This window comes from Impatiens glandulifera, chromosome 1, assembly GCF_907164915.1.
Source record: "Impatiens glandulifera chromosome 1, dImpGla2.1, whole genome shotgun sequence".
NCBI lineage: Eukaryota > Viridiplantae > Streptophyta > Magnoliopsida > Ericales > Balsaminaceae > Impatiens > Impatiens glandulifera.
In genome coordinates, this window is record NC_061862.1 from 97,346,344 (window position 1) to 97,412,993 (window position 66,650).

The window sequence follows — 66,650 nt, forward strand, 5'->3', positions numbered from 1 at the left end:
TTTTTTATAATTTTGCTTTATTCAATATTAATTAAATAAAATGTTTTAATTTTAAAAAAATTATAAATTGTTTCTTTTTTTAATTTACAATTATTTTTAATAAATAAATTATATATATTTTAATTTTACAAATGTTTTATTCAATCATATATTTAAATTTTAAATAATATTTTTTTATAAAAGGATTGTTTTTATATTTTTAATGTTAAATAGTTTAAAATATTTCTTTTTATAAATTATTTTTAAATATTATTTCTATAAAAAATATTAGTTATTTAAAAAAAAATTTCATATGAAAATATTTTATAATATTAAATGAAATAATATTTAAATTTTAAATTAATTTTAATAAAAATATTAAATTTTTAAATTACACTATTTTACTTTATAAATTTTAAAAACATTTTATTTTTACTTTTTTTTTTTTTAAGTTATTATTCTACTATTCACTTCCACATGATAAACCTTTTTTTTTATTCAATTAATTTACTTGCGTATAATTCCAAAACCACCACTACAAATATAAAATAAAAATTATCAAATATAAAATATTTTTTTTTATAAATATTTTTTTTATACTATTTTTATATAAAAATATATATTTAAAAAAATCAATTTTTTTAATTGAAAAAATGTTAAATTATTTTAAAATAATATTTTATTTAAGTTTATATTTTTTACAATCATATACTTAAATTTTAATATATATATATATATATATATATATATATATATATATAACTTTTGTTTTAAATTTTAAATAAAATTAATAATTTGAAATAATATATTTATAAATTATTTGTTATTTCATTTATATTTTGTTTTTATTCAATATCTTATATTTCAATTTTAAAAAGTTTATTTATAAAAGAAAAACTTTTGTTTTCATTTTTAAAATTGTTAAATAGTTTAAATTTAGTTTTATAAATTGTTTCTTATTTAATTTATAAATGTTTTTAATAAATTAGTTGTTTTATAGAATATTTTTATTCAATATTATATATTTCAATTTTAAAATTGTCTTATCTATTTTTTCTGAAATGGTTTAAATATTTTTTTTATAAATTATTTCTTATTTATTTGATTTAAAATTGCTTTTAATAAATTAGTTATTTATAAAAACAAATAATTCTCACATATTTCAATTTTACAAGTTTTTATATATTTATTTTTATTTTAAAATGGTTAAATTGTTTAAAATATATGGTTTATAAATTTAATTTATAAAACAAATATTATTCAATAACATACATTTCAATTTTATATATAAATAATTTGTTTCATTTACAAATTATTTTTATTGAATATATTATATTTTAATTTTAATTATTTCATAAATAAGTTTTGTTTTTATTTATAAAACATTGTATATTTGTATAGTTTAAAATTTGATTTTCATAAATTAATATTTATAAATGTTTGTAATAAATTAGTTATTTTATAAAATAATTATTTAATATCTTATATTTTAATTGTATTTAAATTGTTTGATATAAAATATTTAGTACAATATTTTTTTTATGATAAATTACTTTTGCAATGTTTTGTTAAAAGTAGTTATTTTATTAAAAAAATATTCAATATCATATATTTCTATTTTACAAAGTTTTTATATAAATATTTTTAATTTCTTAAAAATGTTAAATAGTTTAGAATAATTCTTTAAAAAATATTAATTTAACATGTCTAATAATTTTTTTTATTTAATATCATATATTAAACTTTTTAAAATTATATAAATACTTTTGTTTTCATTTTTAAAAGGTTTAATAGTATAAAATATTTTTTAAAAAATTGTTAGTTCTTTTATTTTAAAATATTATTCAATATCATCAATTTCATTTTTTTTTTTACAAAAAAACATTTGTTTTCATTTTTAAAAAGCTAAATAGTTTAAAATATATTTTATACAGTTATTTATTTGATTATTAATATTTGTTCTAACAAATTAGTTTTTTTATAAAAATATTTTAATTCAATATCATATATTTTAATTTCATAAAAAAAATATTTTCAAAATGTTAAATATTTTTAAATAATTGTTTATATAAAAAACATTTATTTAACTTACAACTGTTTTAAAGAAAAAAATTCTTTTATAAAAACAAATTATTCAATATTGTATTTTTAAATTTTATAAACTATATATAAAAACACTTTGTTTATATTTTTAAAAATATTAAAGAGTTTAAAACAATATTTTTATAAACTGTTTCTTGATATACAATTTTTGTAACATATTAGTTTTTTTTTATAAAAACATTTGTTTAATATCATATATTTAAAAAAGATTTCATAAAAAGATTTTTTTTTTATATTTTGAAATGTTAAATTATTTAAAAAAATATATATATACTTTGTTTCTTATTTGATTTATAAGATTTTGTATTAAATTATTTTTTTATAAAAACAAATTATTCAATATCATATATTTCTATTTTAAATATATATATCAAATATATATATATATCAAAAATATATATATATATATATATATATATATATTTGTGTTACATTTAAAAAAAAAAGTTAAATAGTTTAAAATAAATTTTACTATTATTATTATTATTATTATTATTATTATTATTATTATTATAAACGGTTTCTTTAATTTCAATTTTTTTTAAGAAATTGGTATTCTACCATGGCTTGGCTGAGGCTATTATATTACGAATATTGATTTCTTCAGAATAGCATATATCAAAGTGGATCTCCAATCAGAATAAGACTTGATTATAAAAATATCTTATTCTTTATATTGTTGGAGGCTTAGGATTAGAATTTGAATCCATTGTTTGTGCAGTCTCCATAAAACGAGAACAGGTAAGCGTCAACAAATTTATGAGACTTTTTTTACGCACGAGCAATGTCTTCTTTGTTCACGCCCATTAGGAGAACTTATCGTTAACATCGCATATGGAAGAAATCAAAAGGAAATTAGAATAATTGCATAAATGAAGGTCGCGGCACTTCAAGTTTATATTCATCACATTTTTTAAAACAAAAAAAATTGTAGCTAGAATGGATTAAAAAATTGGTCTTTTAATGGTAGTAGATATTCATCAATCATAATGGCTCCAAAAGCAAATTGTAATAGCGGAAATTGTCCTAAATGTACTACTTACAATAGATTAGGACATACTAGCGCCAATTGGCGACCACATATTATCTTTCAGATTTACAATAAAAATGGGCATCAAACGGTGGATTGTTATGAGTGTTATGATGTGAAACAATATTCTCCAATAATTATGATGACTTCTCCTCCTTCTAAGTCAAATATAGCATGGTACTCCGACTCTAGTGCATTAAATCATATTACATCATATTTAGGTAAACTTTAAACTCACACTCTTTACACATATGACAATGATATTAAAGTGAGTAATGAAATGAGTATCTCTATAAATAATATTGGAAACTTATCTATTCTAAGCATGCAAAGGCCACTACATCTTCAAAATATTTTTCAAGTATTACATATTACAAACAAAAATTACTAAGTTTAACTCGTTTTGTAATCGACAACAATGTATTTTTTTAATTTCACCATACCTTATATGTTGTTAATGATCGGGTTTCAAAGGTTGAGTTCTAAGAGGATCACTTAGAGGAGGTATATATTGCTATAAAAATTTACCTAATAATGTAAGGTATAAAGAGGTTCTTATCGCATCACACTCTAATGTTGGTACATGACATCATCGTTTGAGTCATCCCACTTCAGCAACAACATATTAGATTATTTCTCGTTTTAAACTACCGATATTAGGTAAACACAATCTCTAAATTTGTGAATCATGAAACATTGGAAAAGCTCATAAACTTTCATTTTCAGTTTCTTATTTACAAACTCATGTTTCTCTTGATTTGGTACATTATGATGTTTGTGGATGATTATAGTCGATTTACATAGTTATATTCGTTTACACAAAAATCAGACGTCTTGAATTTTTTTTACCAAATTCAAGAATTTAGATGAAAATCAATTTAAAAAGAAAAATAAAATTCTACAAACAGACTAGGAGGAGAATATCGCAATCTTAAATAATTACAAATCTTCATGGTATGCAACACAAACTCTCTTGCCCAAACAATAGTGAGAAAAATGGTGTTGTTGAAAGAAAATTGTGTCATCTAATTGAAATAAGTCTAACCTTACTTGCTCATGCAAAGTTACCACACACATATTTGGTTGATATTTTTTTACTACCACATATTTGATCAATAGATTACTAACACCAATCTTGGAGCTTAAATTGTCATTTTAAGTTTTACTCAATAAACTACCCGACAATACAGCACTAAAACCTTTCGGTTATGCATGTTATCCTCTTACACGACTATATAATCAACACAAACTAGATTTTAGATCGGTTCAATATTTATTTCTTGATTATAGCTTTTCTCACAAATGATACAAATGTTTACATATTCCAATAGGTCGGATCTTCATATCTTAACATGCCACCTTCAATGAAACGATTTTCCTGGTGTCACGCCTCATATAAACATCAACACAAAATGCGACTAGTACAATAACAATGATTCCAAACTCCATTGAGATACAAATTGATCCCCTTGCACTCAAATTCTAAAACAATCATCATTCATTTCACATACAGAAGTTAATCCCACAACCACTTCTCATGTTGAGCCCATTGAACATATAACTACTCAACACGAGCATATGGGAGATGTTGTCAAAACCTCATCACTACAAGAAGCGTTGTAACACCAAAAATCAACTCTTCCCGAGAAGGGGTTTCCGTTACTCGATAGTCGCGCCCCATAACTCACATTTCTCTCAAGTCTCGAGTGAGACGAAGAACAAAAATGGTATGACTAACTACATTGCATTTAAAAACATTGATTTAGCTAGCTTTGACTTTTTAGAGTTTCTATTTAATTTACTACTCGAGAAATTAGAAAAGAAAAATATTTTGCGTGATCAAATGCATTTTTGAGATTCTGTTTTTCGTTCGGTGCTTAGTTATACTTGAAAATGGGTTTTTGTGCTATGTCTCACGTGTCTATCATATTGCAATCTCTACTTTAAACTTTTAGACATTTAAAATGATAGGATCGGCTTTATCGATAGAGACGGGGGTCTGACTATTGATGAAAGCTTATGAAAAACGGGTTGAAAGAAATTTTGTTAGGGATTTGATTCGCTTTCTATTCTACGCAAACACTTGTAAATACTTGAAACAAATTCAAGGCGGAATTGTTACTTGGATTTGAAGTTCAAGATGAAAAATGAAAAGATGACAGAAATGAAATAACAAAGTCGTTTGTTTATGGATGTTCGGAGAAACTCTCCTACGTCACCCCTTCTTCCAACCACCGGAAGGATTCACTATAATATGATTAAAATCAAATACAGTTTGCACACACTTAGCTCACTATTGAACAGAACACACTCTGTTCAATTTACAAGATGAAGAATATCACTCAATTAAAGGTGTTTTTGATTCTAGCTCTCTCTTGATTCGCACACAGTACATTCAGGAAAGCAACTTCACAGTAAAGGTTTGATTTCTCTCTTTGGAATAACAAGCAGAATTGTAGATTAACTATTTGTAAAATCTGGCAGTTCGTAAGGCAGATTGTGAAAAAATAGTGTTTCGTCTGATGTCCTTGAGATTTGATAAATACTAGGCAGAGGCTAACGGTCGAATATTTTAGAATGATACGTGGCACTCTTCCATTGGAAAGCCTCCATTGTACACAACAGGTTCTGAGCACAAGGATCGTGGCGGTACACCACTGGTAGTTCGCCGAATATTCCATCAGAGATGTACCTGCAAAATAAGTAATATGAGGAAAATTCTCTTACGTGACATTCGTTGGTTGGTTGTATATAGCTATTGTACTGATCTTCACTAGAAAGTGGAGCAGGAGTAGGGTACAGTTATAGCACGTGGGTAGGCAGGTGCTAGCTTCAAGCATACTGCTTAAGCTTAGCATCAGACGTATTTCAGTTAGACGGATTGTGAAAACCAGTCAAATGAAATTAAACATCCCCGTCTAATTACATAGTCCATTAGACCACCTGGTCTAATGGAATTAGACTTACGTCTAATTACAATCACTTCAGACTAATCTGAAAGAGTTAAACTCATGTCTAACTTTCACCAATTAGACTACACGTCTAGTTGTTACAAACCATTAGACTGCACGTCTAACTCCACTGAGTTAGACTGCACGTCTAATTCCGGTTCTACCTCAGACTTGTCTGAAAGAGTTAGACTAACGTCTAACTTTCACTAATTAGACTACACGTCTGATCATTCACTAACCATTAGACTGCACGTCTAACTCCACTGAGTTAGACTGCACGTCTAATTCCGATTCTACCTCAGACTTGTCTGAAGGAGTTAGACTTACGTCTAACTTTCACTAATTAGACTACACGTCTAATCATTCACTAACCATTAGACTGCATGTCTAACTCCACTGAGTTAGACTACACGTCTAATTCCAGTTCTACCTCAGACTTGTCTGAAGGAGTTAGACTTACGTCTAACTTTCACAATCCATTAGACTACACTTCTAACTCCGCTGAGTTAGACTGCACGTCTAATTCCGCATATATTAGACTACACGTCTAACTCCGCTGAGTTAGACTGCACGTCTAACTCCGCTGAGTTAGACTGCACGTCTAACTCCGCTGAGTTAGACTGCACGTCTAATTCCGAATACATTAGACTACAAGTCTAATTTTCACATTCCAATAGACTGCACGTCTAATTCCGAGATCTATTAGATTGCACGTCTAATTCCAAATATATTAGACTACACGTCTAACTCGATGAGTTAGACTGCACATCTAATTCTGTGATTTATTAGACTGCACGTCTAACTCCGTTGAGTTAGACTGCACGTCTAATTCTGTGTATTCATTAGAATGCACGTCTAACTCCGCTGAGTTAGACTACACGTCTAATTCTATGCATTTAATGCCAAAATTGGTCTAATGAGCCTTATTAGAGCCAAGTCTCATGAAATATGATTTCGATACACCTGCATCAAAACGCATAACTCATTTCATCATCAAAATTTCAATGGTTAAAGTATTTCAACACTTAGTCAAAATAATTTAACCCAACAATTTCCCCCTTTTTGATGAAGAAATTGAAAACCTGCATATATGTATACCAAAATATGCATTCATCATATAAATAAACAAACCCTTGTTCACTTACATCAAACTTCCAAAAACCAATATTCAGAATATTATCAAAGAAACATTGTTTGAAAGACTTAAACAGAAAAGAAAGTATTGTTCTTCCCTTTTAACTCGAGGATCGGTTGGGATCATTTCTTGACCGGATAGCATATTGAGAAAAGGAGGAAAGTTGCGACCACCATGACCGCTTCCACTTGATCTACCACCACGATCACCACTAGAGGCACGACCTCTTTGATCAACACCAGATAGCCTACTACGACCACCACCACTGCTTCAACCTCCACCTCTCTTGGTTGGCCTAGGATTATCATCGTTGCTTGGAGATCGTCTGGATCTAGTGCCGGTTGACACACCGTCACTTCTTCTACTTGACTCGCCTTGGGTGATTCGAGGTTGATCTCTTTCAGCATTAGCTTTTGCATTCTCCTTTGCTTGAAACTTCCTTGCAATAGAGTCAGTAAATTCCTGTCGTTCACCATCATTTCTTCTTAAACAACCTTTTATTTCCACCATCTGATTCTTCACCAAACTGAATTCATCCAAAGTCTCCCTATGACGGTCATCATTGATGTGCCTTTCAAGGTCCATCATTTTAGATTGACGGCTGAAGAGATTCTTTTCAAACTTGGAGAAGTTTAAATTTGAGACGTGAGTCTCATACGTGTTCTTCTTCAGAGTCTTATCCAATTCAGTAAGAACTTTAATAACTTTAGCAAAATCCTTTCTTTCTTCTTCCTGGGTGTTCAAGGCCTTTATCATGCTCTTCTGAAGAGACGAGAGCACAGAAGTCATAGACTTTAAAAGCTTGTTACCTTCAGCAGAGGATTCTTCATTTGATGAATTCTCTTGAGACTTTGCTTCCATACTCTGAATCGGTTCAAAATTTGTATGAATCTGCATGGATTACTCCGGTTGATTCTTCTCATCTACCTTAGCAGCTTCATTATGCTCCTCTTCTAATATTTCATTTTTAGCTCTCTGAAATCTCTCAAACAGATTTCCAGAGTAGTGGAGAGGATTGTTTACATTTTCATGAACACTTCCCACAATGGTGTTGGGGAATAGAAGGGGCCTTGCATAACTTGCGTATTGATCTTGTTCCTCCTCAGATGAGGAACTTTCTTCTTCAGCATTCTTATCTTTGGAGGGTTCCCCCTCAGATTTGATAATTTCTGGCTGAGTAACCTCAACCACTTTCTCTTGGGCTTCCTCTGTTCTCATAACAGAGGATATCACAACATTTTCTTCAATAGGAGCTTGAGCAGCCTCCTCAACAACATCTTCTTCAATAACTTCTTCTTCATTCGTTACAAGAACTTGTTCAGGCTCTTGAACAATTACTTCTTCTTCTTCATGAGGATTTTCTTGAATGGGTTGATCCAGAATACGTCTCTCTTCAGCAGAAAGATTCCCGAATTCAATCAAAAGAGCAGCATCTAACTCATCGGCATCATCATCAACATCAAGGATGTCCATCGGTTCATCATCATCAAAAGGTTTTGCACCAGAGCAATTAGCTCCATGAACGTATCGGGTAGCCACCGAGACGTAGCTATCCATGATGTCATCCAGCCTCTTTAACACTTTCACTTCCACCTCAGAGCCCTTCTCAACCGGATTAAAATTAGCCTTTCTGGCTTCAAGAATTGGGAAAAGGGCTCTTCCACATAAGCATGCTTCAAGGAGATCCTTTCTCTTTAGAGCCTCAACTACCTCTGAAGTTTTAGCCCACTTGAGAACTTTCTTCTCATTGGCTACACGCTTCTTCCATTCTCGGGTTATTGCAGAATTTGACAGGGTTTCATTGTACTTGGAAGACAATCTTTCCAGGGACCATGATTCAAAAAATTTCAAATTTTCAGCCGCAATGACTTTAACTTGATCTAACACGAGGTCAACAATGTTTGTTGCCTCCAATACTTCTTCAGGAACTGGAGTTGCAATATTTTTACCTTTTCCAACAACCTCGGCGGGTTTTGGAGCAGGTCTGGGTTCACTGAACACAATTCCACATGTCTGCCTTGCAGAACGCATCAATTCGTATGCCGATTGGGGTTTCTTGCATAACTTGGCAGAGAGATCTACACGAGTAACCTTCCCGGCTACTAAAGAATATATTTCAGTAGAGTTACCAGCAACAAGGGTAAGGACTGCACCTTGTTCTGGTTGAGCACTTTCTGTAGCACCCGCGGTTACTTGATCGGGTTGAACAACAGGAGACATAGTTCTGTTAGCATTTTCATCATTTGGACCAGCTGACTCAACAGCGGGCCCTTCAGCAGATTCTCTTATTGGAGAAAAAATAGATTCATCTTGTTCCACTACAGGAACATCAAACTTAGGCACAACGACCAAAGATTTAGAGGAGGTTACCTTCAATGATTTATACGCGCGAGGCGCCTTCGTCTTCTTTTCCTTTGAGACACAGGATCTCGAAGGCTTTCTCAGGATGGTCGCCGGAGAAGACAGAGAGGACATAGGGGTTGCAGCAAGTACGCCTGGACCTTGCCTTAACCTTGAATCGACTAATTCGGAATCCTTCTTGGTGGAGCTTTTCAAACTAGAGGAACTGTCCTCCAATTCATTCATTGTTTTCGATCTCTTTGCCCCTGTTGACATAATAGAAGCAGACGGTTGTTTTGATCGAGTAGAGGGCTTACCACCTGTTTGATAACTAGATGCACCAGAGGCACATTCTATGTTGGTCTTCATCCTTATCAGGGTACTAGCGACTGTAAGGGCAGTGAATACCCTCGAAGAGTTGATCTGCTCAGGTTCACCCACAAGAACCCCCAAATGCTCCATCAATCGACTTAGTTGAGCCGCATACGTTATGCTTTCCTTGTTTGATTGACAGATCGAAAAGCAGAGGTTCTGGAAAAGGAAAGAAAAATCCACGTCGTTGACGGTTGCTACGATGGATTCACCCACCATAGTTGCATATTTGAAGAACTCACGAACTTCTTTCTCATATAATATGAAAGGACCATCGAGATACTTCCTCAACCCAGAATACTCTATGGTTCTGAACATATCCACCACTTCCTATTGATCGAAAGTGTAGACCGATGGAAAATCCACCTGCAATGTACAATGACCCAAAGTGATTTTCTTGATTTTTTGAAGGAATATGAACAGACACAAGATTTCAGAGAGATTTAGAGAGAGAAATGCAAAGAAAACTAGGGTTCTTAAGGATTTCGAGAGACGAAAAGCTTTCGAACTCATGCACGAATGTCCTTATATACATAGAGAAAAGATACACAGAATAACCGTCACTTTTCTTAAGGGTATGGCCCATCAATAAATGTTAGACGTCCTTTTTCAAGGAGTCATCATTAAAAATGAGGGTATATCAGTCATTGTCTCTAAACTTGAAAGACACGTGTCTTCATGTTGGTAAGAGATGACTGTTTAATGTTTTGAGCGGGAAAAATGAATAACTCTCAACGTGGGACAACTGCCCCTTATCAGTCTAATCGGCACGTAGTTAAACGTTTTTCTTACTGCATAAATCCATATAATTAAACGTCTATTAGACGAATGGGTCTATTAGACGCATACGTCTAATTCCGTGTTGTATAAAAATTCGTCTAATGTTTATTAGACGTATTCATCTAATTTCGCATGAACACCACGTGTTAGACGTGAGCATCCTCTTGCTCATGACGTAAAAACGTCTAACGTCTATTAGACGTATCCGTCTAATCGTGTAGGTTTAAAACCTCAACATATAGACTTAGATGTATAGATTTTGAGCAAAAATACGTCTAAGTACAAGCCATTTCTTTTAGACACTCTTGTCTAATAGACCGATTAAGAATATTCGTCTAGAGAGTATCCTTACTTTCAAAGTAATTTTCCCTCTCTTTTTGTATATGGACAGAAAAACATAATAAACAGTTTTTGTGGTCCAAAGATCAAAAACATTTTTAACAAATAAAAACATTTAATCTACTTGAATGGCAAAAGCCATTATTGATCTTCCAGGCTGTGTACTCAAAAGAGTATTCTTCTTGCTTCCTTCCTGCAGTCCTCCTGCATCACCTCAGTCTCCTGAGTCCTTTCTTCATCTTCTCTTGCCATGAAGCAGGCCACCTCTTCTTCATCATTTTCACTGGATGAGAAGTAGAAATTGCGGTTTCTTCGTTTGTTTTCTCTTCACCTACCATAAGAGCCTTCAGCTCTTTTCCATCCTCCTTAGCATCTTCACGTTTCGGCTTCCGGCATTCCGATGCATAATGACCTTTAATACCACAGTTAAAACAAGTAACATTAGCTTTATATTTTTTTATTTTCATTAGAATTTGAAGAGTTTGAGTTAGAGTTGCTCTTCTTCATGAAGTCGCCAAACTTCTTCACAAAGAGAGACATGGCGTCGCTGCTCAGCTGTTGAGCTGCCATCTTCACATCCGGAGCGGTTGGTGGCTCTTCAGCAGTCATCAGCGCCTTGGCAATGATAACGGATGTGGGTTGATCTTCTTCCATCCAACAGTTCAGCTCGAACTCATAGGCCTTGAGATCAGCAAAGAGATCAAAGAGAGAGATCTTGTTAAGATCTTTGGATTCTCTCATCGCCATTGTCTTTATGTCCCATTCCCTTGGAAGAGCACGCATGACCTTGATAGCAAGCTCTCTGTTACTATAGGTCTTGCCTAGGATGGACAGGGAGAAGACAATCTTGCTGAATCTGGTGTCGAAATCGTTCATTGTTTCACCAGAACGCATCTTGAAGCTATCGAACTGCTGAGTGTCAACCATGATCTTGTTTTCCTTGGTTTGCTCGTTGCCCTCACACAGTTGGGTGAGTCTGTCCCAGACCTCTTTGGTAGTATCGCATTCGATAATGTAGTTGAACATGTTGTTATCAAGAGATCTGTATAGAACATCAAGAGCCATGTTGATGAGGTTGTTCTGCCTCTTTTCATCAGCGGTCCAGTCAGCCTTCTCCTTATCAATCTTGATAGGACCTTCTGTGACACCACTCCACTTTTCGTCATGAAGAGAGGAAAGGTGAGCACGAACTCTTTTCTTCCATACAATGTAGTTTTCTCGAGAGAAAGTTGGAATGGTTGTAGATGGCATCTTTGGTTATGGTCGACATTTTTCAGGAAAAGCTTTGAGAAAAGAAATAGGGCTCTGATACCAATTGATAGGATCGACTTTATCGATAGAGACGGGGGTCTGGCTATTGATGAAGGTTTATGAAAAACGGGTTGAAAGAAATCATGTTAGGGATTTGATTCGCTTTCTATTCTACGCAAACACTTGTAAACACTTGAAACAGATTCAAGGCGGAATTGTTTACTTGGGTTTGAAGTTCAAGATGAAACATGAAAAGATGACAGAAATGAAAGAACACAGTCATTTGTTTATGGATGTTCGGAGAAACTCTCTTACGTTACCCCTTCTTCCAACCACCGGAAGGATTCACTATAATATGATTAGAATAAAATACAGTTTGCACACACTTAGCTCACTATTGAACAGAACACACTCTGTTCAATTTACAAGATGAAGAATATCACTCAGCTAAAGGTATTTTTGATTCTAGCTCTCTCTTGATTCACACACAGTACAATCAAGAAAGCAACTTCATAGTAAAGGCTTGATTTCTCTCTCTAGAATAGCAAGTAGAATTGTAGATTAACTCTTTGTAAAATCTGGCAGTTCATAAGGCAGATTGTGAAAAACTAGTGTTTCGTCCGTTGTCCTTGAAATTTGATAAATATTGGGCAGAGGCTAACGGTCGAATCTTTTAGAATGATACGTGGCACTCTTCCATTGGAAAGCCTCCATTGTACACAGCAGGTTCTGAGCACAAGGATCGTGGCCGTACACCACTGGTAGTGCGCCGAATATTCCATCAGAGATGTACCTGCAAAAAAGTAATATGAGGAAAATTCTCTTACGTGGCATTCATTGGTTGATTGCAAATAACTGTTGTACTGATCTTCACTAGAAAGTGGAGCACGAGTAGGGTACAACTAGGCGGGTGCTAGCTTCAAGCATACTACTTAAGCTTAGCATTAGACGTATTTCAGTTAGACGGATTGTGAAAACCAGTCTAATGAAAATTAAATATCCACATCTAATAACATAGTCCATTAGACCACCTAGTCTAATGGAATTAGACTTACGTCTAATTACAGTCACTTCAGACTAATCTGAAGGAGTTAGACTCACGTCTAACTTTCACCAATTAGACTACACGTCTAGTTGTTACAAACCATTAGACTGCACGTCTAACTTCACTGAGTTAGAATGCACGTCTAACTCCACTGAGTTGGACTGCACGTCTAATTCCAGTTCTACCTCAGACTTGTTTGAAGGAGTTAGACTTACGTCTAACTTTCACTAATTAGACTACACGTCTAATCATTCACTAACCATTAGACTGCACGTCTAACTCCACTGAGTTAGACTGCACGTCTAATTCCGGTTCTACCTCAGACTTGTCTGAAGGAGTTAGACTTATGTCTAACTTTCACTAATTAGACTACGCGTCTAATCATTCACTAACTATTAAACTGCATGTCTAACTCAACTGAGTTAGACTGCACGTCTAATTCCGTTTCTACCTCAGACTTGTCTTAAGGAGTTATACTTACGTCTATCTTTCACAATCCATTAGACTGCACGTCTAACTCCGCTGAGTTAGACTGCACGTCTAATTCTGCATATATTAGACTGCACGTCTAACTCCACTGAGTTAGACTGCATGTCTAATTCCGGTTCTACCTCAGACTTGTCTGAAGGAGTTACACTTATGTCTAACTTTCACTAATTAGACTACACGTCTAATCATTCACTAACTATTAAACTGCATGTCTAACTCCACTGAGTTAGACTGCACGTCTAATTTCGTTTCTACCTCAAACTTGTTTGAAGGAGTTATACTTACGTCTAACTTTCACAATCCATTAGACTGCACGTCTAACTCCGCTGAGTTAGACTCCAAGTCTAATTCTGCATATATTAGACTACACGTCTAACTCCGATGAGTTAGACTGCACGTCTAATTCCGAATACATTAGACTACACGTCTAATTTTCACATTCCAATAGACTGCACGTCTAACTCTATGAGTTAGACTGCACGTCTAATTCCGAGATCTATTAGACTGCACTTCTAATTCCAAATATATTAGACTGCACGTCTAACTCCATGAGTTAGATTGCACGTCTAATTCCGAGATCTATTAGACTGCACGTCTAACTCCGCTAAGTTAGACTGCACGTCTAATTCTGTGATCTATTAGACTGCACATCTAACTCCGCGGAGTTAAACTACACGCCTAATTATGTGCATTCATTAGACTGCACGTCTAACTCCGATGAGTTAGACTGCACGTCTAATTCTATGCATTTAATGCCAAAATTGGTCTAATGAGCCTTATTAGAGCCAAGTCTCATGAAATATGATTTCGATACACCTGCATCAAAACGCATAAGTCATTTCATCATCAAAATTCCATTGATTAAATTATTTCAACACTTAGTCAAAATAATTTGATCCAACATAAAATAATATTATTCTACACGTTTAAAGGTAAATCTATACTTAAATATGTGTCTAGTTTTGTATCATTCTATTATTAGACATGCGCCTAAGTTTGTTAGAGTACATATATAAAAAAAAACTATAATTGAATTTAGACATACGTGTCACGTACCGAAGAAATAATCTACACTTCCAAATACTTATATTATAATTCATAATTTAATAATAAATTATTAATTTTATATTGAGATTAGAATTAAATATATTGTAAATATATATAATGTTATTTTATTTATTTTTATAATTTATTGTATATGAGTTCATTATTATTTATTTTCTAACACCAACATCACCATTCTCACACAGTTCATTATTATCATTACCTATAATGATCATTACATCTCATATCCAACACTTCATCTCTACCGAAGCTTAATATTATCAATAACATGTTATCCTGATGTCCTTATGTATGAAAGGGCATAGTCAACTATCATTATTCATAAACTAAACCTGTTTGTGCATTTTATTTTACATGGGTATATGTATATATGATTTTCTTTCGTTTATTTAACTTTATATTAAAAACACAACAAAACATAACAAAGGAACATCAGATCGTATAAGAAATATGAGACGTTTACCTGTTAAGAATTCTTTTGTTATTCAATCGTATAGAATCATAAGATATTACCCTTCTAATAATAGATCACGAACCATTAAAAACCCTAAACAGAAAGACATATTTTCAAAATGAAGATTGAGAATTCGTCTTTGGATCTTTTGCAGTTGGGGGATCTTCGAGCGTCGTTGGTAACTTCGGATGGAGGCTAGGAGTCCCCTTTGGTTATTTTCCTCACAAGATTAGCCAAATGATCTTTTTTTCGCCTCTCCCTACCTCTTTTATCCTTGACCCCTTTCTCTTGATGTCTCGGTGTGCCTCTAAAAAAATCTCCAAATACCATAGCAAAACTCTCTTCCTTCTCTTTTGTCATTTTTTTTTCTCTTTTTTTTATCCTTTTGCATCATTTTGGGAACGGACTTGTTTGGTTTGAGTCTAGGTGGTATACTTCGTTTAAGCCCTGTTTGATTTGGCATTCAATTATTTTCAATCTACAACACACACAAAATTAATTCATTTATATATTTAAAATTATAAATATTGTGGCAAATTATTAGTGTCTATCACATCTCAATAGATAGCTATTAAATGAATAATGTGATACTTAAAACATTTTCTCAATCATGAATTATTCCTATGAATTATTCCTATGATGCATATCCAATTTGAACTTGACAACTTAATTTTATTTAGATTGGGTATGATGTCTAGACAGAAGATCGAGAATTGTTTATTTTATTTTTCTCGAAGATAGTCTTATTTTTAGAATTCAAAGAAACAATAAGCTATGACTCAATCTAGTACTGAGTCTGAGTCTAAATATGATCTAGTACTGAGTCTAACTATCGTGCATTTGCCTATGCAATGATAGAGCTATGGTGTCTTCAATCATTATTTAATGAATTGAAAGTTATTTTACAGTTTTCCTACTCCATGATGTAATAATACCAGTGCTTCATTTTTATCGGTTAATTTAGTGCTTAATGCTCGCACAAAACATATAAAAATTAATTTTTATTTTGTTCGTGAACAAGTTGTAAAGAAATTGTTTCAAATAAATATATTCTAAATACTCTGACAAAAATCTTTCATCACACATTGTTAAAGAAAAGTAATCAATTAAAATCATTTGCTCCTATTTTTACTTGTACTATTATTCATTCTTTTTTATTTTTATTTAATTCTTATTTTCAAATATATATTTTTTAATTTAGTTATAAATAGGATAATTCAAAATTGCGTTGTTTATAAATCATTGCAATTAAATTTATGATAAGATAAATTGTAATTTGACAAGATTCTACCTGTATCTAAATGAATCATTTAAAACTTGAGAACTAAATAAGGTCTACGGTAAATTAGAGCTTGTTTATATATTTGAGTTATTTGAGAGTTTTATTGGATTTTTTTTAAATAAATATTATTTAATGAGAATGTAGTATATTTAAAATTTTAATTAGTTAAATTATTATTATATTTTTTTGTTTAAAATTTAAATTTATAAAAGTAAAATAAGAATGATTTAATTAATAAATTTAATAATAAAGTTATTTAAAAAAAATATAATTTAAGAGGAAGATTTTTAGTAATAAATATGTTGGAAACCAACATAATTTTTAAATAACACATCAATCTTAAGCATATTATTTTATTAACCAATTTATCTACTAAAATATAAAATATCTTATTTTATTTTTTAAATTAAATTTTCATTAAATATTAACGTTGGTTGGATTCAATTTATCTAATAGATGTTTTAAAAAAAAGTTAGTTTCTTGTGTTGAAAAAATTACAAAATATTAATATTTAGTAATCTGATTGATATGAAGTTTTTTTTTATAAAAATATAATTTCAATATGTTTTAATAATTAAAACAAAATTCATTAAAAAATAGTTAGTTCTTTTTTTCCGACTCAAATTAATTAATTATAATTTCATTTTTTATATTAATTATTTAAATCATTAATTAAAATATTAAAATATTTTTTTTATTTTAAATAACTTTTTACCAAAAACAAAATTCCATTTTTCTCAAAATCTTACCATTTTTCTATCTTTCACATCTAAAAAAATTAAAATTCAAACCATTTTTACTGAATTCATTTAAAATAGTTAACCTAATAAATGAAAAATAAGTACATGTATCATTTAGCTAACTGGGCCCGCCCGAATATTAAACTGGATGCGATATTTTTATCTTATTAAATAGGTTGATTAGTAAAATTAAAATTATTATTTAAAATTGTTGGATTGGTATTAATTTAGTGAGGGATAATATTGTTTTATTTTTATTTTTTATTTTTTTTTTGTTAATGAAATGATTTAAAAGAAATATTAATATATAATGATAAAATAATTTTATTTTTTAAAGAAATAAAAAATATTTTAATTGATAAATTGAAGAATGAAATTGAAGAAATAATTTTTTTAAATAACTTTTTTTAAATTTCAACAGAGTCCTAATTAAGTTTGATTATTGATTAAAACCTTAAATGTTTTTTTATTAATATTATTTTTAAAATTTATTAAAATAGTTCAAGCGAATCAAATAGTATCTACAATACAAAATGTCTCAGATTTCATTATCATTTAAAAAAAAAAAAAAAACTAAAAAGACAAATTATTTAAATTTAAATTTTTTTTTTAATTTTTCTTTAATTTCACCCAAATTTATTTTTTATTATAATGTGAAATCTTAAAATGCTTGATTTTGAGATGGTAATTCTCGGCTAAGATAAGCCCACCAACAAACCACCTACTTACACAATCTATCATATTCCCACGCCCTCCGCCAAATTATTATTATTATTATTGTTTTATTTTATTTTAATATTTTGGGATTTAATCTAATGGTAATATTTTTACTTTAGTGTAAGATTATTACTTTGAGTTTTAAAATGTTAGTAATTTTATGATTTCTTACCAAAAAAAAATTATAGCTTATGAATTAGGTTAGTTTAGGGCTTTCCAATATTTGAGATTGAGTTTGGATTATGTGATTATTTGACTTATTCATTAACAACTAGCAACTATTGTATTTATTACATCAAACTAAATTTAACCTAATTTCAGCTTATCATTATAAATTTATTTTATTTTCTTTTTTTATATATTTGACGATTATTTGTATTAATTCTCAATTAAATATTATTTTTTTGATGTGCTATATAAAACTATAACAAGTTATTTAGTTATTTAAAAATTTGATATTACATTACTGAATTTAGAACAAGTACTTCAAATTCAACTTATAAAAAATTAACAAAATGCATTATTTATTAAGGAATATAATCGAACATATCTTTAATTTATAAAGAAATATAATGTATTTTAGAGAATGATAGTGATTTTTTTTATAATAGCCCAAACATGTTGTAACAACTATCAACCAATCCAGCCCAGGGACAATTCAAATAATTAAAAAAAAAATTATAAGATTTAACAAAAATTAAATATATAATTATAATATCTATTATATAAAAAACTTTCCTAATATATATCAAAAATAGTAATATAGTTGAAAAAAATATTTATTTATAACATATATTTATTAATTAATTAAACAATTATAATACTATCTAATGAAAATCCATGCCTATAGAGGTTGGAATCATGCAATTGCATAACAACTGTCCGGGCCGGTGTAACTAATATGTGCTAAAATTTCGTGTGACGTGTTATTGATAAAGGGAATGACATAATAAAAAATGTTAAAAAGAAGTAATTTTATTTTTAATAAGTTAAATTATTATATTAAAATACAATAAAAAATTGTACTTAATTTTTTGAATAAAATATCATTTTAATAAATTATTATATATAATTAAATGAAAAATGAAAAATTATAAGTTTAAAATAATAATTATAAATAAATAAATCTTTTCAAATATATCAGCACCAAGGTTTATATGTCCAACTAAGATATTCATATAAATATAGCCAAAAACACGTCAAAATTTATTTATTATAGTGAAACACAACTTCAAAATACAGATATTTTCAAACATACTCTATATTCAAGTTAAAATTGATCAAGTGTCTTTTAACACATAGAAAAAATCATAAATATGTTTACTAACATGATAAAACGACTCTTGATGAATGTGAAAAAATATATTTTTTTTTTCAAGTATTAATATAAATTATAAGAAAGTAATTTATGAGATCATTAAAATGAAAATAAAAAAGGAACTCCCATACTATAAATTATCTCGAATTAATAAAGGAAAACGGGACAAGAAAGTCAAACTAGCTAGACAAATGAAGGATGTACAGTGATATTGGAATCAATTATTTATCTCTTCTAATATTTTTTTATGCGAACTAATATAAATATTTATTTTTAATTTTTTAAATGTCTAATTTGCAGATTAAACACATAATTCAAACACACTTAATTAATTTAAGTAGACAAGTAAAGATGTTGTATAATGGGCTTGAACCCAATATCTCATGTATCTCTTTTTATTTCAAACTCATAAAAATGTGTTGAAAGATAATAAAAACTATGAAGATACTCTTTGTTGGCAAAATCTGTAAAATGCTAACCTAGTTAAGAAGTAAAGAATTCAAAATTTATGGAAAGAATTAAAATCTACTTGAATGCTTATTTCAAACAAAATAAACTAATGGAATAATTTATAAACATTTAACGCTTGAGATTAATCAAACAAATGAACAAATCATTTAGTGACCTATGGTGTGACTCTTGTTGAGGTATTTTTTGTCATTGCGAGCGGATTTTAAATTCCGGGTAAACGGATTAGAGTTTTTTGTTATGAAAACGAGTTTAAATATATTTTTTTTTGTATTTTTCTCTTAGCACATTAAAGTTGAGAGAGAGTGAACAGATCTATGGTTTTTTGATTTCTTCTCTAGTCTTTGGCTTATCCAAAGAGAGATTGGGGGAACTTTTGATTATGGAGTATTCCAATCATTTCTAGTGTAATCACTTCTTTCATTTGAAAGTAGGGCATGTAGGTTTTTACTATTGACATTTCTTTGATTTAGTGAAACTTATCCCTCCCATGGACGTAAATCGATTTTGACTGAACCATGTATATTATTTTGTTATTGTTTTGTGCTATATCAGTTTTTGGTAAATTTGTTTTCGTCATAGACGATTTGGAAACTGATTTGTTACAAGTTTGATTTCTAAGAAGATCCATAGTTTTGTGGTTGCAAAACCTAACAGTGATATCAGAGCAGTATTGATTGGTTATCTGTTTTAACATTGGAGTAAAGTGCTCTGCTAGTTACCTGACGAAATTCAAAGAGGAGATCAGCTAGTTTCTTTACTGGGGTTTTCGTCAGTTGTTAAGATAGTAATAATGGAGAAATCTAGACCTGATATGGTGAGTCTAAATGGTACAAACTATAGGCAATGGAAACTAGCGATTAATGATCTATTAGTTTCAGATGATTTGAATAAAGCAATTGAAAATAAGGGTGTTAGACCTGAGAGTACAAAAGAGGTTGATTGGAAAAAGACAGATAGAAAGGCGTGTAACTTTATTCATTCTTAGGTTTGTGTAAATGTTGTGCACCATGTTAAGAACGAAACTACGACATATGGTGTGTGGAGCAAAATTGAAGCTCTCTACGATGGGAGGTCAGTAGGGAATAAAGCAGCACTAGTACAAAGACTAGTGAATCTGAAGTACATTGATAATAAATCAATTACTGAACACTTGAATGGATTTCAAAATATTTTAAATCAGTTGATTATTATGAAGATAAACTTTGATGATGAGGTGCAAGCACTTTTATTTCTTGACTCCTTGACTACAAATTGGGAGACACTTATTATTACTCTCAACAACTCAGCAGCAAATGGTAAAATCAACATGGCATTTGTTACCAGTTCCCTATTTGATGAGGAGAATCGAAAGGGGGATAAACCCTTTAAGTTTGATATGTTGGTGACTGATAGAGGAATATTAAAGGATAATAGAAGTGCTTCGAGTAGAGGAAAGTTTAAAAACATGTCTAGAGCTCCGAAGAAGGATGGTGTTTATCATTACTGTGGAAAATGGGTCATTGGAAAAACGAGTGATGGAAATTTAAAAATTATATAGCAAAGGGTACAGTGAAACCCAAAGAAAAGAAAGAACAGAGTGTAGATACATATGCTTATGTTTTAGATGGTGAACTGACATATGCTTCTAAATGTCCAGACTCTTTTCTTAGCACATCTTCAAATGAAACAACATAGATTGTTAACACATGTGCCTCATTCTATATTACTCCACATAAAGGTTACTTACAGTCCTACAAAGTTGGTGATTATGGTGAGGTTTGCATGGGCAATAGTGGTGTGTCCAAGATAGTTGGTCTTGGTGATATTAGAATCGGCACAAACATGGGTTGTTTTTTGACTTTGAGAGATGTAAGACATGTTCTTGACTTGAGAATGAATTTGATTTTCGTAGGTAAGCTCGATGATGTGGTCTACCTTAATGTTTTCAGTGGTGGAGCATGGAAGCTAAGCAAGAGTTCCTTGGTTATTACACGAGGTAAGAAATGTTGTTCCTTATACAAGACAAATTTAAAAATTGTCTATGATGCAACATATTCTGTTTTGATGAAGTCATCATGTGAGATATGGCATAAGAGACTAGGTCACATTAGTGAAAAGGGGCTGAATGTTTTGATCAAGTGGAATGAGTTGTCGAATCTCAAGGATGCTCATCTTGAAAGTTGTGAGCATTGCTTGAAGGGTAAGAAGAACAGAGTTGGTCCATACAGATGTTTGTGGTCCTACGAAGATTAAATCCATATGTGGTGCTTCTTATTTTTTAACTTTCATAGACGATGCATCTAGGAAGGTTTAGGCATATTCTATAAAGTCCAAGGATGAGGTTGTAGCAAGGTTTGAGGTCTTTCACAAGCTAGTTGAAAGAGAGACAGACATAAAACTTATGAGAGTGCAGTCAGATGATTAGGGAGAGTACATAGGCTCATTTGACGATTATTGCAAAGAGAAGAGTATTCGACATGAACATACTGTATCCAGACTCCACAACAAAATTGACTGGCAAAGAGGATGAACAGAATAATGTTGGAACAGATGAGGAGTATGCTCTTCCATGCTAGGTTGACTTAGCATTTCTAGGCTGAAGCCTTGAGCACTATAGTGTATGTGATCAATCGTTCTCCCTCCAAGACATTGAATAATAAGTATGTAGAAAGCGTCTAGTTAGGTAAATATGTTAATTATGACTATTTATGTATTTTTGGTTACAAAGCCTTTGTGCTTGTTCCAAAAGATTAGAGGTCTAAGCTATATGCAAAAATCAGACAATGCATATTTTTGGGTTATGGTGATGAACAGTGGGGATATAAGTGTTATGACCCTGTGGACAAGAAAGTTTTGAGAAGCTGAGTTGTGGTATTCCATGAAGATAAGACTATTGAGAATTTTGAAGATGGTGACAAGCTTGATGCACACATACGCGATCTTCTTGGTCTTGAGATGTCTCATGATGTTGAGAAGATAAGGTCACATGTAGCTTCAGACTTAGATAGTGATGATGATGTTCCTTAGGATCAAGCTGTAGGTCATGAAAATGATATATAAATTGAACTTGGTGATAATATCGAGTTTGACTTTGAAGTTTAGCAAGAAGATGGAATTCAACAAAATCAACAAACAAAGGCACTTAAGAGGTCCACTAGGGAGAATATGTCAATTTCTAAGTATCCGACTACATAGTATGTCATTCTAACTGATTTTGGGGAGTCTGCATGCTATAAGTAGACTCTTAAGGATGCTCATGAGGAAGAATGGATAACTGTCATGGATGAATAGATGAAGTCATTGCTGAAAATGACACATATGAACTTGTGGAAAGACTAAAAAGCATAAAAGTATTACAAAATAAATGTCTGTACAAGATCAAGCAAGAGGGTGATGATAGCAAGCCAAAATACAAGGCTAGGATGGTTGTCAAAGGTTTTTTCCAGAGACATGGAATCGATTTCGATGAGATTTTATCACCGGTAATGAAAATGACTTCCATCCGGGTGGTGTTAGGTTGAGCTGCTTGTATGGATTTTGAGGTTGAACAGCTTGTTGTCAAGACTGTATTTCTCCACGGTGATTTGGATGAAGATGTTTATATGGAGCAACATGAAGGTTACAATAAGAAATGTAAGGAAAGTAAGGTGTGAAAACTTTTCAAAAGTCTATACGGTTAGAAGCAAGCACCAAGAGAGTGGCATCTTAAGTTTGAGTCGTTCATGACCATTCATTGGTACATGAAGACGTCTATAGATCACTGTGTCTTTGTGAAAATGTTTGTTTCTAATGATTTTATTATACTTCTTCTATTTGTTGATAACATGTTGATGGTAGGGAGAGACAAGCTCAAGATTGCCAAGTTAAAAAAAGATTTGTCTAAATCTTTTGAGATGAAAGACTTGGGTCCAACAAGACAAATTCTTGGAATATAGGTCATTTGTGATCGGGCGAAGAAAAGACTATGGTTGTCTGAAGAGAGATATATTGAGAAGATTCTAAAAAGGTTTTGTATGGACAAGGCAAAGTCAGTTGCTTGTCCGTTGGATACACAATTGAAAATAAACAAGACAATGTCTCCCAAGGATGAAGAGGAAAGACAAAAAATGTGCAAGGTTCTGTATGCTTCAACAATATGCAGTCTGATGTATGTAATGGTTTGCACAAGATCGGATATAGCTCATGTGGTTGGAGAAGTTAGTCGCACTAGGAAGCGGTTAAGTGGATAATGAGATATCTTCGAGGGACCTCCAAGTATGCTTTGTGTTATGGTACTGGAAAGCCACATGTTGAAGGGTTTTCTGATTCAAATATGAGTGGTGATATCGACACAATGAGATTAACTTCAGGGCATCTGTTTACCTTTGGAGGAGGAGCTGTATCATGATAGTCTCGTCTACAGAAATGTGTTGCTCTTTCTACTACAGAATATGAATATATTGCAATTACTGAATGTTGTAAGGAAATGAAATGGATGAATGAATTATTGAAGGAAACATGTATAGAACAAATCAGGTTTATGGTGTTTAGTGACTCACAAAGTGCTATATATGTGAACAAGAATCCAAGTTTCCATTCACACTGAAAACACACCAAAAGAAGGTACCATTGGATCCATGAAGTACTCAAGAAGAAGGAGTTATGCTTGAAAAAAGTGCATACGGATGAGAACGATTCAGATATGATGACAAAAGGCTTGTCAAGAGGCAAGCATGAAATATGTTGTGCCAAAGCCGGAATGGTTCTGGCAGGAGCGTCACGATGATGAATGTTTATAGAAACATTCTCTCATGGCTTAGAAGGGGGAGAATTGTTGAGGTGTTCCTTGCCATTGCGGGCGGGTTTTAAATTCCGTGTAAAGGGTTAGGGTTTTCTGTTATGAAAACGGGTTAGGGTATAAATACTTTTTTTTGTATTTTACTCTTAACACATTAAGGTTGAGAAAGAGTAAACAGATCTAAGATTTTTTTTGTTCCTTCTTTGTTTTTTGGCTGTTCCAGAGAGAGAGAGAGAGAGAGAGAGCTTTTGATTGTGGAGTATTCCAATAATTCTTAGTGTAATCACTTCTTTCATTTGAGAGTAAGACATGTAAGTTTCTACTATTAACATTTATTTGATTTAGTGAAATGTATCCCTCCCGATGACGTAGGTCGATTTTGACCGAACCACGTATATTATGTTGTTATTGTTTTGTGCTATTTCAATTCTTGATAAATTTGTTATTCGCCATAGACGATTTGAAAACTGATTTGTTACATGTTTGATTTCTAAGAACATCCGTAGTTTTGTTGTTGCAAAACTCAACCACTCTCACATAATATTTTAATATTTCAAGGTATCCATTCATATTTAGGTTTATTAGTATAAACTATTTAATAATTTATCATTGATTTAGCTTAGAATTTTAATTTACATGACTTGAACACCAACTTTTCTATTTGCAGTTGTTTATAGGTGATCATCACATTCCACCCACAACTTGTTATCAAATTGGAAAATGAGTTTCTCCAATATTGCAGTTGTAGCCATGTTTGAGTTACCTCTAATGTTTCAATACCGACGATATTTTTCAGTCTGACATATTCTCTTAGCCGGAACCGGAACCGTAACCCTAGTACCGAAACCATGACCAGTTTTGAATCACGTTGCTTCCATTTTTTGGTCGTTCTATATTCTTGTTTAATCGCTTTTCATTTTTTTGTAATTGATTTATTAAGTGATTTCTTTTTTTCCATTATTAATAGCTAAAATATGTTAATAAAGTCTATAGATTTAGTCAAAGAAAAAACAAATAGACCCAATATTATGTAATTATATACGTACCATATTAAGAAGATTAAAACTTTTAGAGGAACATATATACTTCCCATAATTTAATTTGGCTAAAAGAAATTATTTAGGCTTAGTTTGATTTCAACTTATTAAAAATTGTGCATTTAAAACATTCTCGTCTTCTTCATTGGAAACTTGTTTTAATATTGATAATTTGAACACACTTTGTCTATGCTTATTTGAGAATCAAACAATGCCTTATATTGGGGGTACTCATTTCCTTATTCTTCTATACCTATAGATGATGCTTCACAACTCATGACTCATAAATATTAAAAAACGACCAAAAAGACTATTATAATTATAATGTAATAATGAGTCATACTAATATTTCCTTTTGTCAAATGTTATAAAATAGAATTTACATTAGTGATGTGCAAAATTTTTAAATAAAATATTTATATAAATTAATATAGTGGAGGACCCGAGGTATATGTTTATTTAGTAACAAGATTTTTTATGTTTAAGTGGTTGAATACAATTGAGTCATTTTAGCTATATTTTATATTTTATTTAGTCTTAGAGTGTTTTAACTGTTTTTATTAATTTTTTAAATAAACACTTGAACCATTTTTAGTGTGGGATGGAGATTTTTTGAGAATTAAAATCAGAACATAATATATATATATATATATATATATATATATATATTTATTTATTTATATATATATATATAAATATATATATATATTTATTTATATATATATAAATATATATATATATATATATATATATATTTATCTTATAACTCAATACCCAGTACCACCAATACTAGTTCGTAATATAATTTTTTATTTTATAATATTTGTATTTTTAAGAGAATTGAACTTTATATAATATATTTTTTTTTGAATTTGACTAAGAGACTAATTTAAAGTTGGTCTCCTACAATTATATTTATCTATTAATTGTATAATAGGTTTTGTTCAGTAAAAATTATTTAAATATTTATCATTCTTACATATTTTTATCAATTAATTTATTAATTAAAATATTAAATTAATTTTTATTTTTTGAATGTGATATTCTTGACCGATGTGAAATTAATTTTATTTTTTGAATTAGATATTCTTGACTTATATGATTGTATTTATTATTTATTTAAAGGACTTCTTATATGTTATTAAGAAAATAATTTTATTGGATAAGATGACAGTGATGTTAGGCTATGTTTATAACTTTTAATTTATATTAAGAAAAAATAATTTTTTTATATATTAAAATAGTTCAAGGGTTAAGAAACGAGGTCAAAAGTTACATTTACGTGTTTAATTCACGGTTTAATTTAAAAGAAAGGTGATGACTATGAGTAGAAATGACAATGAATCATATTGAGAGAGGGAATGCAATTACAATTCACCCCATTCTCCTTCAAATATTTTCTTACTACTATCTTTGCTTAGTTCGATATCAGATAATCCCTTTGGATTATGTTATACTATATCCTCTAAAAAATAATATTTTTTTATTTACAAAATTATATAAAAATATGTATATATTGTAAGAATATATTGAAAATTTATATTATTTGGGTCGGGTCAGGTAAATTACAAATAAATAAATTAGGTTAATGCTAGAGATTTTGATATTAATTATTAAACATGTCGGGTTCAGGTTAGTATCACGTATTCCATCCACACGATCCGACCTGAATTGTCACCTCTATCCTTGGTTAATTACTGATAAAAAAAATTCGCCTCAACCGAAATAATTCAAATTGAAAACCGTAAAATAAATTATAATTGTGATCCTTATTTATGGGAGACGGGTCTTCTGTGACCGAATCACTCATGTGCCCCGAATATTTTTTTTTATAATTTTACTTCTACATATAAAAGAGCACCGGAGGCACGGGATGATTCGGTCAAAAGAAAACAAAAGTACCTAGTTGTATATGAGATGGTTTTAGATTAATTATAATTAATTAACCTTATTATTATAATCTTGAACTTAATAAAAATATGTTTATGGATAAAAATATATTTTTTTTAAATTTGAAATAGTCATAAAAAAATAATAACTTTAAGGTTAAAAATTAAAGAAGATTTGGAGAATATGCTAAAATATATCATTCTAAAAATGTGATTTCTTTGGGGGATATGGTTAAAGGAGACAGATTAGAAAGAAGCCTTCAATTACACGACTTTTCTACCTCCGCGCGCCCCTCTCTCTCTCTCTTTCTCTTTCTCTCTCAGGCGGCGTGACCATCTGCAGCATCAGATCTATGCTTCTTGTCTTCCTTCGTCTCTGTCAATGGCCAGTTTTATTCGATTGCAATTTACTGCATAAGACAAGTGCCTGATTGGCCTGATTGCCTGACCGGCGATATATTGTTCAACTGTTTCTTTTATACTTTTTAGATCTGGTGTTATAAATTGCAGAATCCGATCATCTACTTCGTTATGATTGGATTTCTGTATCAGTAGATCCTCAGCTTCTGGTTTCTATATATATATTATTGAGGTTCTCACATTGACGTGTTGCTGTACTGCTATATTGATTGATTGATTGATTTGAGAAACAGAGAGGCGATAGTTTGGACTAAATCAGATATCATCCAGTTCGAGACGGAGATGGATTTGGATGAATTTCGGAGAATTCTGTTGAATTCGAATGTCGATGTGTGGAATTTCATTGATACGGCAATTACCGTTGCTTCTTTGGACTATGGAGACGAACTCAAGACTCGAAGAGATAGAATCGTTGAGAACTTGTACACGCAATACCGTTCCCGGAACTCCGATACCGACGATCACATGCAGAACGGTGGTTATCGAAGCAACAAAGTTGTAGCAGGGACGAATAGAGAAGACAGTAGTCCTGTGCAGCGAAATAATATAGGTTCACCTTCGACTCCTGAATCAATTCATTCACATGACGGCGATGGAGAAGAAGAAGAAGAACGAGATCCATACGCTTCTCTGTTCGACGATGAGGAGGACGAAGAGACTAAAGTTGTCAGAATCAAAGACTGCCTTGAAGATCCTGATCAGGTGACGATCACTGTATTAATTGAAAGTGAATTGAGTTGATTTAGTTTAGTTTTCCTTAATTATTTGTATGTGCAGTCTGAAGATTCTCTGGTTATGTCACTCCAAAGTCTAGCGGACATGGATATTACATTCAATGCTCTAAAGGTACTCAGCTTTTTCATTTTGTTGATTCAATGATAGTTTCTTCTTCTAAACGTGTTTATGTCTTGCAGGTAACTGACATTGGAAGATATGTAAATGGGTTGAGGAAGCATCCTTCTAATGAGGTGCGAAGATTGGTTAAACAACTGGTGAGGTACAGAGATCCTAGTACTGAAAACTGTATAGATAAAGCCTTTAGTAAAAGGGGATGAATTTGTTTGCTTGAACTGTTCTTTGATCTGTTTCAGAAAATGGAAAGATTTGGTTGATGAATGGGTAAAAGGAAACGATAATGGATCAGCTTCAAACCACCTTATTGGTAATCAATCCAGACTTCTCTATGTTTCTCTGTTTCTAGATGATTGCTTTTGATCTAAAAGAGATGCCTGTTAATGGTGACAGCTTATGGAGACTCTCCTCCACCTCAAAGTACTGGTCCATCGAAGAATATTCAAAATGGTCACCACCAGGTAAAGGGTTTGTAAACTATTGTTTTTCTCTATTGAGCATTCTAAAGAAGTTGTTGTTCTGGTCTTTGTTGTTAACAGATTCCTGATTTTGCCTTCTCTCCAAATCGTGGCAGTAAGAATCGAATCCAATTGGAAGCTCAATTGGATCATGTTTGATCATGTTTGATCTGTTTTTGTTTGTTAATAGCAGATTCTTATTTGATGATTACAGATGGTAGCTCTTCTGGTTCTGATAAGAATGGTTCGCCTCCTGAACAACCGAAAGCTAGATCAATATCAAGAAGAGAGCCTCCTCCTAAACCAGTTCAATCCAAACCAGCTTATACTGCTCCACCTCTCAATGTATGTTACTTAAATCATCAAAAACTCAAAACTACATAATATCATATTTAATGATGATGGTTTTTTACTACTACTAGAGACAACAAAAGGAGAAGGAAAAGGAGTCGAATTTCGATCTTGAGAAGTTGGCTTCTGCAAGGAAACGACTTCAGGAGAATTACAAAGAAGCAAAAGATGGTTTGATATTCTTTTCATTCAATTTCTCTATAATTAATATTCTATCCAATTTGCTTGCTGCTGATTATAATTATTATTATGATGGTGAAGCAAAAAAACAAAGAAAGATTCAGGTGATGGATATTCACGAGATACCAAAACCAAAGAATGCATTCTTCGCCAAGAACAGAGGCGGCCCTCAGGGAGGAGGAGGAGGAAGGTACCGGTGAAATCATCGACGGCGGCGGTTAAGGATGATTGAAAAAATGTTTAATATAAACAAAGACATTTGCTATAACTTGACAGGGATTGCCTTAAAAAGTTAATTAAAAACATCTTTTTTTATTTTAAGAAAAAAAATATTATTGTTTTTAAGGCGTTTGTCGAGTCGTCCATGTGGGATGTTGTGTCTTGAAGAGGGGAGGAGAGAGAGAGGGAGGAGAGAGAAGTCCCCACTTGTTGACTGCAAAATAGTTGGAAAGTGGGCCCCAAATAATGTGAAGTGATAGTCTGAGGGCTCCAAACGGTATTTCTTCCCTTATTTTTTATATGTGGTTGAGATTTTATTTTTACAATTATTATTATTTATGCCTCTTCTGTCTATTTTGTTTCTTTTCCAAGGAAGTTGTCATTTTTATTTTCTTATTATGGTTCTTAAATATAAAAATATATTTTTAATTAACTTTTTATTTATTTATTAAAGTCTTATCTAAACAGTTAATTTAAAATTAAGATCAACTAGTTTAAGAGTTTTTTTGAAGTTGATTTATTTAAGGTTATATTTTGATTTATTAAGTTTTTAGATGATTAAAAAGAGATGTAGTATGTACAACTAGCAGCCATGTTTAGGGAGGGAAGAAAGACAAATCCTTCTTTATTTTCTACTCAAAACTCATATTTAAGCATTTTTCTTTTCTTCAATTTTAGATTGTTTTTATGGTTGATAATCCAATTTGAAAATTGAGTTATTTAGTTTCTACCAAATTTACAGGTAAAATATGTTAATATTTGTCTAACTTTTGATTAAAAATTGAGTTTGTTTATTTTGCTACAAACATACTTAATTTTTTTAGATTTGAAGATGAAATACCTTCAACCAAAGGGAATTCAACTTGAAACAAAAATTTAGAGACGATAATTAAAGATATGTGATAGTTAAGACTTAAGATGTGCTAATCCTAAAATTAAATAAATTCTTAAGGGTTTTCAATCATAATTTATGTACTATATATATTTAAATTTTAAAAAATAATTAAAATACGGTTCGACAAATGAAAGTAATGTACATGATTATGTTAACTTTAAATATTTAAAAATAAATAAAAAAATATTTTAAAGGAATAAAATTAGTGTAATTTAGCATTAGGTTAATAATGAATTACTTGTAAGATTGTTTAGAAGTTTTAAATAACTTATTTTTTAAGGATAATTTAATATTTGATTTAATTTTAAAGTATAATAAATAAAAAGGTAAAATTTGTATATATTTTATGATTTGATGTGATATGAGATATAAGGATAACATATATTCTAGCACTTACTTAAATTAGAGGATAATAACTTATTTTTATTTTTAAAACTATTTTAATTATTCATTTTAATATCTATTTTATTAAATTTTAATAATAATTCAATAGCTTTAATTTAATATATAATTTATATATGACATTATTATTCAAATATAAAATTATTTTTAATTATAATATATAATTAATAGTTTATTAATAAACAATGCCGCCCATTTTGACTTGTGCCTTCCTGTCTGGACTTTCAAAGACAAGAATTATCGTCTACAAAATAAAAATAAAAATAAAAATAAAAATCAACAAATAAAAATTATAAGTAATAATAATAATTTATCAGCGAAAATAATAATAATAATAATAATAATAACAATTTCACTAATTTAAAGTAATAATAATAATTTATCAGCGAAAATAATAATAATAATAATAATAACAATTTCACTAATTTATATTGACCTATATACCATAGATTTAAACGATAAATATATAATAAAACAATTTCAATATATTTATAACTGAACTGAACTGAGACTTCATATATGATGCGAAAGTTCATAATTGTAAAAGTCCTAGAATCCTAAATTTATCTTTAAATTTTATTTTACTAAAAGCAACAAGAGAACTTGTTTGATGTTGAGTTATATAGAATTTTTATTAATTCTTTGATAAGAAAAAGAAGATTGTTTTATAAAAATATATGTAATTTGAGTTTTTAAGTAGTTAATTACAATAATGTCTTTCTAATTTAAAATATAAAAGTATAAAAATAAAGTAATCTATATTTTAGTATTTTAATTATTAATTAAGTGATTAAATAATTAAAAAAAAAAGATGTGATACATAATATTTTTAATAAAAAAAAATACAATATCAAACAAGCTCTAAGAAAGAAAGGATAAGAATGGATGTTCTGAGAATTCTTTTATATATATATATATATATATATTTGTATATTTTTTTCTTGTATTTGGGTGGACCACAAAAAAGTTTGAGCACCTAACAATGGGGCCATGAGCCCACATAGCCACCTTATATAATTCCAACCTTTATTTATATTATGTTAACTTTTCAGTGTGTGTCAAGCCACTTTTAGCCATGCAAAATGTTGGGAAAATTAACAATACAAAATAAGGCTCATTTTTGTTTGATTTTTTCAAACCTAATTAAATATTATCTCACCCTTTTCCCAATCAATTATAAAAGTGTAAAATATTTTTTATTTTATTTTAAAATTTTATATATATATAAAAGCACTAAAAATTTATCCTGCAATTTATAATGTTAAAATAATTATTTTTAAATAAATAATATCAAAATAATTAACCTCGTGGCCAAAAACCTATTTAAAACAAGTAGTTAGAATTAATTAATGTGTTAATTAATCAAATTAATTAAGGTTGGGGTTAAGGCCAAAATAAATAAATAACTTTTTTAAGATAAATGTTGTACTTATAATGTCTCAAAATAATTTTATAAAACTTAAAGGACAAAAATAAATAATTTTAATGAATTGTAGTATCCTTTTCATCTAAAAAGAATTATTTATTTAAATTCTAAAAATATATATATAAAAAAGAAGCAAAAATCATATAGCCTAATTGGCTGCAAGTTGAATAAGCTATGACCCTCTTTAGATCGTTCAGTAATATTCCAGTGGTTGCCTATCATTAGGGGGTCTTGCCTTTGAAATAAAGGCTATATTAGATTCATCACACTGCCCGTCATTAATCCTACTATCCTGGTTCTTCCCCAAAAGTTAGATCATATTTTTTAAAATTGGTAAAATATTTATTTTAATATTTTGTATATTTAAAAAGATTAAAATTAAAGCCAAAAGGGTGAAAAATATTAATTTCAAACAAGCCCTTAAGGTTTTAATTAAAATAATAAATTCATAATCGGGTGTAGCCAAAACCGGGAGAGGAAACTACAACCGCAATCATGCGCGTTGGATCAGCGTGTTGGGTTTTGCAACAACAAAACCATGAATCTTCTTAGAAATCAAACATTGCTCTCAAATGAAAGAAGTGATTACACTAGGAAGATTGGACTACTCCACAATCAAAAGCTACCCCAACCTCTCTCTAGATCAGCTAAAGAATAATAAGGAACTAGAAAAATCCTAGATATGTTCACTCTCTCTCAACCTTACTATGTTTAGAGAAAATACCTAAAAAAATGTATTTATACCCTAACCCGTTTTCATAATAGAAAACCATGACCCATTTACTTACTCGGAAGTTAAAACCCGACTCAATGGCAAGGAACACCTCAACAATTCTCCCCCTTCCGAGCCATGGGAAAATATTGCTATAAAATTCATCATTGTGGCATCCCTAACAGAACCATTCTGGCTTTGGCACAACATATCTCATGCTTGCTTCTTGGAAAACCATTTGTAATCATATTTGACCCGTTCTCATTTTGTATGCACTTTTTCCAAGTATAACTCCTTTTCTCGAGCACTTCATGGATCTTATGGTACCTTCTTTGGATGTGTTTTGAACGTGAATGCAAACATGAATTCTTGCTCACATGTATAGCACTTTGTGAGTCACTAAACACCACAAACATATCTTGTGTTATACTCATTTCATTCATCCATCTCATTTCCTTACAACATTCAGTAATGGCAATATATTTAGCTTTTGTAGTAGAAAAAGCAACACATTTCTTTAGACGAGACTGTCATGATACAACTCCTCCAAAGGTAAACAGATATCCTGAAGTTAATCTCATTGTGTCAATATCACCACTCATATCTGGATCAGAAAACCCTTCAACATGTGGTTTCCAGTACCATAACACAAAGCGTATTTGGAGGTCCCTCGAAGATATCTCATTATCCACTTAATCGCTTCCTAGTGTATTTTACCAGGATTTGAAAGGAAACGACTAACTACTCAAACCGCATGAGCTATATCCGGTCTTATGCAGACCATTGCATATACTAGACTGCCTATTGTTGAAGCACATGGAACCTTGTACATTTCTTGTCTTTCTTATTCATCATTGGGAGACATTGTCTTATTTATTTTCAAGTGTGTAGCCAATGGACAAGAAATTGGCTTTGCCTTGTCCATACAGAACCTTTTTAGAATCTTCTCAATATCTCTCTTTTGAGACAACCATAGCCTTTTCTTCAACCGACCACGAATGACCTGCATTCCAAGAATTTGTCTTGCTGGACCCAAGTCTTTCATCTCAAAAGACTTGGGCCAAATACTTTTTTAATTTGGCAATCTCGAGCTTGTCTCTCCCTACAATCAACATGTCATCAACATATAAGAGAAGTATAATAAAATTATTAGACAAAAACTTTTGCACAAAGACACAGTGATCTGTAGATTTCTTCATGTATCATGGATGGTCATAAACGACTCAAACTTAAGATATCAATACTTTGGTGCTTGCTTCAAACTGTACATACTTTTGATAAGTTCGCACAACTTGTTTTCCTCACCTTTCTTATTGTAACCTTCAGAATGCTCCATATAAACATCCTCATCCAAATCACCATGGAGAAATGCACTTTTGGCATCAAGCTGTTCAACCTCAAGATCCATACAAGCAACTAAACCTAACATCACCCGGATGGAAGTCATCTTCACTACCGGTGAGAAAATATCATCAAAATCGATTCCATGTCTCTGAAAAAAACCTTTGACAACCAACCTAGTATTGTATCTTGGCTTTCTATCATCACCTTCTTGTCTGATCTTGTACACCCATTTATTTTGTAATACTTTTATGTTCTTTGGTCTTTTTACCGGTTCATATGTGCCATTTTTCAGCAATGACTTTATCTCTTCATCCATGGCAGCTAGCCATTTTTGTTGGATACGTTAGTGGACAATCGACTTATTCACTCACAAACTCAAGATAAGATTAAAAAAAGTGGAAAAGATTTTTTTCAGTTCATCTTCTTTCTGCAAATACAACTACTCTATTTATACTAAGACAAAAAACTCTTAAACAATCAGAATTAATACTAATTAAAATCCCTATTAAACAAAAGATAATAACGTCTAATATTAACTAGACATTTAATTCTTATTAAGACACCTATTAAACAAAAGATAATAACGTCTAATTTTCAATTAATTAATTTTATTTTCAACACTCCCTTGTAAAATTAATTTTTCTTCGTGATTTCAAACATACTCCTTATTATGATGAAAACTTTCACTCCAAGAGGCTTTGTAAAGATATCTTCAATTTGATCAACAAATTTCATATATTCAAGTTTGAAATCTTTTTCCGTAATACTCTCTCAGATGAAGTGATATCGCGTATTAAAGTGTTTACTTCGATCATGCAAAACAAGATTCCTCACTAGATCTTGATTAGACTTGTTGTCGAAAAAAATTATGGTCGTTTCATTCTTTGTCAAACCTATCTCCTTCAACATTCTTCTTAGCCAGATTGCGTGATAAACGCATGTTATCATCGCGATATATTCAGCTTCACAAGTTGATATCGAGATTATCATTTGTTTCTACAAAATCCATGAGATTGCATTAGACCCCATAAAAAACACAAATCTAGTTGTGCTCTTCCGATCATCAATATCTCCGACAAAATCACTATCGGAATATCCAACAAGTTGAAATTCCTTGGACGATGAACAAAACAGTCCAAAGTCAATTGTACCTTTTAAATATCTCAAAATCCTCTTTACCGCCTTAACTTTCTCCGTCGTGGGCACCTCCATGTATCGACTAATAATTCCAAGACTAAAAAGAATATTCGGCCGAATACATGGCAAATACCTTAGACATCCAACGAGACTTTTGAACAATGTTGAATCCACATTTTCTCCCTTTTCGTTCTTGCTCAATTTAGCTCCAACCTCCATAGGGGTAGCCACCGGTTTTCTATTTAACATATTGAATCTATCCAAAACTTTTTTTACATATGCATCTTGCCCAATAAAAATTCTATCATCCGATTGACGCACTTCTAATCCGAGATAAAATGACATTAAGCCAATATCTATCATCTCAAATTCTCGGGCCATATCATTCTTGAAATATTCAAAGAGACTCGGATTATTTTCAGTGAAAATAAGATCATCCACGTAGAGGCAAATGAATAAACAATATCCATTTTATCCATTTTCACATAAAGTTCATACTCATATGGACATCTTTCAAATCCTTTCTCACGAAAATAAGCATCAATCTGACCATACCATTCTCGAGCCACTTGTTTGATACCGTACAAAACCCTTTTCAACTTTAATACATTTCATTCTTGTCCTTTCATCACACAGCCTTCTGGTTTATCCACAAAAAACATCATCCTTAAGAAAACCGTTATGAAATGTTCACTTCACGTCCAATTGGAATATTTTCCAACTTCTTTGTGCCGCCACTAAAACAAAAAATCTGATTACTTTTAGACGAGCAATTGGAGCAAATACTTCATCACAGTCTACTTCGTATCGTTGTGCATATCCTTTGACGACTAATCTCGCTTTATATTTTTCGACAACACCTTTTGCATTCCTTTTCTCTTTGAATATGCATTTGACACCAATGAACTTCTGACCTACTGAAATAGAAGTGAGTTCCCATGTATTGTTTCTTTCAATGGCTCAAATTTCCTCTTCCATGGCTTGTCTCCATTTCTCTCTTTACCAACCTCTTGAAAACTCAAAAGCATTGTTTCGGCTAAAAGACAGAACATAGAGACATCATTCATTACTCCATATTCTCGTATAGTTCCTGAATAGTTCTCATCCTTCGCAATCCTTCATTAGGGCTTCCACTTGATGAAGATGCACTAGAAGATGTGTTTGGTGTCATCGTATGAATTGTGGGTTGTCATGTTTCTTCTCCTTGATTGTCCTCATCGAAGAATAGGAATAATTCTATGACGAAATCTTCATTAACTTCCCAATTCCAAGAAGAATCTTCATCGAACTTCACATCACGACTCACAACCATCTTTCCGTTGACAGAACTGTAGAGTCTGTACCCCATTAATTTTCCGTCATAACCGATGAATATAAACTTCTCGCTTCTATCATCAAGTTTGGTTCTCTTTTTCTCTGGCACATGCTTGTAGGCAAGACTCCCAAAATTCATTAATTGGTTTTAGATCTTTCACGCTTTTGGCCGGACAACGATTAAGGAAATACACTACACACACCACTACTTCTGCCCAAAATTATTTTGGCATCTTCTTATGTTTCATAATGCTCCGAGCCATGTTGAGGATAGACTAGTTCTTCCTTTTAGCCACTCCTTTTTGTTGTGGGAATTTTGGAGTTGTGAGGAAACGCCTAATGTCATTTTCTTCACAAAAACGATTAAAGGCTTTATAAGTAAATTCTCCACCTCTATCGGTTCTCAATGCCCGAATTATATAACCAGACTCTTTCTCCACCAAAGTTTTGAAATTCTTAAAAGTATCAAAACTCTTAGATTTTTCTTTCAAGAAATAAACCCAAGTCTTCCGGCTAAAATCATCGATGAAAAGTAAGAAATAATTAATTTTACCATAAGACGATGGTTTGATCGGTCCACACACATAGGGGTGCAAACGAACCGAATAATACAAAAAAATTATATTCGAGCTCGAGCTCGAAAATTATGAATGGTATTCGAATTCGATTCGAAGTTCGAAAATTCAATAAAATTTGGCTCGAGCTCGATTCGAAATAAAGTTCGAACTCGAGTTCGATTCGAATTGTTCGAACCTTGATTCGAACAACTTCGAATCATAGCTCGAAATAATTCAAATTCGAGTTCGATTCGAAATATGTGAACATATTTGAATTAAATTAAGTACAACATAATAAACATTTAGAATTACACCAAAATAAGAAAGTGCATTTAGTACAACTTTCACCATTACATTTTCATAAAAAAAGAACTAAGTCCACCGTTATATTTTCATCCAAAATACACAAAAATCCCATGAGAAAAAAAGCTCAATGCTTTCATCCAAAATAAACAAAAGTCTCATGAGAAAAAAAAAGCTTCATGCTTTCACCTCTTCAACCTATATAAAACCAAATAGATAGTCATAAATTCATAATAATATAGCTAATTAATTAACATGAACTTAAAGGATACTCAAAGGCAACTCACTGGCCATGCAACTAAAATATGAATATGTTTCTTAGGGCCCAAATTAGCTTAGAGTTCAATATTGGGTAATACAATTGTTTACCTTCAAAATGTAGGCTTAGAATGGAGATGGATATTAGGCTTAGCATCTTCTTTAGTTCTTGTCTGTTTTCATATCAGTATTAATTAAAGATTAGATTAGTAAATTCAAATAACACATTAAAAAATGTATGAAAGTTATAAATTTGTAATACAATTGCTTACCTTCAAAATGTAACTGATTTTTTCAAGTTCCAATGATCAATTTAGTCTATAGGTAGATCAATTGTCAAATGTTGTTTATCAGCCTACAAATATAATGACAAATATAGTTATCATTTATTTTTCAAACACTACTTTCTAATTCGATAAAGAGAAATAAATATAAGCAAAGCAAAACAATCATTACCTTAGTTTTTTTTGTCACTCCATGTCGTTTTCGACACCAATCTCCACCGCACATCAACATTTCGACTGTTGTAGGAGCTAAAGAAGCACGATACTTATCAATAACACGACCTCCAATACTAAAGGTTGCCTCTGAAGCTACTGTTGTAATGGGAATTGCTAATATATCTCTAGCCATAGTTGACAACACCAGAAATTTGTTGTATTGAGTTTCCACCAACTAAGAGCATCAAATTTATCACTTGGATAATGCCTGTGACACCCTTCCTCTAAATACACATCCAACTCAGATTTTTCAGGTAGTACTGTTTCAATTTCTTTCAAATAAGAAGAGAATTCAGACCATCCTGAAGAAAGGCTAGTAATTTCTCTACTAGTTTGACTTAACCTGCTGCCTTGAGATTCAAAACTAGTTGTTGACCCTTGAAGTTTTTCAGCAGTTGCGTCTGAATATTCTTTGTAAATTACATACAAAAGCCTTTAAACCTCTCTAATATTACTTTCTGATTCAAATGGGGTATAATGTTTAGGAAAAGTGAATTCTAGTGCTCGCATTTTGCATCTAGGATCCAAAACACAACCAACCGCCATTAATAAATTGCACTCACCCCAATATTTATCAAACTTTTCCTTCATTTTTTGCACCATTTTTCTAATAAACTCTTCTTCATCACAAGATCTCTCATCCAAGACCACTTTCACACGATAAACTTCATTTAGAAAAAAGGTTAGAAGTATGATACTCACTTCCTGAAATGATTTTGGTTGCTACATAAAATATTTTCAAGATTGAAAATACTTTATGCAATTTCTTCCAATCATCTTCTGTTGGACAATGAACGTAGCTTGGTTCCCGGTCTTTAAATCTTGGAAAAACTTCTTTGAAAGCTATTGCTATTCTCAACATTTCATAAGTTGAATTCCATCTCGTCTTACAGTCATCAACCAACTTTCTTTCGTGTAACTTCAATTGCTTCACAATGTCAGCAAATTAAATGAGTCTGGCATCTGTTCTTCTAATGAAATCCACACTCTAACGAATTACTTGAACAATTTCCCTAATTTCATTGAGTCCATCTTGAGCTATAAGGTTTAGAATATGTGCACAACACTGAACATGGAATAATTTTCCCCCACAAACCAAATTTTGGTTTATTCTCAAGAAATCTTCTTTCATATATACCTAATTGCAGCATCATTAGCACTCGCATTATCAACAGAAACAGTGTACACCTTATTTTCAATTCCCCACTCCCTTGCACACTTTAAAAGAGTATCGAAAATTTGAGGACCACCACGAGGAGGAGGGATATGAAAAAAATTGAGAACGCGTTTATTCAATTTCCAAGATAAGTTAATCCAATGACCGGTGATGACCATGTACTATATTTTTTGATTCTTGGACTTCCATAAATCTGTTGTGAGGCTAATCTTACTCGCACTTTTTAGCAAACCATGCAACTTTTTCTTCTCAGCTTCATATATAGCAAAACAACTCTTTTTTCCTGTTGTTCGTGATATACGATTCCACTCCGGCATTCCACGTCTACAAAACATATTAAAACCTTCTTCTTCTAATAACGTAAATGGATGTTCATGCATTAGGATCCAACTGGTAGCTGCTTCTTTCATGCGTTCCATACAAAATTTGCCATCAAGTAACAAATGTGACATAGTTGTGTCTACAATTTCGAAGCCTAACAATAGTTGTTGTTTGATTGTTTCCTAAAGCTTCTTTTTAGACTCCAAGTGTTGACCACAATGATCTAAGTGTCGTTTTAAGTGTGATGTAGTACCTGACTTCATTTTTGCGAGGAGTAGATGACAATGTTTACACTTGTATTTGTCTTCAACCTCAATCATATCTGACCATACTTGAGATCTTTTTTATCTCTTAGCCTTGTGTAATAAATTATCATTCTCTATCACAATATCCTCTTGATTTGCAATCTCATTTGAATCCAACGAAGCTTGAACGTTGGCTGAATTTGTTGCTGGAGAGGAATCAGACATACTTGAAAAAGTTAATCATCAAGACATTAGAAAATGCAATAATGACAAGGATGAAGCTCATTAGGCAGAAATTAGGCATAAAAGCGCATTTATATAAGGATTTGAATACAATCTGTATATTCACTAAAATAAATCCCACATCCTGGAGTATAAAATATAAGAAGCACAATGAAATCAACCAACATAGGAAGTAAAACGACATTAGGTATCCAAATGTGCATGGGGAAAAGGTTGAAACATCATTAAACATGACTAAGAATGCAGATATAATAGTTTCTGAACTGCATAAATTGTTTAATGACAATAAAACAGAGTGAGGCACAATAAATAAATAAAAACGTGGAGCATCAACTATCACAGAAGATGGAATGAATGAAATAATACCTAATAGGGAACTACTTAGTATAAGTAAATGTCTTAATGATTTGTACAGTTATTTTAAAAATAACAAAAACGAGTGTTCATATAAACCCTTATGCTATTAAAGCTCATTCAGACCAACAAAAACAGGAAACAGTGACTAAACAAATGAAAGTGAGGAGAAAAAGGGATGCATACCTGGGATGGTGGATTTGGATCGGTGGAAACCTAGGATCGGTGGGATTTAGATTTGGAGTCGATCGGTGGGATGGTGGGATCTGGATTCTGGATTTGAAGTTGGATCAATGGGATTTGGATGGTGAGATGGTGGGATGGTGGGCTGCGGAAGAGTTTGACAGAAAGGAGGAGAGAGGATAGAGATTCCCTAACAATGTATAAACTAATAAATATATATATATATATATATATATATATAAATATTAAATGAAAGTTCGCGAGCGGCTCTTGAATAATCGAACAAAATAATTTGGGTTCGAGTTCGGCTCAAAATATTATCGAACATATTCGAATTCGGCTCGAATTCGATAGATTCGAACTCGAATCAAATATATATAGAGCCGGCTCAAAAAGCTCGTGAGACAGCTCGGTTCGTTTGCACCTCTACACACACATCGACATGAATTAATTTAAGCGGCTTCATTTATCTTTACGTTGCTTCCTTCGTAAAGCTTTCTCTTGCATATTTTCCTAGAAGACACGCTTCACTAAGTTGATTCAGATTATTGATCAAAGAAATCTCCTTCACCATTTTCTTTTCGGACATCATTTTCATGCCACAAAAATTTAGATGTTCCATCCTTATGTGCCAACACCACGCTGCATCTGTCATGGATACTTACAAGTAGTTTGTCCCTTCGGTTTGAATAGGGAGCGAAAATATCATATTATTTGATATCGCCACCTTCACAATTAGGTTAGCACTTCCATCTCGTAGCCAAAGATTATGATCCTTCATTAAAATCTGGTAGCCTCTTTCCATGAGTTGCCATAAACTCAAAATATTCCTTTTTAATTTAGGGACATAATACACATTGGGAATAAATTTATGTGTTCCATCCTTCAACCAAATCAAAATGGTACATTTACCTTCAATTTGGATTTTCAAAGTATCTCCGAACGTGATATTTTTGGTTGCCTTTTTTTCAATCTCAGCGAATTTCGACTTGTTGCCACACATGTGGTTACTCGCACCGTTGTCAAGATACCATTGAATTTCTCCTCCAATAACTTTTACTCCTCTGTTTCTTTTTCTTCTGTGAGATAGACTTCTACTTTCGCATCCTTGGCATACCATCAGTCACGAGCATAATGACCCAATTTGTGACACTTGTAGCACTCAACGCGTGCCTTTTCGCATCTTTCTCGTATCCGTCACGTCCTTGTCATCGTCTGTGTCCTCTTTCTCTTCCTCTACCTCTTAGATTTCCTCGAGGTTTTCACCATTTGCTCTCTCAATTTTTGAATTTCTTCACATCCTCGAACCACCACCACGAGAATAACCTCGACCTCGACTGCGACCTCGATGAACTACGCTCCCATTTTCACCAAACGAATGATTGACTAGAAGGGCTTACTCCAAAGGCTCCTTCTTGTGTTTGTTCATCCGTTCCTCGTGCACCCGTAACGATCCATTTAATTCATCGATTGAGAGTTTTTCCAAATCTCTGTTCTCTTTGATTGTAACCACTACATGATCAAACCTTTGATAAAGAGAACACAAATTTTTCTCGATTATTCTACGTCTTCTATGCTTTTTCCATTTCGCTTCATATGGTTGAGGATAGATAAGATCCGTGTGAAATAGTTTGAAACAGACTCTAATGCTTCCTGATGAAGAGCTTCAAATTCTCCCCGTAAGATTTGAATTCACACCTTTTTACCTTAACAACTCCTTTGTGGGAATTTTCTAGAATTTCCTAGGCCTCCTTCAATGTTGAGGCATTTGCTACTCTCTCAAAAGAAGCATCATCCAGACACTAGTGGATGATAGAAAGGGCATGTTGATCATTCCTTTTGTTCTTCTCGAACGCTTGAGTTAGGGCCAACATCGCATCTTCATTAGGTTCAACAATCTCACTCTTTACAATGTCCCATGCACCTTGGGAATCGAGTAACGTCTTTACTCGGATAGACCAACTATCATAATTGTCCTTCATAAGACGTGGATATTGGAAAATCAAAGACATCCTCGCTCTGATGCCACTTTGTTGGAAACCTTAGTGGACAATCAATTTATTCACTCACAAACTCAAGATAAGATTAAAAAAAGGGAAATAAATTTTTATTTCAGTTCATCTTCTTTCTGCAAATACAACTACTCTATTTATACTAGGACAAAAAAACTCTTAAACGGTCAAAATTAATACTAATTAAGATCCCTATTTAACAAAAGATAATAACGTCTAATATTAACTAGATATTTAATTCTTATTAAGATACCTATTAAATAAAAGATAATAACGTCTAGTTTTAAATTAATTAATTTTATTTTCAACAATTCTTCCTTGTGAGCATCCTTAAGAGCCTCCTTATAGCATACAGGCTCCCCACAATTAGTTAGAAGGAGATACTCTGTAGCCGGGTACTTATAACTTGATCTTTTCTCCCTAGTAGACCTCTTAAGTACTTTTGTTTGTTGATTTTATTGACTTCCATCTTCTTGCTGAACTTTAAAGTCAGTCACGATATTATCACAAAATTCATCTTTTGTATCATTTCCATGGCCTACAGCTTGACCCTAAGGAAGATCATCATCACTATCTGAGTCTAAAGCTGCATGTGACCTTGTCTTCTCAACATCATGAGACATCTCAAGACCATGAATATCACATATGTGTGCATCAAGCTTGCCACTGTCTTCAAAATTCTCAATAGTATGATCTTCAAGGAATACCACACCTCGGCTTCTCAAAACCTTCTTATCCACTGGGTCATAACACTTGTATCCCCACTTTTCATCACTATAACCCAAAAATATGCATTGTCTAGTTTTTGCATCTAGCTTATACCTCTCATCTTTTGAAACATGCACAAAAGCTTTGCAAAAAAAAACACGTAAATAGTCATTATTAACTTATTTACCTGACTAGACGCTTTCTACACATTTATTATTCAATGGCTTAGAGGAAGAATGGCTGATCACATACACTATAGTGCTCATGGATCCAGCCCAGAAACGCTTAGCCAACCTGGCATGGGAGAGCATACTCCTCATCCGTTCTAATATTATTCTGTTCATCCTCTATGCCACTTCATTGTGTTGTGGAGTCTTGGTAATTACTTGTTCATGTCGAATACCCTGCTCTTTGCAATAATCATCAAATGAGCATATGTACTCTCCCCTATTATCTAACTGCACCCTCATTGGTTTTCTTCTTGTCTCTCTTTCAACAAGCTTGTGAAACACCTCGAACCTTGGAATTTATAGCATAAGCCCAAACCTTCCTCGATGCATCGTCTAGGAAGGTTACAAAATAAGAAGCACCACCTATGGATTTAATCTTCATAGGACCACATACATTAGTATGGACCAGCTCAAGGACATTTTTTTTCAGTTCCACTTTCGACTTACTGAAGGAGACTTTGTGCTTCTTACCCTTCAAGCAATGCTCACAATTTTCAAGATGAGCATCCTTGATATTCAACAACTCATTCCTCTTGATTAAAACATACAGTCATTTTTCACTAATGTGACCTAGTCTCTTGTGCCACAACTCACGGGATGATTCCATCACGACAGAATATGTTGCATCATAGACAATTTTCAAATTTCTTATGTATAAGGAACAACATTTCTTACATTGTGCAACAACCAAGGAACCCTTGCATGGTAGCCGCCTTCATCGAGCTTACATGCTGAAATCAAATTCATTCTCAAGTCAGGTATATGTCTTACATCTCTCAAACTCAGGAAATAGACCATATTTGTCTTGATTCTAATATCACCAAGATCAACTATCTTGGACACGCTATTGTTGTCCATGTGAACCTCACCATAATCACCAACTTTGTAGGACTGGACGTAACCTTTCTGTGGAGTAATATAAAATGAGGCACCTGTGTCAACAATCCATGATGTTTCATTTGAAGACGTGTTAAGACATGAGTCTTAACATTTAGAAGCATATATCAGTTCTCCATCTAAAGCATAAGCAGATGTATCTGCACTATGTTCTTTATTTTCTCTTGGCTTCACTATACCCTTTGTTTTATCATTTTTAAATTTTCAGTACTTGTTTTTCCAATGACCCATTTTACCACAGTAATGGCAAACACAATCCTTCTTCAGAGCTTTAGACTTACCCATTACATATTCCTTGCTCACCTCCCAGCGTAGAGAGCTTCAAGTTTTCTCCACACACTATACGTTGTAGTCTCGTTCTCAACATGGTGCACAACATTTATACCAACCCACGAACGAATAAAGTTACACGCCTTTCTATCTATCTTTTTCCAATCAGTCTCTTTTATGCTCTCAGGTATAATCTTTTCATTTTCAATTGCTTCATTCAAATCATCTGAAACAAATAGATAATTAACCATCAGTTTCCATTGCATGTAGTTTGTACCATTCAGACTCACCATATCAGGTCTAGATTTTTCTATTATTATTGTCTTAACAAATGACGAAAACCTCAACAAAGAAACTAGTTGATCTCCTCTTTGAATTTCTTCAAGTAATCAGTAGAGCACTGTACTCTAACGTTAAAAAAGGTAACCAATCAATTTTACTCTGATACCATTGTTAGATTTTGCAACAACAAAACTATAGATTTTCTTAGAAATCAAACATTGCTCTCAAATGAAAAAGTGATTATACTAGGAATGATTGGAATACTCCACAATCAAAAGTTCCCTCAACCTCTCTCTAGATCAGCTAAAGAACAAAAATGAACCATCCAACTTTACTAAGTACAGATAGAATACCAAAAAAATGTATTTATACCATAACCCGTTTTCATAATAGAAACCTTGTCTAGTTTACTTACTCGTAAGTTAAAACCCGACCTAATGGTAATGAACACCTTAAAATAACGTTGGATTTTCATCCAACGTCCAGGAGTGCTCCACCCAACTTGTTGTAGCGGAGGAAGTGAGTACATGCGAGGTAGTCGATCACCAAACGGTCGTTAGCTGGAACGCTAAAAGATCACTCAAACACTAACGGAACGCCGACGGAACGTGAAAAATAGACGAAACGACGTCGTTTTTGGCTCTGATCACCTTCTTCATCGCGACGCTGTGAGGATAATTATGAAGAAGTCGTGATGATATTTGGTTTTGGGAACTCCACCATTGGTTGCTCATTTTGCAGATTTTTAAAAGCCAGAATGATCACCCTAATGCGGTGATCATTCTCTCTTACAAAAATAAGGATGAATCACCTTATTCTAGTGACGGCTAGCTAAGAACAGTCAAAAGTCATTAATGGATTTTGGTTGATTCAGGCCACTAGGCTCCTCCAACCGACATAGGATGAGTATAAATACCCCCTCAACTCATCTGAAGCCAACCTATCAACACAGAAGCCTCAAATAAAAAAATTGAAATTCGCCATTAAAGCTTTCAAAGCTTTGGATTTTTCAAAAATTTTGTTTAAGACCTTCAAACTCGGATATGTGCATCCAAAAAGCTTTCCTAAGGATCAAGGAGTGTTCTCAAATCCTTGGTAAGGATCAAATTAACCTCTAATTCATATTTACATTTTGAATTTGAAATTTTTATATTCCAAATTACATAAGCTTGTATGCTTGTTGTTTATGGTGTTTTATGGTTGAAAATTAATCCTTAGATGATTTATAAACTATTTGGATAGGATTGAATCAATCAATCGATCTAAATAACAAAAACCCAAATTTGAATTAAAAAAAATGGGCTTTCTGTTCTTGGGTTAATTCGATCGAATCACAGCCCAAAAAACTTCTCAACATAATTGTAATGATGTTGGGAAACTATTAGGATCATATTTAATCAAAATAAAATAAAAATTTTGATTTCTTGAATTAGTCAAAATGAATAGTCAGTGTTCTTTTTTTGTATCAATCGAGTATATATAGTATAAGAAAGCTATTGAATAGCTCATTATACTTCAAAACAACTTTAAAATTAAAAACTCGATTTTTTATCATAAACTGTTCTGAACAAATTGATCATCATTCAGGTCGATCAATACCTTGAGATGATGATCAACATGTTCCCAAGAGCTTTGTGAAGCTACCCAAGCTCTTAGATCAAATAATTCAGAGCTAAAAAAATGAATTTTAAAAATTGAATTCTTGTATTCTTGAGGACTGAGGCATGTGTGCCCAGAACGAGACCAAAGACTAATAAAAATAAACCAAGACCGAGACTTAGGACGTGTGTTCTTGAGTTAAGACCATGACCTAAGACTGATGTTCTTGAGCTAAGATCGAGAAATTCGACCAATGATTCTCACCTAGGACCGATTATGTTCGGACCTAGGACCGAGAGGCCTGACTTGGGACCGAGACTCCTAAGACCCACGACCGAGAAATTTAAACCTGGGATCGAGAATCCCAAACCCAGGACCGAGATTCTCAAGACCAACGACCGAGGAGCTTAGCCCAAAGCTAGCTTTAGACCGAGAGGTTTATACACCTCGACCGAGAAACCTAGCCCCAGGCTAGTCCAAGGCGGATAGATTTTTACACCTAGATCGATAAGATCAGTTAAGGACCAATAATTCTTAGCACCTCGACCGAGAGACTCCGGTACTTAGATCGAGATTTTTCGAGCCCAGACCGAGGGTCTCTAGACCCCGATCGATAAAATCAGACCCCAAGCCTTAGGACTCCGGTCCTAATGTCTGTTTGATTCCACTTTTCAGAATCCAAAATTATTTTTATAATCTTGGGACTCCAAATCATTTTCTAAAAATCCTGAAAAATTAGAAAATGCATTTTAAATATTTTGGGATATTTTACAAAAATATTTCAACAAGGGCTTGTTTGGTGTTTAATTCTAAATCTTAATGCCTTAAAAAATGACTAATATTTTTCAGGTATTTCCATCCTAGTTATCATCCACACTAGGTACCAGCATTTAAATATTGATGTTTTAATATTTTAAATAACGCTAAACCTAGAAGCATGACTAGGCCCAAAAGAATAATTGGTTAAACTCAAACGTTATTCAACCGATTACAAAATCCAACTTTATAAGTAGAGACCGTTTTTAAAATGGGTACGGAGGATGGAGCGCGAAAGGACTTTTCTGAGTATCACCAAATTCGAACCAAAATGAAACTCTAGTGCAAACTCGATTTGTACATGTACACATTTTTATTGATTTTTCTAAAATCAATTGGAGACATTGTCTTCAAATTAATAATCTTTTTTTAAATTAATTATGTTTAATTAATTTAAACCATATTTCAAGTCAAATGGTCATTTGATTATAACAATTCTCCAGATTATTAAAATTTGAATAAAATTAAAAACAGACAGGTAATATTAAAATATTTTTAAAATAATATTTTATTTTAAAAGATGTCTGGAACGCAAACAAAAGTTGAAACTATCGAACCTCGAGCCACCCCAAGCCCCCGTATTAACATGTGTCCACCGACTCGTGCTAAACTACGGGGATTTTCGGAGTTACAATTTATTATTTATTATTTTGAGACTTTTAATAAATATATATTATTTAAAAAAATTATATTAGTTTGATAAATAATTAGATTTTTTATTTTTTATTTATATAAAACAAAAGGATAAATAATTAAAATCAAACTTTATATATTTAATATTTTATAAATAACTAAAATTATGAAACTTTTTTGTTTTAATATCTTGATTACTCGTTCAAGATAATTTATAAATTTACATTATTCAATATATAAATTAATGTTAAATAAGTATTTAAAAAAAATATATCGGATAAATATTTGTTTTTATTTTGTTTAATAAATATTTATTAGAATCAATTTTTTTTTTTAATGTTTGTTTATCATTTAACTAGATGAATTTATTTTTTTGCGTTATTTAACTACTCTCGTCAAAAATAAATTTTAATACCTCTCATGTATTTAGTCAAGGACACCGTTTGATTGGATTATTTTGCTTTTATTTTGTCACTAGGACAAAGACTATTGAAGTTTTCCTTATTTATTTTTTCCTTATTTATTTTTTCCTTTGTAAATTTGTTAGATTATTTAACATTTAAATTCTTATTTAAATATTTCTATTTTATTGATGTTAATTTGCAAATTAATATTTTATATATAATTTTTTTTGTAATAAAATATTTTTTATAATAAGTTTAATATATATTTATTTAATTTAATTGAGAATTAACTATAGAAGGGTAGAAATATCAACTTTCTTGGACCTAGATGTTCTGTTTTATTTGGTTTGGTAACTTATTTACTCGGATTAGTTTTTTTATCTTTAATTTTTATAATCCGAATAATACTCTCAATAATTGGTGAGTCATTTGTTATTCTTACCTCCGATTGCGTTGGTGATCATTTATCGAGTGTGTAGTTGTCCCCTTTTTATTTTATGTGAAATAAAGGCGCATTAGCGCTTTAGATTGAAATAAGGGGATACTCGAATCTAGAGTTATTTTTCATTTTTAAATAAAGATTTATTGGATTTGATCTTTCATATAAAAGACCTCTTACATGTATCTTCCCATTATTTGTATAGATTATTCACTATTTTGGTCATATATGTAGATGATCTTTTTTTCTTTTTTTTTGGAAAAATAGTTTAGTTCCATTTCATTAAAAAAACTCAATAGAGGGAAAAAAAATACAAATGTTTAAGATCAGATCTAGACAATTTTTAGATTTGACAATGAAACAATAATTGAATTACAGACAACAACAACAATCAATTAGCGTCTATAGAGTTTTTACTTTGATTCTACTTGTGACTTTCTCAAACGAAATATCTCATATCTGACAGAGCTTTTTATTCTCTACATTTCTTTCGATTCCTCTCCAGGATTGAATGAGTGCATTTCTATCTGAAGTTATATCTCCCCAAATATCTTCAGAAATTCTACTTCTTCCACTGTGAATTCTTGAATTTCTTTCTTTCCAGATATTGTAGATTACTGCTCCAAAGTATCATTTCAGCATACTTACTTAGAAGGATCTTCCTTTTGCTTTATTCTTCATCCACTCTTGGATTTCTTCTCATGTTCCTGGAAAGTTGATGATGTTCATGTTTGCAGCATACCTCCTCCAGATTTGTATTCCAAAAGAGCATTCTCCAAATAAATGGTTTATGCTTTCCTCAACTCCCAAACATATGACACAAATCAGGAATGTTTATGTATTTTCGAATTCTGTCTTTTGTTGTCAACATTTTTCTATATACCATCTAGAGAATAAATTGGTGACGAGGAATAATCTTTGAAGACCATACCATATTATGCCAATTTACCTCATATCCTCTTGTTCTAACCATTTCCATGCCTTTCCTGTAATGAACTCCTCGTTGCTTTCTGTTTTCCATCATATTTCATCATTTCTTTCATTAAGTTGATTCTGCCTCATTAGGTTTAGGATTCTATCATCTTCTGGAATACGCCTTAGAAGTGAATCAAATTTACCTTCATAGACGTCTCTAAATAGGTACTTGGTGTATTCTCTTCTAACTCTACTTCCTTGCATTTATTCTTTGAATATAATGGGAATATTATCCAGCCAAAGATCATGCCATAATAGTACCCCTCTTCCATTTCTAATTGTAGTTTGCACCATTTGAAAGACATATTTTCTTGTTTTTAGGATTTTCTTAAATGATCATGCCATTCTTTCATTGATGCTTCGTGTCCAGATATTCTGCTCTTCTTTCATAAATCTTGTATGCACTCATTTGACCCATAGGGAGTCCGCTTTCTACTCAAACTCCCATAAGCTCCTAATGGTGAGGGCTTTGTTCCATTCAACACAACTTTTTATTCCTAGTCCGCATTCTTCTATGGGAGTGAAAACATCCTCTCATTTGACTTTTTTGCCTCATCTGCCTTGTGTTCCCCAGATGTAATCTCTCATGATTCTATCGAGTTCAGCCATTACTTTCTTTGGGATGACTATCTGTTGTGCCCAGTAGTCAATAATTCCAAAGACGACTCTTTTAACGAGCTCGATTCTACCTACATAAGAGAGTTTTTCGTAGCCCAACCCAAGACAGAATTTTGAACCTTTTCTACCAGTTGTCTGAATTGATTATATTAGAGTTGTTTTGATGATAGGGGTACTCCAAGGTATTTCACTGGTAGTTCACCTTCCTTGATTCCCATAATATTGAATATGTTTTCCTTCCTTTCTTAATTAACCCCTCCATAGAAAGTCTGACTTTTGTCTTCATTGATGTATAAACCTGTAATACTCGAAAAGATTGTTAGAGCTTCTTTGATTATACTAACAGATTCAACATCTGCATAAGCCACAAAAAATAGATCATCTGCAAAACATATATAGGTTATTACTTTTTCTTTGTAGTACAAGTGAAATTTTAAATGATGAATTCTCAGAAGCATTTGAAAAATGCAGTCAAGAATTTCCATTATTAAGACGAATATGTAAGGAGATATATGGTCTCCTTGACTTACTCCCCTTTCACCCTTGAAAAAACCTCCATGAATACCATTCACGCTCACAACAATGTGAGGAGTGGAAACACATTGCATAATCCAATCAATGAAAATGATTGGAAAACCTGCAACAATGAGGAATTTGTGGATTGATCCCCATTTGATCTAGTTAAAAACTTTTCTAATGTCAATTTTGAAAGCCACACGTGACGATATGTTTTTTTTGCCATATCCATTCAATAAGCTCTACATGAGTGGGATGTTTTCAAACGTTGAGAAAAAAATTTGAAATAATTTTGTTAATAACATTGCAGCATGAAATATGACGAAAGTCCTGGATTTTTTATGGAATTGAATTCTTAGAAATCAGATTCAACATTGTGATGTTCTATTGCTTCAACATTTTACTATTTTGGAAGAATTCTAAAACCCCTTCGCTTACATTTTTACCCACTATTTCTCAGTTTTCTTTAAGAAGTTCGCGTTGAAACCATCTGTCCCTGGGCTTTTATCCCCTTTCATTGAAAATACTACTTTTCTGACTTCTTCCATACTGACTCTTGTAATCAATTGGTTGTCACTTTCTTCACTGATTTTACTTTGCACAATCTATTGAAGCAATCTTCGGCTGTCCTCTATTATTGTGCTCGTTTATATTTCAATCAGCTCTTTGTAGAATTTTATTGTTTACTCATGAACTGCCTTTTTGTTCCTATAAAACATCTCCATTTGAGCTTGTGAGCCTTAGAACCTGATTTTTGAATTCCTTGATGAACATTTTTTATAGAAGAAAGAAATATTCTTGTATCCTAATGAAAGCCAATTTCTCTAGATTTTTGTGTAGCAAAGCTTTCCTCTTTAGAACAAAGGTCTATGAATTGCGTAAGAGCCTCTTTTTCCTCTTCCCTATTATAAGGTAGATTCGGGGCTCTCAGTGTATTACTTTGTATTTCCTTCAGTTTCGTTCTGGCTTCCTATACACTTTTAGAAATTCCACTATATTTTTTTCCGGTCTAGCTTATTTAGTTTTTCTTTCAGTAATCTTAATTTCTCAAAAACTCTGAACATTTTTGTTCTATTAATTCTGATGTTCCAAGTTTCATTAAGGATTTCATTAAATTTTTCATCTTTCATTAAGAAGTTGAAGAACTTAAAGAGTTTTTTTCTGTTTTTTCTCCCTTTACCAAAAAAATTTCAAATGGCCATGGTTAGAGATACTTGGTTGCAAAATCTTGATTTGGCTTCTTTTACCCATTTTTCATTCACTAGGCCTTTATCAATTATGTTATTTCTCATATTATCCGCCCCTCTTGAAGTTGACCATGAAAATAGATTACCTGAGGAAGATGGTTCAATGCAGCTTATGTCTCGAATGAATTCATTGAAATCTTGCATGTATTTTGTTATGTCTGTCTCAGGCTCTCTTTCATTCTTGAATCTTGTAACGTTAAAATCTCCCATAATAATCCACGGTTCGTCGTCTGTAATTCTTTTTCTTAAATCATTTCAATGTGTCTTCCTCTCTGTCCCAAAGTTGCTTGCATAGACTACCGCATAGAATATTTTTACCCTTGTCACCATATTGATAATCTCTGTCAAAATAACTTGTTTGCTTTCAAAAAATTCTTGACTTCAACCTTTCTTTTATCCTATCCTACCTAGATTCTACTTTTAATCCCATCAGAGTTATGAATAAATTCTCATTCTTCTTTGAAGCAACCCTGGGCAACGTTCTTTATTTGACTTTGTCTGACTCTTATTTCAATAATTCCAAATACTGTGATTTCATTCATTTATACCATTCTTCTAACCTCTCTTCTCTTTATATGTCATTAACCCTCTAATATTCCATGTCATTAAGTTCATTAATGAAAAGAAGATGTTTCAATTTTACTTCCCTTTCCTCTACCTCTTCTTCCTTTCTGTTTTTCCCATATAGTAAGGTTATAAGGAATTGTATTTTCCTTAATTTGCTTATCTTGTTATTTTGGGATTTTCGTGTTTCTCTAGTCAACCTTCTCTGAATTGGAGATTGCACAGTTTCACCCGATTCAGCTGTCTCTGCTTTATCTTTCCCATTTTCTTCACTCACTCCCCCTTTCTTGCTTTCTCCCACGCTTTCCCTTTCCGCGGTCTCTTCGATATTGATGTTTGCTTCTGGATTAAGTTTCTTTGTTACCTCTTCATTCCCAGCCTTTGATTATTATTCACTTACCACTCTATCTTCCTTCCTCTGTTTTCAAAACTCTGTTATGAATTTTCTTCCTTATCTTGACCCTTTTGCTTACTCATCTTATTTATACTTGACATGATATTTTTTAGTGTTGTTTATCAACCATCGTTTAAAGATAATCTTAATTGCCGATTAGAATATTTGTAAAGATTCTTCCGACACTGTTTCATTGGTCCGTTCACCTTGATCCACTTCAACACTCATCATTTGAGAATTCAAATGTGTTCTTCTTTAGAGGAACCCTCAACAAATTCCATGATCATTGGAAATTTTAGTTTTTGTAAATTATTTATACAATTTGATATTTAACTCATCAATTATTTATTTTGATTTAATAAATATTATCTTGTATTATTTACTAATTAATTTAATTTAATAAGAATTAATTTTTTATCAACAAAAATTGAGAATGAGTAGGAAATACAAACAATTGATGATCTAGAGAAGATCCAACAATTATGCAAATTATTGAAGCTCACTTACATGACGAACTTATTTAAGTTTTTCAAATTATAAGTGTTGAAGTAGAGGAAGCTCAATGAAAGAGTGTTGAAAAAATCTCTACCAAATACTTTATGTAACCGTTAAAATTATTCTTAGTCAATAAATTGGCTTAGAGTGATTCTAAATTTTTTTAATATCAAATTTGAGGTAAGAAGATAAAATAAAAAATAGTGAGTTTACACGAAATCTATACTATTTCAGTAGATGATTGGTAAACATTAATAATTTATCACAAACACAATTAAAGAGTATGAACAACAAACGACTCACACATAGTTAAGAGTACAATTAAAGAGTATGAACAACAAACGACTCACACATAGTTAAGAGTATTATTCGAATAAAAAAAAATTAATAAAATAAAATGTTGCACACAACACCAATTTAAATATAAATGACAAAAAAAAAATCCTCCTATGTTATAAATAAATAAGTAAATAAATAAATAAAATATCACCTTTTCCTTTATAGAAAGATAGTAGAGAAATTTTAATTTTTACTCATTTTTTGAATTAAAGATAATTAATTATTTTTTATATATATATATATATATATATATATATATATATATATATATATATTATATAAACTAACAGTATCCCGGCTGGAGGCACAAACAAATCAAAGAATATCTCTTATTTTCATCACCAACCCTTGCAAGAAATTATCATGGGATTATATATATTAAGCATTACCTTTTTTCAACTTCCAATTTTCAGGTAATAATTAAACAGAACTTAGTAGTTCCATTAAAGAAACTATTACGACACGATACATGGATTCCATTTAAGTTGGGAGCATTCCAACCTATGATTTTGGTCTATTAGACAATAGACTTACCTTTAACATAATGGGTTATTAACCTCTCAAAACTATTAACTAACTATTTGGATCAAAATAATGTCAAATTCCCTTATGAATTCCATCACCAAAAAACACAAATATTTGTAAAGAACCCATAATGTAGATGCTCAAGTAATACCTGAAATGATCTCAAATCCGATTCTCATTGAAAATACATTTATTTAAGTGGGTGGCATCATCGCGTTTCCAAAACCCTAAACTCGAAAAAAGGGAGTTCATCAAAACTATCAGCTATGGATTCTAGATTCACCTGATTTCTTCAAGCTTCCCAATATCCCATCAATAAGCTTATCCCTACTACCAGATTCTTCCTTCTCCGAAACAAAAGAGTAAGTCTTCGTCAGCCTTTGCTTCCTTCCACTACTATTTCCTCCCAAAAATGTGAGGGCTGGCGAATCTTTCGTACTACCATCAACATTTCCAAGGCTTTCAGCTCCACCACCCTTTCCGTCGTCACCATTCTTAGAATACCAAGAATCGAGTATTTTTATCAGCGAGCTATCTTCCTTATTTAGACTATTACCTGACTTCTCCGACGATTCCACTAAAGATGAAGATGTTGTTTCTTCCTCGGAATCATCCGAAATAAGTTCTTCTACTGCCAAGCTGTCGTAATCGTCAGTTGTCTGACTGTCTTTGGCGGCTACAGGACCGAGCTCCTCCCATTGTGAATCAATATCATTACCATCCTTCCTTAATGAATCTGATAATTTACCGTTTGTATTTCTTTTATTTAAAGGATAAATAACATTGGATTCGACTTTTATTCCAGGCATTATCTGAAGCAATGTCACCAGATTCTGATAACCGAGTTTTTGAAAATCCAGTGGATATCCAAATCGATGAATAAAGAATTTCCGGAATGAGCCCATTTGGAATCCATCTGGGTATCCATTCACGATCTCATCCGCGAGCTTCTGACAATCTGCTAACACATCGTTTCTGGATTTTTCCAAGGGCTTTGGATTGTCTGACTCTGATTCCTTCGGTGGGCTCATGAACATCAAACTCAGCCCGTTTGAACTAGAAGTGTTTTGAGAAGGAGTCTTGATGGGTTTAACGAGCTTGAAAGGATACGGTTGAGAAATGCACTCTTGGACCCATTTCTTTTCTGTTATTATCAGGTGCAATAGATGAAGAAGATCACTTGTAGACAAAGAGTTAAGAATTGATGGGCCTTCTTTCTTAAGGTTTTCTGCAAATTCTTCCCTATATTACATGTAATAGTATTTCAGATTACAAATTACAAGAATAAATGGCACAACAGAAATCAATAAATACCCATTTAAGTTAAACAGTAGACAGGACGAGGACAATGTATGCATCTGTAACCGTCTATAAAAAATAGATAACTTTTTTCTAATAGATATTTTGTATAGATGTGGATTCAGATGAGATAAGGTTTGTAAACAAAACTTAGTCATACAGATTCAAAAAATTCAGATCGACGTGTTTCCAAATGGCGTACTTCTATGCCTATATGAAGGGTGAAAGGTATCTATCTAATACAAATGTGCTACAAGTCGAATTTTGACAATTTTCGGAAAAGTTGTATAACCCCGAAATTCAGGAAAAAAGGAACAAATGGTACCTGCTCTTTGAAAGTAAAACAATGTCTGAGCCATGAGATGTATCCAGAAATCTTTCCATTTCAGTCCAGAAAGTATCATTGGAGAATGTTTTGCTTTTCACTTGATCATCATCAACAGAAGCCTTCTTTGGAGTCTTGCAAGAATCTTCATTCAGTATATCAGTGCTAGAGTCAGTTCTCCAAAACATAAACCAGTCTGTGAACTTCTTGAAGAAACCGGGCTCAGAAACCTTCTCATCCTTAGCTTCTCCATTGTCGGACAAAGAAGATGAAGCAGGGACTAGCCGAGCAGCAATATCCTGATTCACTGATCTAACATTCGTCTCCTCGGCAGTTGAATTCGCACTATTTCCTTCAAGACTATTGCCTAACTTCTTTACAACCTGCAGTTCAGACTGACAATTGCTTTCCACTTTCATATCTAATTTATTATCACCTTCTTCTTTAGTCGGTTCAACCTCTTTTTGTTCTATCTGCAATTTTTTTTCATTCGTTGGAACATTCGGAGAAATAGACAATTTGTTATCTTTATCATCCCCTTTGGATACAGAAAGATTTAAATCATCGGAGTTACTCAACGAAGGCCCTTCAGCAGGTTCACAAACCTTTTGAGGAATATGCACATAAAAACAGCCATCACTACCAGAAAGCTTTATGTGTGGCAATGACAAAAGAAACCTAGAAAACTTCTTATAACCATACAAGTCCTTGTCTAAGGGAACCTCGGATTTACTCAATTCTGCCCGAAGGTCAGTAATGGGTATTCCCTTCGGATAGCCACGTAATATCCGACGAACCTGCTTTGCAACAGCTTTCGGTACTGGACGGAGCTTCTGCTCTTGACAAGAATCTGACGATTCTTCTGATTGTGTGGAAGGTGAAGGTGAAGGTGAAGATGATTGTTGATTAACTGCAAATGGATCTTCAAGAGGGAACTTATAATATCCATACCAAGAACCATATGGACCATCTGGGGGTTGATTGAAGTATTTTCCAGTAAGATTATCACCTTTAACAATGGAATTCCAATTCCACATAATACTTGCTGCACTACAAAGAACACCAGGAGAATTTTCTGGGCTAGCTAAGAGGATATTGTAATTGTTCATTCTTAACCTATGTAAAGTGTTGGCAAAATCTCTATCGCCGGAAATTAAGAACAGATGTGATGGAGGAGGGTTTTGAGAAACCCAATACATTAGATCTACAAGAAGAGACCTATCTGCACTGTTCTTTCCTCCTGAAATTGATGAAAAAATTTCATTAAGAATACTGAATTATTACAGTAACCTAAGACTGAAAAAAGAGCAGTTAGTTACCGTGAGGAATGTGGGTGAGGTTAATTCCAGTAGCGGAAAGTGCTTCCTGGTTAGTCCTCGATAGCTGCATCATATCACCAAAAGCGGTAATCTGAATCGGTCCTTTGATTCCACTGGCCCTAACTGCGGAGGTAATGTTTTGAGCGATCTTGAAGATGTTCCCGCCGGCGGAAGGCGAGCAGTTCTCGAAGTCCCACCATACTGAAACCCTGACATTTCTGCTCTCTTCTTCGTGCCGTCGAAAAGCTACGGAATTTGAGGAAGAGGAAGAGAAATGAGAGAGCTGGAGACGACCATAGAGGTTGGATTCAGCTATGGGAAATGGGTTGATTGAGAAAGAGCGGGAAGAGAAGATAAAAATGGTTCTTGCAGTAAAGGGTTTCATGATGCAGACGATGATTTTTCAGAAACGCCCTGGATCTGTTGAGATAAAAGAGGAGCTCATCGTCATTTAGAATCTGCAGGTCGGTGAAGAAGAAGAAGCTAAAACCCTTCTCAAAACCCTAAAGTGGAATCTCTAGACATTGAATACATTTTTTTTTTTTTTTTTTTTTCAGAATAGCGATTTGGAATAAATTATATTTTAATGACATGGTTCTTCCTATATTTTAATATATATATATATATATATATATATATATTAATATATATATATATATATATTAATATATATATATATATATATATATATATTTTGAAAACAACTTCATTTCAAATCTGATTGCAAATTGTTTGAATATGATTAGTTGTACTTTTTAAAATATAAAGTTCTTGAATTTGGGTTTTTAAAGGTCGGTTAACGTTTATGCTTTCGAAATCATATTTATCTACTTTCACTCCACGTTCCCCAGAATTTGCATCAAACCATTGACATTTGAAGAGGACAACCCGTTTATGAGAATAGTATTGTACTTGAATTATGTCAGTTAAATCTCCGTAGTATGATAGAGTATCTGATCCATTGTTGCCTACAACAACAACAACTCCGCTATTTTGAGTGGTTAGACCTTCGTCATGTTTTTTTCTTTACAGAATTTGTATCCGTTTATTTTACATCAAACAAAACTAAATGAGTACATAGTTAGACCGACGCTTAAGATCTTAAGGTCTCTTGACTTCGTCATGTTTTTTTCTGTACAGAATTTGTATCAGTTTATTTTACATCAAACAAAATTAAATGAGTACATAGTTAGACCGACGCTTAAGATCTTAAGGTCTCTTGATATATCGCTATCGTCTGTTAATTGAGCAACCTATATACGTAAATTAAGTCTTAGGTTAAATTATTCGTAAAATGTAGAATGAAATTAAAGTTATCAGATCTATCAATGGTTCTGTACTCACTCTATGCTTAAAATAGCTAGCATACATTGGGGGAATTTCTTCACGGGACTCCATGTTATTGCAATCCTGCACATACTTGTTGAACGTGTGTTCACAGTATTAAATTCTAAAATCATATCTTTAATGCTAGTACTAACAAAGTAATATGAAATCATACATGTAAAATGGTTCTGCTTTAGGGCAATTTTTCAAGATATATGAATGAGCCATATCTCGATCGCAATAATCCAAGTTATATATTGTGTCGTAGGATAGTTCTTCCAACGATGAAAATACTGAGAGACCCGTGAATTCTATACATATTTATCCTTTAAACCTAAACACAATTCTATATATATAATTTAAACACAAATCCCTACACATACAAATATAAAACATAATCACTCATTCTAAGTATATAATGATCAAACACAAAGCTTGTAAACATTTTATATATATAATCAAACAAAACAACTTATACTTGTAACTTAACTCAATCACATAAGGATAGCCAAAGCCGAAAGATTTACCCTAAATTTTTCTGTATTCTATAGAAAAACCGAAAGATATATGTACATCTTTCGATTTTGACCTTTAAAACCCAAAAACCATGTACTTAGCCGTTTTTCTGAATTTTTTGAAAATGATCAAAGCCGAAAGATATATACTATATCTTTCGGTATATACCTTAAAGAAAATCATATACTTAGCTGTTTTTTTGAAAATGTTTTGGAAGGGATCAAAGTCGAAAGATATATAATATATCTTTCAGTATATACCTTAAATAAAATCATATACTTAGCCATTTTTCTGAAAATGTTTTGGAAGGGATCAAAGCCGAAAGATATATAATATATCTTTCGGTATATACCTTAAAGAAAATCCTATACTTAGCCGTTTTCCTGAAATTATTTTGGAAGAGATCAAAACTGAAAAATATAGTATATATCTTTCGGTATTGTATCTAAATACCGAAAGATTTGCCGCCACTGTCGGCTTTTTTTTCTTATTTACGATAGGTTTCTCCCTTTCGGCACCTATACCGACAAATATATAAATCTGTCAAAAAATTCTTTCGATAAAACACCATTTTTTACTAGTGTTAATAGTTTATGAAGCATTATATTTTCTAAATTTTTGTTTAATAAATTAATTCTCTACAGTCGCTTCCATTGTATTCTGACACTTAATCATAACCTTTCACTTCAATTGTCTTCTTATATCATTTGATATTTTGATTATTGAAAGTTCAAATAAGGTTTTACAAAGAAAAAGAGGAAGAATTGACGGAAATACATGGGATCAAGAACTACGGTACTATTCTGACGACTTCTTCTCCTACGCCGGCGATAGCCAATCAACGATAGAATGAACTCAGCGAGCGACGACAGTGGAAGGAATATTCGATTATAATTATTTCGATTTTCCTCATAACCTCAAGTATGCAATCGAAAAGATTAAAACAAATATCGCATATTTCCGTAAGAACTACGCTGAAATAGTGTAGTTGATCGTCATTATGAGTCTTCTATGGCATCCATTTTCTCTCGCCATGTTTACAATCTTGGTTACGGCTTGGAATATCCTCTATTTCCGCCGAGACGAACTGCTGGTAGTTTTGAATCGTACAATTGAGGATTGGTGTGTACTTTTGTTTCTTGGAACCCTAACTATTTTGCTGTTATTTCTATTTTGCGATTGGATTGATGCTTGTTTTGATTAACGGCGCTGTAAGGAATACTGGAAATTTGTTTGTGGATCAAGAGGCGGCAGGATTTGCTCCTTTCTTGGCTAGAACGACACCGCATGGTTCGTCTGCTTAAGAATTGGTAGTTTTTATTCGTCTGCTCTCCACCATTACCGACAAGTATGGATAGTCACCTCTTATCTACATCTTGTCTGCATCTGATTTCTATCCATTTGTGCATCCCCTTCGTTCGACGTCCAAGTCGCTGCCCTAGGCACACGCACTCTTATCTTCAATTTCTGGTAACTCTCCACCATTACCGGCTAGGTGCGTCCCTACTCTGCCTCTAATTCTATGTTAACTAATCATGATCTGTTTTTGACTCTATAGAACTATCCTTACTTGCCAAATACCCTACAAAAATTGATGATATACATGTGATAGAATACTAGTTCGTAGTTAGAATTTAAGTAGCTTACAGATAACACAGAAATTAAGTATTCAATTTGATCCTTACTGTTTAATTTCTCTTTAACCAAATATATTCATTTAATGTATACGTCTTTCATGCAATCTTGGATCTATTTTATATCTCCCCATATGAGAACCATCTTGAGCCCCTCTCTCTTTGCATATGGTAAATTTCCTTGTATTTGTCTTGTGTGATTCAACTTCTAGCAATATTACTTTAATTGTTTTGTATAGATGCCTTAGATGTTACACCTCCCTCTGGCTTTTGCCAAATTTTGGTTGTGGTGGGAAATTAATGTATTATAAATTTATTTATTTATATAGGAGTATGTGTCTAAGAGTCATGTAATGGTTTCAAAGTCTATTCATTTGTATTTGCAACCAAGCATCCACTCATGTAGTTAACTCTGCAATTTTAACTAGCATAAATTTCATGTTGCATTATTTTCTTGCTGGTATATCATTGTATATTGGATAGTCATGTATGCATGTCGTTCTTGTATTATATTTATTGTGGAGTTTCTGTTTCCAATCTTGCTATGTTGACTTGTAAAATGATATGATAATCATATTTTCCTTGTACATATTCTTTCATCTAAAAACTTAGAATTTTGAAATGTCTTTTGATGTTTGTGAACTCACTAGTCATCATGACAACGTATTTCTTCTATCTCTTGTAAGATGAAAATATCTTATATCATTCAACAAAGGAGCTCTGTAGCTACATAAATCTTTTTGCACCATGCACACATGAAGAGTTTCTTGCAGTTTATGTATATGTTCACCAATATACATGGATGGAAGCTTGCTTTGTTGTCCATTTTCAACCTATATGTTGGTCCTAGTGATCCTTTCTTAATGATATTTGTTGGTTGCTAAACTGGATATCATGTCTTTACACAAGACAACCTTGGATATGTATTGTTCAGGGTTGAATTAGGACCTTTTTTAGTAATATGATGGATGAAGTTTTTGTTTCCTTGTCTAAATATCCACCCTGAAATCTTTTTTTGTTGTTGTATTATTCATGTGTCTATTCTTTTCTGTATCTTTATGGAAAACAAGGTGCATAAAAGCTGATTGTTGTATGTTGAAAGTTTTTTTTGCTAAATTTTGGGGGATCTTATATTTGTTATGTTCCAGAATTTTCTAGTGAATGGTTCATGTATTGGTGAATGTTGTTCTAGTTCATAATATCATTCTGCTTCATATTATTTTGTACTATGCTATGAAGTTGAAGGTGACAATCAACTCTTTCAACCATTACAGGGATGTATGTGAAAGGATGCAACTTTAATATGAAAAAGGAATTTTCTTTTTCTTTCAATTTATCCATATCAATTTAAAATGTTTGGCAACTCTGAGGATTTTGATGATAACAGTTATGAGGCTGCTAGAAACCAAGTTAATCTTACCACAAAATATTCTTCCCTCAAAACGAACTTAAATGCAGATACATTTGATCGGAGTATACACGAGAGATTTGTAGTAACACTTTCCAGCAACTCACATTCTAAAAGAGAAGTGGAGTTGTCATGTCTCTTAAAAAATGGTATTTTTCCCAACTTCATGTGATTGCTTCATAGTGGTCATTTCTCTTTAAGATATCACTGTTTTCTTTTTCTAATATGCCTAAGTTTATTGTGGCATGCAACTTGTGTCAAGGATTTGATTTTCATGTACAATTGTCACCTCCTACTGCGATAGAACGTGGTGCTCTACTAAAACTAGAGATCCAGAAGCGGTCCTTAAGTTGTTCTGATGTCATCTTATTTGATGTTGCTTTAAAGTGTGATAGATATGATGCATATGACCTGGTATTTACTGATAATCATATTTTCCTTATACTTATTATTTCATTTAAGAATTCAGAATTTTGAAGTGTCTTTTGATGTTTGTGAACTCACTTGTTATCATGATAACATATTTCTCTTATGTTGTAAGATAAAAATATCTTATATCAACCAACAAAGTAGCTCTGTAGCTACATTGATCTTTTACATAATTTTCTTTTATTTTTGGTTCAGGTGGACGAAGTAGATCTAGTTTATGTGATTTAAGGAGGATTTATTTGAAGTTTGAAGTGGAACTGATGAATTTTCTCCGAACATTTTCTCACTTCCCTTGCTTGAAATTGATCATTTTGTTAAAAATATAAATCAATTTCGATTTTTTTTTGTAGTAAGGAAATAGTTGTGACTTAATTATTGTTTGATGGTAAGTTAAGATAAAGTTTATTCAAACCTTGAAACTAAATATTTTATGTTTGGTTTATGTTTTAAGAATATTATTTAGTTTGTTTTAATATTTTATAAATGACACTACAAACATGTTACTCAATGGTGAGGGTTAAAGTGGTTCTATGGCGACGGTAAGAGTGGTTGTCATAAAGTTCTCTATGGCGACGGTAAGAGTGGTCGTCATAGAGTACTCTATGACGACGGTAAGAGTGGTTGTTATATGGTAATTTATGACGACAATAAAAGTGGTCGTTATATAGTACTTTATGGCGACGGTGAGAGTAGTCGTCATAGACTCTATGGCGACAGTGAGAGTGGTCGTCATAGAGTACACTATTGCTATGGTGACGGTGAGGGTGGTCGTCATAGAGTTCTCTATGGCGACCGTAAAAGTGGTCGTTATAGAGTATTCTATGGCGAAGGTACTAAAATGGTTGGTATATGAGTTTTTGGGCAATAACGACAAGTGAAATGTCGATGACTGACGACTGCCTTTTTACTGTCGCAAATTATTTATAACGACGATTTATATCTCAATATCGACGGCTCATACCGTCGTTATTGAGCTTTTTTTTACTAGTGCAACATTCTAAATCAAATTACATTTATGTACAACTATCATGTTAGTTACAAGATAGCATGGATCGGAAAATAAAAAGCAATATCAAATGTTTATGACGATTGGATGACTTCTTACGCTAAACTTTCTACATTTTTTAGCGATTTGATACATTTTAATCTAGGCACAATTGCTTTCATTGATGTTGAAGCTCATGGTACGAAACTCAACACATCTGTGTGCAAACGTATTTGGTGGGGATTTAAACCAATGATTGACGAATGACAGCATGCTCCGCCTGTTATTAGCATTGATGGTACTTTTCTAAAATGAAAATACAATGAAAAATTATTGATTACAATGGGTTCTGATTCAAATAATCAACAATAACTCATTGCATATGCCTTAGTTCATGAAGAGACAACCGTCAATTGGTCTTGGTTTATACATCATCTTCGACTATATGTTTGTCAAAATAGAAAGGGTGTATGCATTATTTATGACCGACATGCTGGAATTATTGAAGCCATGAAAATGGTAGAAAGTGGTTTCACCCGGGAGTGGGGTATACATCGATTTTGTTTGTTGCATTTATGCAGTAATTTCTGTTTAGTTTTTCCAGACGCACATTTGAAGATGCTCTGTTGGATGGCCGAAAATACTTCTCAATTACAAAAATTTGAAGGAGGAATAACGCAAATTAAGGCGATTAATCTTGATGTCGAAATATGGTTGCGAAAGATTCCACTAGAAATGTGGACTATATCTCATGACAGAGGTTATCGTTATGGCCAAGCGACAACAAATATAATTTGAAAGTTTCAACGGACTCTTACGCTCGACTAGATATCTACCTGTCACAACCATGATAGAGTATACATATTGTCGATCTGTGAAATTAGTCGCACAAAGAAGATTGCGATGTTTAATGACCTTCAAAATGGTCAAACTTATTGTCAAAGGTCAAGAGAATTATTTAAAACTATTGAGAAGAAAGCATCATCACACAATGTTATTTCATACAATGAACAAAGAGGAGTCTTCGAAATCGTTACTACACAATACAGAACCATAAATGGATATTAGAAGGGTGGTAACAAACAAACTGTGGATTTATATAGAGGTTTTTGCTCTTGTGGAAAATGGAGTCGATATTATTTTCAATGTTCACATATTGTGGCAAGTTGTTTGACATTCAACTTAGATTGGAAACAATATATTGAATCATGCCATAATTTATCAACACTTTGCGAAATGTGGAAATACGAGTTTAACCCAATTGTTTATTGGGTATATTGGACGTTTCACTCAGAGGGAAAGGTATGGTATTAATTAATAGTTTAGAGAGATAGAGTTAATTAATGGGTTTAAAGAGAAGGATTCATGGTTTAATTAATAATGTAGAGAAGTAATATGGATAATTTGAGAAAATAAATGAAAATGTGGATAATTTGGGAATTGTTTTTGAAAATCTAGATAGACTCCTTATATATATTTTTTTATACTCCCATACAAGGGGACAGATCATGTTTAAGATTGACCTCTACATCACTATGTTAGACCTCATTTCATTTATAAGGCTTGGTTTGGATCGACTGATATTGTAATTCAAATTTTAATTTCACATGCTTGAAAAAAATTATAAAATTATAAAATTATAATTCTTAAATTTAAAAAATAATATAATAAAAATAATTTAAATATATATTATTTATATTATTAAAATATTTGTTTGAACAAAATATATATATATATATATATATATATATATAAATATAATAATATATATATATATATAAATATAATAATATAACGTGACTTAAAGTCATTCTCTCAAACTAACCTTGTTTGGCGTTCACTTTCCCAAACTAACCTACTTTGTTCATTTATTCCCAAACTAACCTAGTTTACTATTCAAACTCATTTTTTTTTTCTACATTTCAAATTTATTATATATATATAATTATTATTTATATAAACAAAATTATTTATATTTTGATATATATTTTAAATTATTAATTTAATAAATTTAATTATTTATATTTTAATATAAATATTTAATGGTTCATT

General features: G+C 32.0%; 3 protein-coding genes across 3 annotated transcripts; 1 reads left to right on the forward strand and 2 right to left on the reverse strand.

The window, feature by feature from the left end:
- The first annotated feature begins 27,796 nt into the window (after positions 1-27,796).
- Positions 27,797-30,345, forward strand: LOC124919372 (probable mediator of RNA polymerase II transcription subunit 26c). The gene is made up of 9 exons (XM_047459603.1): positions 27,797-28,665; positions 28,741-28,809; positions 28,878-28,960; positions 29,055-29,125; positions 29,209-29,276; positions 29,355-29,388; positions 29,488-29,618; positions 29,696-29,795; positions 29,886-30,345. Exons 1-9 carry the CDS (start codon positions 28,246-28,248, stop codon positions 30,002-30,004), a joined length of 1,095 nt encoding a protein of 364 aa, XP_047315559.1. The 5' UTR covers positions 27,797-28,245; the 3' UTR covers positions 30,005-30,345.
- Positions 30,346-35,798: 5,453 nt separating this feature from the next.
- On the reverse strand, positions 35,799-36,158 carry LOC124937655 (uncharacterized mitochondrial protein AtMg00810-like). The gene has a single exon (XM_047477958.1). It carries the CDS (start codon positions 36,156-36,158, stop codon positions 35,799-35,801), a length of 360 nt encoding a protein of 119 aa, XP_047333914.1.
- Positions 36,159-55,488: 19,330 nt separating this feature from the next.
- Positions 55,489-58,846, reverse strand: LOC124919375. Its single transcript, XM_047459606.1, has 3 exons — positions 58,301-58,846; positions 56,982-58,221; positions 55,489-56,599 (listed from the first exon to the last, which is right to left on the reverse strand). Exons 1-3 carry the CDS (start codon positions 58,683-58,685, stop codon positions 55,618-55,620), a joined length of 2,607 nt encoding a protein of 868 aa, XP_047315562.1. The 5' UTR covers positions 58,686-58,846; the 3' UTR covers positions 55,489-55,617.
- Positions 58,847-66,650: the final 7,804 nt, after the last annotated feature.

Excerpts from the sequence above, each read along its gene's own strand:
- LOC124919375 (XM_047459606.1), bottom strand. The coding sequence starts at position 58,685 with ATGAAACCCTTTACTGCAAGAACCATTTTTATCTTCTCTTCCCGCTCT. Across the intron at positions 58,222-58,300 it reads CCTCACCCACATTCCTCACG|GAGGAAAGAACAGTGCAGAT; the intron begins GTAACTAACTGC and ends CATCAATTTCAG. Across the intron at positions 56,600-56,981 it reads GTTTTACTTTCAAAGAGCAG|GGAAGAATTTGCAGAAAACC; the intron begins GTACCATTTGTT and ends CATGTAATATAG.
- LOC124937655 (XM_047477958.1), bottom strand. The coding sequence starts at position 36,158 with ATGGAGGTTGGAGCTAAATTGAGCAAGAACGAAAAGGGAGAAAATGTG.
- LOC124919372 (XM_047459603.1), top strand. The coding sequence starts at position 28,246 with ATGGATTTGGATGAATTTCGGAGAATTCTGTTGAATTCGAATGTCGAT. Across the intron at positions 28,810-28,877 it reads TTACATTCAATGCTCTAAAG|GTAACTGACATTGGAAGATA; the intron begins GTACTCAGCTTT and ends TATGTCTTGCAG. Across the intron at positions 29,126-29,208 it reads AGCTTCAAACCACCTTATTG|CTTATGGAGACTCTCCTCCA; the intron begins GTAATCAATCCA and ends TAATGGTGACAG.